The 72,089-nt window shown below is 45.0% G+C and overlaps 2 protein-coding genes across 2 annotated transcripts in view; one reads left to right on the top strand and one right to left on the bottom strand.

The window, feature by feature from the left end:
- Window positions 1-9,766, top strand: part of LOC141197648 (uncharacterized) — a 12,532-nt gene extending 2,766 nt beyond the window's left edge. Inside the window, exons 5-10 of the mRNA XM_073662729.1 lie at window positions 482-631; window positions 761-940; window positions 1,024-1,147; window positions 1,231-1,328; window positions 2,893-2,983; window positions 8,432-9,766. Of these exons, the coding sequence (XP_073518830.1) occupies window positions 482-631; window positions 761-940; window positions 1,024-1,147; window positions 1,231-1,328; window positions 2,893-2,983; window positions 8,432-9,708 (1,920 nt within the window). The 3' untranslated portion in view covers window positions 9,709-9,766. The remainder of the gene's footprint in view (window positions 1-481; window positions 632-760; window positions 941-1,023; window positions 1,148-1,230; window positions 1,329-2,892; window positions 2,984-8,431) is intronic.
- Window positions 9,767-35,663: 25,897 nt separating this feature from the next.
- LOC141197631 (uncharacterized) lies at window positions 35,664-62,817 on the bottom strand. The gene is made up of 7 exons (XM_073662714.1): window positions 62,733-62,817; window positions 42,631-42,780; window positions 42,400-42,501; window positions 42,193-42,316; window positions 42,012-42,109; window positions 41,723-41,813; window positions 35,664-39,458 (listed from the first exon to the last, which is right to left on the bottom strand). Exons 2-7 carry the CDS (start codon window positions 42,706-42,708, stop codon window positions 38,602-38,604), a joined length of 1,350 nt encoding a protein of 449 aa, XP_073518815.1. The 5' UTR covers window positions 42,709-42,780; window positions 62,733-62,817; the 3' UTR covers window positions 35,664-38,601.
- Window positions 62,818-72,089: the final 9,272 nt, after the last annotated feature.

Raw genomic sequence — 72,089 nt, 5'->3', positions numbered from 1 at the left:
CCTGAGAGGCCATAACCTCGCTTGTCTCATGAGGAGAGAACCATTACTTTCATATGCACAAAGTACTGTAAACGTTGCCTTTGAGAGACTGTACCCCGTTACCTCCTTCAGTAAAATTGTTATGTTTGCAAGTTCACCTCTGTGTCTGGCTGCTTGTGATTGCACAAACATCACGGGCACTCCAAACTTGCACCCAGACACCACAACTACAGGAGTGCCCCCTGGAGGTCCTATACCATCCACAAGTGCCACCTCCTGCTTTTGACAATTGTTATGGACACTAGGGAAGTGTTTAGGGGTCCAGCGACCCACTTCAACTACTGTGACATCATTACCTGTTGCCTTTGAGACTACATACCCCAGCTGGCCCTTCTGCAACATCTGGCGCCTCCCCAGTGGCCCACCACATTTCCCTTTATTATCTCCAATAATTGTATTATTACACAGGATTTTTATGATGTTACATCATCTTCTCATTCAGGTACCTACAATATCGGATCCTCTCAGTGAAGATTTTCTATATAAGAGAGTTATTCTTATTGACCCATCAAAGATGGATATGGACAGAGACAAGATGGCAGAGCGGATATTACACCATTCCCTAGAGATCCTCTTCCGGCTTACTGGAGAGGTGAGAGATTCTGATGATGTCACATTACATCATTCTTATCTATGGGAATAACAGATGGACAGAACTGGAGAGGTGAGGACTCTGGAAATGTCTGTAGTGAGATTTATTAATGTGTCTCTCCATAACCAGGATTATACAGTAGTGAAGAAGACCTCTAGAGAGCGCCGTCAGGCCTCTGTGTCTGAGCAATGGGAAAGACCCCTGAGCCCAATCACAGGGCCTCCACCTCACCCCCTGATACATGAGGACATCAATGACCAGAAGATCATAGAACTTACCTACAAGATGATTGAGCTTCTGTCTGGAGAGGTGACACTGCTGGGAATGCTGAGACATTATACAGTAACGCTATGAAGGGATCGGGGGGATGACGGTATCATTGTATGTGTCAGGTTCCTATAAGATGTCAGGATGTCGCTGTCTATTTTTCCATGGAGGAGTGGGCGTATTTAGAAGGACACAAAGATCTGTACAAAGACGTCATGATGGAGGTTCCCCAGCCTCTCACATCACCAGGTAGTAGACAGGACTCTATACTCACGGCCTATAATTATCTGTATGTAAAGAATGAATTCAGTCTCTGTATGTGTTTCCTCCAGATCTATCCAGTAAGAGGACAACACCAGAGAGATGTCCCCGTTCTCTTCTTCCACAGGACTGTAAACAAGAAGATCCCAATGTTCCTCAGGATCCTCAGGTAGATGGAGAGAAGGTGTCATGAGATCTCCCCTATGATGTGTAGACAGCTGTGAAGGTCTTGTGCTCAGTCTTGTTTTATCCACCAGTATTATATGTTTTATACTAGCTATTGAACCCATTCTACGCCCGGGTGGCGAGCATTTTTATTGGTATATGGTCTCCCATGCTGGTATGTGCTGCCCCCCTCCTGTCCCCACCATCCTATCCTGGTATGCATGGCACCCCTCACCCCCAATCCTGGTATGCATGGCACCCCTCACCCCCAATCCTGGTATGCATGGCACCCCTCATCCCCAATCCTGGTATGCATGGCACCCCTCATCCCCAATCCTGGTATGCGTGGCACCCCTCATCCCCAATCCTGGTATGCGTGGCACCCCTCATCCCCAATCCTGGTATGTGTGGTATCACATCCCTCATCCCTATCCTGGTATGTATATTATCCCTCATCCTGGTATGTATGGGCCCCTCACCCACATCCTGGTATGCATGGCACCCCTCATCCCCATCCTGGTATGCATGGCACTCCTCATCCCTATCCTGGTATACATGGTACCCCTCATCCCCAATCCTGGTATACATGGTACCCCTCATCCCCAATCCTGGTATACATGGTACCCCTCATCCCCAATCCTGGAATACATGGTACCCCTCATCCCTATCCTGGTATGTATGGTACCCCGCATTCCTATTCTGGTATGTATGGTACCCCTTACATCCCTATTCTGGTATGCATGGTCCCCTCACCCCCCAATCCTGGGTATGCATGGTTCCCACACCCCCCAATCCTGGGTATGCATGGTTCCCACACCCCTCCAATCCTGGTATGCATGGTCCCCTGACCCCCCAATCCTAGTATGCATGGTCCCCTCACCCCCCAATCCTGTTGTGTGGTACCCCTCATCCTGGTATGCATGATCCCCTCACCCCACAATCCTGGTATGCGTGGCCCCCTCGCCCCCAATCCTGGTATGTGTGGCCCCCCAATCCTGGTATGTGTGGCCCCCGCATCCCTTTCACACTGTACACACATACAAAAAAATAAACAGTTACACTCACCTTTCTTCTCTGTGCTACAGCGCTGCGGTGTCCTGTTCTGCCGGAGGTCGAGGGAGGAGTGCGGCGCCGGAGCACCACGCTGTCCGGCGCCATTTTGCTGAAGACACACTGCAAATGTGTCTTCAGTACAATGGCGCCGGATAGCGATATGCGCATGCGCCTATCCGACACCTCACTCCTGCCCCGGTCTCCGGCAAAGAGAGGCACCGCGGCAACGCTCCTCCCGGTCAGGTAAGTATGTAAGTATGGCGCCTGAGATTGCGGTATGCGTTCAGTGCCTACGCATACCGCGATCTCCGGCGCCATACACTCCTCTTACCTGTAACGGCTCCATGAGTGATTCTGTCTGGAGCATGCGCAGTCTATAAAGGATTCAGACAGAGGGATGCTTGCAGCATTATATTATAGACTATTGTAATGAGAACGGTGGAGATGGCCGGATTAGAGCTGATCATAGATGTGACTTCTCCATCTGTCTGTGACTTTTACAATATTTGTTTCAGGGTGAAGATCTGACCCATATTAATACTACAGAGACATATGTGAGGGGTGATGAGTGGAGTAAAGAGGAGATTCCTACATATGACTACTCAGGTGAGTAGTAACCACTAAATGCTGAGAAGTCACAGATTCTTCTCAGTCACCGGCTGTGCTTTATCGGTGGTGTTGTCCAGCCATATCACAATCGTGTGATCACCATTTTGCCGCTAGACCACAACATTCTCTTCCACCCAAAACTGTTCAAATCATTTTGGACATTGAAAGGCCTTTTCTATAGAATTTACAACCTCGGCAATCCACCTACCCCCTGGAATTAGGAGACGCTGACCGTTACCTGCCCAGATCTGTAAACTACAAAAAATAAATAAATAAAAAGATTATTATTATTAACTACAAAGCCAAATGACAGCGTACGTAGAATGTGCTGACAAGTTAGAAAATCACTTGAAGAAAAATATTATGATGGGCCTGTAAGAGAAAGCGGAGGGTAATGATGCTGTTTGCTTCCTAGATCCCTGATATCTTATTGAATGAATCTACCTTCTCTCCCTTCTGTGCTGCTGAATGTTCTCATATGGTCCCTACAAGCCAAGGTCCAGTCTTTCTGGCCAAACTCCATTAGTCATTTTTTGATGGAGACTGTTGCGTTTGATCATTTCAGTAGATGTGTTCTTGTCTATAGTCAGTTTTTGACTACAGTAGTTAGTGCTCAACATACTCTGATTTAACCTCTTCCCGCAGACACATTTGTGTTCCTAATCAGGCCCCATTTTTTCAAATCTGATGTGTGTCTCTTTATGCGGGAATAATTTTGGAATTCTTCACAAAGGATAATAGGAAATGAATGGACCATACAAATTATTTTCCAACTTCTCTTTAACCTGGCAATACCCTATATACGGTTGTACACTTTTGTCTGGGCACATGGCAGGTTAAGAAGGGAAGGAGCGCCATTTAGCTGTTTGAATGCTGATCTTGGTGGATTAGTTTGCAGACACAATGTATCGTGGTCACTTGGCAGCTCAAAAGATGGCCACCACGAACAGGTTTGGCACTATCTACTCTGTTTTCCAGATCCCAGGGATTGCTTTGCTCATTATTCTTTAACCCTTCTACATGGATCTGGAGTTACACAGAGACCCCTAGGCTTGGGCCACGGTGTTACCTGCTGTTCTATAGTGTGAGATGGGAAGAAAAATAGTCAGGTAGCCGGGTCAGAACCAGGAGAGTAGAGAACATACAAAATCAGAAGACACAAGAGTAGCCAGTAAACGGGCCGGGGTTCCAGCAGAAACAAATACACAAGCCGGGAGCTGATCACAGAGGACTGAACCAGAGGAGAACAAGGCTGTATCTGGCAGCTTCCAGCAATATGCTTCCAGCTTTAGTAGGGTGCGATCACCAGATCAGCAGCAGCAGAAACCACCAAAGCAGCCTCAGCAGCTCCATCATCAAGGCCGCAGCAGTGGCAGTCGGACAAGCAGCAGCAAGACCAGCCAGAGGAGCAGGGCAGGTTGCGAGTCCACAACCTCCAGCCAGGAGCAATCATATGAATTGATCCAGCCTCAATCTCCGGTACCCTGAACGGCAGAGTAGTGAGTGATCTACGTGAAAGTTCACCATATTTTTTCTACTAGGAAAAACCCAAAAAGTCTAGTGCCGAGAGGAATAACAAGGAGTATGCGCTGTGCGGTGTTAATTTTCCCAGCACTTATACTAAAAAGCTTTGCTCGAGTTGTATCCAAGAAACCATATCAGAGGAAACACCTAATTTTGCTATGGATTTAAAATCTTTAATCCAGATGGAGGTTAGGGACTCCCTAAAGACGTTGGCTACACGTAAAAAGAGTAGGACGCTGAAACGTCATACATCAGACTCAGAGGAATCTGTAGTATTCCAGGGCAAGGGGAAGTCTATTTCCTCTCCTACCTACTCGTTATCCTCATCATCATCATCTTCCTCAGATAGCGATACAGGAGGTAGGCTGTGTTTTCCAGCGCAAAATACAGATAAGCTGAGTAAAGCCATCAGAACAACTATGGGCATAGCCGATACCAAGACCTCTAGGACTGTTCAGGACATCATGTTTGGGGGTCTGGATCAGAAGAAGAGGCGCACATTCCCCGTCAATGAGACGATTGTTCATCGACAGGGAATGGAAAAGACCTGATAGGAGAGGGCAGTTACCATCACCTTCAAAGAGAAGATACCCGTTTGAGGAAGAAGAATCAACCAGGTGAGATCAAACCCCAAAAATTGACGTGACAGTGTCAAAATTCTCTAAAAAAAAAAATCCACCCTGCCGTTTGAGGATTTAGGAGCTTTCAAGGATCCTCTTGATAAAAAAGCGGAAACCTTATTAAAACAAACCTGGGAGTGACCAGCGGGAGCATTGAAACCGGCAGTCGCAGCCACTTGCACAGCCAGGTCAATGATGGTCTGGTTGCAGCAGCTAGAAGACCAGATTAAAGGGGACATTCCAAGGGAAAAAATCCTGGCCAGTGTTCCGCTAATGCAGGGGGCGGCTGCCTTCCTCGCGGACGCGTCGGCAGATTCAGTAAGGCTGGCCGCCAGATCAGCGAATTTATCCAACGCAGCTCGCAGAGCTCTGTGGCTCAAGAGCTTGTCAGGTGATGTACAGTCTAAGATGAAACTGTGTTCAATCCGTGTGAAGGGGAGTTTCTTTTTGGCAAAGCTCTGGATGACATACTGGATAAAGCCGCAGATAAGAAACACAGGTTTTCCAGTGTGTTGATGCCTCAGTACAAGACTTCCTTTTGTAAAAGGAAGTATAGCATAGGTAAACTTTCCAGAGACCAGGGCAGATAGAAAGACAAGGAGTGGAGGCTTCATGTTCGGAGGCCCTTCCTCTGAGAACAGAAAAACCCCTAAGTGATGGGCCTCCCCAGGTAGGAGGAAGACTGTTCCACTTCCTGCCTACCTGGGAAAAAATTACATACAGTGCCTGGATATTAGGGATTATAAAGACAGGACTGAGACTGGAATTCAGATCCATTCCCCTGCAGACCTTCAGGATTTCGTCTCCCAGGAGGCCGGGAGAGCAAACAGCCCTGGAGCAAGAGATAGTAAACCTAGTGGAAAAGAAGGTTCTAATAGAGACTAATAAGCGAGCAGGGGAAAGGATTCTATTCGCCCCTGTTTCTGATAAAGAAACCGGACGGCTTGAAGGGCCTAAATCAACTTGAAGGGCCTAAACAACTTTCTAATCTACAGACCCTTCAAGATAGAATCTACAGTACAGACCAAAAGTTTGGACACACCTTCTCATTTAAAGATTTTTCTGTATTTTCATGACTATGAAAATTGTACATTCACACTGAAGGCATCAAAACTATGAATTAACACATGTGTTAATTCAAGATTGTTGGAAGACCATTTCCGGTGACTACCACTTGAAGCTCATCAAGAGAATGCCAAGAGTGTGTAAAGCAGTCATCAAAGCAAAAGGTGCCTACTTTGAAGAACCTAGAATATAAGACATATTTTCAGTTGTTTCACACTTTTTTGTTAAGTATATAATTCCGCATGTGTTAATTCATAGTTTTGATGCCTTCAGTGTGAATGCACAATTTTCATAGTCATGAAAATACAGAAAAATCTTTAAATGAGAAGGTGTGTCCAAACTTTTGGTCTGTACTGTATAATATCAGCCATAAAGGTGTTATTCCCGGGTTGTTATGAGTGTCCTCGATTTGAAGGACGCCTATTACCACGTCCCAATCCATACAGGATACCAGCAGTATCTGAGAGTAGCTGTGTATATCATCAATGGTGTGAGGCAATTTCAGTTCACAGCTCTGCCCTTCGGCCTCTCCATAGCTCCAGGAATCTTTACGAAGATCATTCTGGAGGTAATGGCGCATTGAGAGAACAAGATACTCTAGTTGTCCCTTACCTTGACGACTTCCTGGTAGTATGCAGATCAAGAGAGCATTGACAAGAGTCAGAGCCAGCCTGATCAATCTTTTATGGATACTGAATCTTGAGAAGTCAAGCCTGGAGCCTCGGAAGGTTCCGTCTTTTTTTAGGGCTTATCTTGGACTCAGAGGGATAGACTTGTCTGCTACCGGAAGACAAGAAAAACAGAATTATGTCCCTAGACTCAGGGGACACTTGGACAGGAAGATGACACTTTCCAATACAGCCATCATCTCAATCGCATGGTGGCTGGATCGGGAGAACCTATCACAGAGAGTTCTTTGGTCGTATCAGGTCCATATATATTTGGACAGAGACAACATTTTTCTAATTTTGGTTCTAGACATTACCACAATGAATTTTAAACAAAACAATTCAGATGCAGTTGAAGTTCAGACTTTCAGCTTTCATTTAAGGGTATCCACATTAAAATTGGATGAAGGGTTTAGGACTTTCAGCTGCTTAACATGTGCCACCCTGTTTTTAAAGGGACCAAAAGTAATTGGACAGATTAAATAATTGTATCCTAACCCCAAAGATTTAAAGGAACAGAGGCTTCAAACTCTAAATGTTAGATTGGTTTTGGTTCAGTATTTGGAGGTAACAAGGCCTTGGAGGAGAAGTGATGCCTTATTTGTCTCCTTCCAGGAAGCTAGTAAGGGACTTAAAGTTACAAGGGGAACTATAGCTAGATGGATCAGGGACGCCGTTAGCTTAGCATATTCCCCTAGTGATGTGTCAGTTTCAGAGAACCTGAAGGGCCATTCCACAGAGCTGGTGCAGCCTCCTGGGCTGAGAAGGCGGAAGTGTCCATTGATAACATATATGTAAGGCAGCAACATGGTAATCTCCTTCTACCTTCTATAACCATTACCGGCTTGATCTTTCTTCATCTGCTGATCTATCCTTTGGGAGAAAGGTGTTGCAAGCGGTGATCCATCCCTAAGGTGTCTGTTCTATATAAATCTCTCAGGTGGTGCTGTCATAGGAGAAGGGGAAAAAAATCATAGTTACCTACCGGTAATGGGATTTTACAGAGCCCATGACAGCACCCTTATATGCCCCGTCCTTTTTTGATCACTTATGGTGTTCTCTATATATGGGTGTATAGTGAGAAATGTTTTATTGGTGGTAGGTGTGTACTAACATACTGTCTGGAGGTCCTCTCATGCTCTAAAACAAAACTGATGCTGAGGAGAGGTACCGCCTTTTTTATTCAGCAGATTTCCTGTCCTTGGTGGGCGGATACCGTCTCTCAGGTGGTGCTATCAATCCTGTTACCGGTAACTGTGATTTTTTTCCATTTACAGACGATGGACCTGAGTGGGGCTTGTTGTTTGTGAGATGAGTAGAAGTTTTTATTGGTATTATTGTTGCCTACATAACTTGGTGGCTTTTTATTCCATATTTGGGAGACAGAATGAACAAACAGTTGAACACCACGCTCTACTGGTTCATCCTATGAGGTTTTCTATTAGATTGTGAAATGTCAGTGTCTTGGTGAATAATTAATTCAATATATTTACATAACTTGCCATTATTATAGACAGCTTAAGTAGAAATTTAAAAGAATATAAAATTCAAGATTTTTATCTTAGCAGATGACTGTACCTGGAGATCAGAGGGACAGCTGACATCTTCAATTTTTAAATCAGAAGATCTTGAGATCCCACAGGATACAATTAAAGTGAATGCCATTACTCCAGATATACCATCATCCCTTCACAGCAAAGATCTGTCACCTGATCCTTTGAAACAGGTCCTGCCTTCTGATTCATTACCGACTACTAAGGAAAATCATAGTCACAAATTAAGCATTAAAAAACAAACTGCTCCTAAAGCAAAGAAGACATTTTTAGAATATGGAAATAGTTTTCCTCTCGAAAAATCTTTTCCTAAACATCAAAAAATTCATACAGCCGAGAATAGATTTTCTTGTTCCAAGTGTGGGAAATATTTTAACAAGAAATCAGATCTTGTTAGACACCAGGGAACTCACACAGGGGAGAAGCCTTTTTCATGTTCAGAATGTGGGAAATGTTTTACAAAAAAATCCAATGTTGTTAAGCACCAGAAAACTCACACAGGGGAGAAGCCATTTTCATGTTCAGAATGTGAGAAATGTTTTTACCAGAAATCATATTTAGTTAGTCACCAGAGAATTCACACAGGGGAGAAGCCATTTTCATGTTCAGAATGTGAGAAATGTTTTTACCAAAAATCAGATTTAGTTATTCACCAGAGAATTCACACTGGGAAGAAGCCTTTTTCATGTTCAGAATGTGAGAAATGTTTTAACCACAAATCAAACTTTGTTAGGCACCAGAGAAGTCACACAGGGGAGAAGCCTTTTTCATGTTCAGAATGTGGGAAACGTTTTAACCAGAAATCAAGTCTTGTTAAACACCACAGAACTCACACAGGGGTGAAGCCTTTTTCATGTTCAGAATGTGGTAAACATTTTGAACAGAAATGCAATCTTGTTAAACACCACAGAACTCACACAGGGGAGAAGCCTTTTTCATGTTCAGAATGTGGTAAACCTTTTAAACAGAAATACGGTCTTGTTATACACCAGATAACTCATACAGAGGAGAAGCCTTTTTCATGTTCAGAATGTGGGAAATATTTTACACGGAAAGCAACTCTTAATAAACATCAGAGAAGTCACACAGGGGAGAAGCCTTTTTCATGTTCAGAATGTGGTAAACATTTTAAACAGAAATACGGTCTTGTTATACACCAGAGAACTCATACAGAGGAGAAGCCTTTTTCATGTTCAGAATGTGGGAAATATTTTACACGGAAAGCAACTCTTAATAAACATCAGAGAAGTCACACAGGGGAGAAGCCTTTTTCAAAATTCTATTTTTATTGAAAGGTTAAATAATTTTCAATTACAAAAAAAAAAAAAAAAAAAAGAATAACCAGGACAATATCAGTATATCATAGAATATAAGTATAACGTCCAATAAAACATCAAGTTATAGGAAGAAGAAGGAAGGCAGGGAACATTTTAGGCCATCAGTATTACAATGATGAAGTTACTAAAATTCAATGGAAACCATACATAGTGCAGCCAGGCACGAACCACTGCGGAGCACAATCCGGACAGAGAGGAAACACACCAGAGGAAAGGGTGGGTCACATCATTCTTATGTAAGACGGTAGGCATCGGATTCCTGGAGTTCAATACAGTCTCTCCAAGTCTCACAGTATCTATCACAACCAGTGGGGGATCGGGCAATCAAATGTTCCATCCTATTTAGAAGGGCTATTTCACAGAACCACTCCTCCAGAGTAGGTGGAGAAGTACTTTTCCAGTGACGAGGAATGATATTCTTAGCAGCCTGTATAAGGTAGCTTATTAACCCTAGAACGCATGACCATAAAAATCTACACTTTCACATACCTGGGGCCTTTTAGGCCCGTGTGCAAATAACATGGAATAACTCAAACAAAAATGACAAACAACTATATACCTGAGGAATACCTAGAGTTTCAAAATTCTAACTAAAGTAATCTTGCAGAAAATAGAAAACAATTAACAGGGCTTGCGAGGCCCCAGGTATGCGTTCTAGGGTTAAAGACCTTTTGTGGGGGCGTGGCCTGGCCGGGCATGTGAGAAGACATGTGAGGCAGAAGAGCTCCTATAACCCTGTCCTATAATCCTTCCTGCCCGAGGGAATCATTGCTTCTAAAAGATCTCACCAGGTGGCCTGGGGTCTCAGGAGTGCGGGGGGGGGGGAGCAGTCGATGGTGCAGAACGAGATGACCCGGCGAGATAGCAAGCAGAGGCAGGCGGCTGGCTCATCACAGCACGAGGGCTAAAATGGAGCCATGGCCTCTGAGGCGGGAGCTGAAACTCCAAGACAGCGGGAGAAGCGCATGGAGGTGGTGAACAGGCTCTCCAAATATGCGCATGGCGGAGGAGCTGAGGAGCTTACACCCGACCGGAATGTGCAGACATTGAAGAGCACGGTAACTGAAGGGGATGTAGAGAGGGCAGCGGGGGAGACACATGAGAGGAATGTGCAGGCTGCTAAAACAACAACTCCCCCCAGCAGAGAGGCTCAGGTTACCAGTGGTGCTGACTCACTGGCCAAGGATGATGAGCCTACTTTAAAAGACGTGCTGCTGGCCATCTCACATAGTAAGGCAGATCTTACTGAACACATAGGGTCTGTGAAAGTGGACATATCTCATATACGCCATGACATGCAGAAAATGAGGGAGCGCCTCACTGCAACAGAAGGCAGAGTGGGGGATTTGGAGGATACTGTGACTCCTATGACTAAAACGCTTAAAACAGCTACTGACTCTATTAACTATTTACTCAATAAAGCGGATGATCTTGAAAATCGTCTGAGAAGAAATAACGTGCGTATTGTGGGGGTGCCTGAGAAAGCAGAGGGCAGAGAGGTGGTGGACTTTTTTGAGAAATGGCTGCTGCAATCCTTTGGAAAGGATAAATTCTCTAGAATGTTCGCTATTGAGAGGGGACACAGGGTCCCCACCAGACCTCTGGCGCACTGCCGCATACAGTTCTAATCAAAATGCTGCATTTTCGTGACAGAGATAAAATCCTACAATTGGTGTGGTCGGCTAATGACTTATGTATAGAGGGGGCGAGAGTGTCCTTCTATCCTGATTTTTCTGTGGAGGTTCAAAGGAGACGCGCCCAATTTCAAGATATCAAGCGCAGATTGAGAGCACTTCAAGTACCCTATGCAATGCTATATCCTGCACGGCTGCGGGTCACAGCACTGGGTGAAACTCATTTCTTTGATTCACCAAAGGAGGCTGTAAAATGGCTGGACTTAAAAGAGAGACAAATCCAGGCGGGCTGACACCAATTTTGAGAAGATTCTTGACAGATTATAATATAATTCAAGAAATTTGAATTCTAGTGGATAATACTCCGCTGTTGGCTAATGAATCTCTGTTTATAAATGTTATGATTATTATTTTTCAGTTTTTGTATACTGCTTATAACCTGGCTCTCATATATACCTCGGGCAGGCCAATATACTTATATGGTTGTTGAGGTGCTGGTTTCACCTACAATGTATAGGCAGGGATAAGACACTCTGCCGTTTGAATGTTCTGGGAACGTTGTGTAAGGGGGGGGAGTGAGGGAGTCTGTGATGCAACTCATGCTGCGGCGCCTCGTGCGCTTAAGGCCTACTAGGCTGCATGAGGCTAAACACCAGACTCTTCATGTTACGGCTGTTGGTATTCATTTGATCAAGGGGGGGGGGATGTTAAATGAGGTAGTGAGGGGGGGTTAAAGAACAGAATTTACTTTGATTGGTGTAGACTGTGTATTATTACAATACCATAATCTTGATGATCAGACACACGAGTGTGTACAGAGGGGGGCATGTGACAGTTCATCTTCAATCGTTAAAACATGGTTAAGCAGATTAATGTAGTATCCTGGAATATTAGAGGTATGGGAGATCACAACAAAAGATTTGCGGCACTTAAATATCTTAAGGAATATCGGGAGTCAATAATCTGTCTGCAAGAAACGCATTGCAATACGGAGGCCGCTGCGGCACTGAGCAAGCTTTGGAGGGGGCCGACCTATCATTCTACACATAGTACTTATTCTAGGGGGGTTAGTATATTGATTCATCCGAATTTACCCTTTGAATGTGAAAGAAGTATTTGTGACAGAGAGGGTAGGTATGTATGTCTAGTGTGCAGAGTGGCTGGACTTAGAATTTGCCTAATTGCTCTATATGTTCCTCCACCTTTCTCTATACAGACTCTGCGACAACTATTCCCGTGGATAACGGAATTTGCTACTATACCCCTGTTAGTTATCGGTGATTTTAATATGTATCTACACGCTGAGCTTGATAAGTATAGGGGTAATGTGAAGGGAGGGGCTGCTCAAGAGACATCGTTGGCAAGGGTCCTACAGGAAATCAATCTGGTGGATGTGTGGCGGGTTCGTTTCCCTAATGTTAAATAGTATTCGTGTTATTCAGCATCCTATTCCTCTCTGTCCAGAATTGACCTGGCTCTGGGAAATAGTCATCTGGTCCCTCTAGTCACTAAAGTAGAATACTGCACAAGATTGTTATCTGATCATTCTCCATTATTGGTTGTTCTGGGGATAGATCCTGGCATCATAAACAGAAGGGCACTGTGGAGGTTTAATCCCTACTGGCTGGACGTATTCGGGGAACAGTTAGATTTAGCAGGTAAATTGGCTCATTTCTTTAAAGACAATATAGGCTCTGCTCCTTTAGATACGGTATGGGAAGCCATGAAGGCGTTCTTAAGGGGGATCCTGATTAAGGAAATTTCCGTGATCAAATCCAAAAATAGGGCTCGTACTCAGGAGTTGCGGAGGGAAGTAGACATATTGGAACAGAGGTATGTTGGGTCTCCAATCATAGAGAATAGGGAGCACTGGATACGGGCATAGGATACACTAAATGATCATATATTGAAACAAGCAGAGCATAAACAGTTTTTTCTTAAACAGCAATTTTATGTGGAGGGAGAAAGTGCAGGACACTTGCTGGCCACTATAGCCAAGGCCCAGACTGGGGCTCCTATGATTGCAGCTATCAGGGATACTAAGGGTGTGGTAATTACTGATTCAAAGGCTATAATGGAAGATTTTTTTCAGTTCTACAGACAATTATATGCTTCCAAACTGACTAAGGCGCAAAGGGACATAGATCTATACCTTCATGGTATGCAAATACCATGTCTGACAGATAGCCAGAGAGAGCAACTAGATGCACCAATCACCCTGGAGGAGATGCAGGAAGCTTTAAAAGATTTTCAAAATAACAAGGCCCCTGGTGCGGATGGGATCCCTGCGGAAATTTATAAGGAGGCTGGGGGGGGTTTTACTTCCCAGGTTACTGGAAGCGTTTAAGGAAGCGAGGGAGGGGGGGGCCTTGCCGACTTCAATGAGGGAGGCTAACATAGTTCTTTTGCCAAAACCTGGAAAGGATGCACTAAACCCCGAATCATATAGGCCAATATCCTTACTCTCGGTAGATGTTAAAATTTTAGCTAAGGTCTTGGCTACCAGATTGGTGGTGGTTATTACACATCTGGTTGCAGAAGACCAGACTGGGTTTATACCGGCCAAGTTGACGGCAATTAACTTGCGTCGGCTTTTTCTTAATCTACAAATGCAGTCACAAAATGCGGGTGGTAGGGCAGTACTATCACTTGATGCCGCTAAGGCTTTTGATAGTGTCGAATGGGAGTATTTATGGGCTGTTTTGCGAAAGATGTGGTTTTGTACTGTATTTCGGGCCTGGGTACGGCTTCTATATAACAATCCGGTAGCTCGGATTAGAATTAATGGTAATCTTTCTGGTAGCATTGAAATGGGCAGGGGCACGCGTCAGGGCTGCCCGTTGTCTCCCCTACTGTTTGCCTTGGCTATGGAGCCATTGGCTGTTAAGCTTCGTTCCAGCAGTGAAATTCAGGGTTTCCGCTACAAAACACTGGCGGAGCGGGTGACCCTATACGCTGACTACCTTCTGTTGTTTTTGGGTGACACGGAGCAATCTCTGATGACAGCTATGAATTTAATAATGGAGTTTGGAGATCATTCTGGCTTACGGATTAATTGGGACAAATCAGTTCTTATGCCGGTTGATGGTTTGTCTCAGAATACGAAGGTAGGGAGTACTTGCTTGAAGGTGGTGCGAGAATTTAAATATCTGGGAGTTAGAGTGACCGCATCTATCGGAGATTATATTCCTTTAAATTTACTTGAACTGCTTACTAAATTTCAACAAAAGGCCAATACTTGGAGCAAACTTCCCCTATCAATGGTAGGTCGAACTAACTTAATTAAAATGGTGTTAATGCCCCAATTATTATATATCCTTCATAATTCACCGGTTTGGATCCCCATGAGAATATTTTATACATTTCAGGCACTGTTTCGGGAATTGATCTGGAAAAAAGGGGTGGCCAGAATCAGTTTGGATACACTTCAAAGGCCCAAAGATCAGGGGGGACTAGCCGCACCTAATCCATGGATATATTTTTTAGCTTCTCAAATGCAACAGCTCTGGTTAATCCAGGGGAACCTAGATAAACTGATACGTCTACTCTCACACAATCTGCCAATTACCTCCTTTCTAGAAACAGGAATTTCGGGGTGGGATGCTAGGCGACACCTCCCGACCCTAACACTTATGGGGAAAACGTGGCAGAAAATCAAATTGTTGTTGGGAATAAAAGGCTTTACCCCGTTTACCCCGTTGTGGCATAATGCGGGCCATCCAGAGATCCATAAATTGAAAGGATTCGGAATATGGGAAAAATTGGGAATAACTAATGTGGCGCAAATATTAGAGGGGGAAATATTTAAATCGTTCCAACAGATAAAAGAAGAATATTGTATTCCACAAACTAGTTTTTACTTTTATCTCCAATTGAGGCATGCATGGTTTGTACAGCCGCGACATATGCAAAGTAAAATCCAACATCATCTACTGTTTAACACATTATTATGCCATAGAGGTGGGAAGGGATTGATTTCCAGAATTTACGGGATACTTATGCAGCAATTTCAGTGGGACAGACCCTTAAATGTTAAGGAGAGGTGGGAACGCGACATTGGTACTATAACCTCGGAAGAATGGGAAGATGTGGTGGGGAGCGTTCCGATTCTATCTACATGTGAGGCACATAGACTTTCACAGTTGTACTGATTACATAGGGTATATAGAACCCCCAAATTCCTACAGCGCATTGGGTAAGGAATGACAGTATGTGTCCAAAATATGGAGAGGAAGGAGCAGATCTTATGCATATGATGTGGACGTGTAGAAAGGTCGCTGTATTCTGGAATGAGTGTGCACAATGCATTAATGATGTGTTTGAGTGTAATTTACCCCTATATTCTAAAGTGTGTGCATTAGGCCTTGTAGAAATAATAGGATGTGAAGAGGATGAAATAATAGCTGTTAAGAGGACTCTATACCAGGTCAGAAAGCTTATAGCTGCACATTGGTTGGATCCCTCCCCTCTCAGGCTCCAGGAATTTTTGGATAGAATGCGTCTTTTATTGAGATTAGAAGAGGGAGTGTACAAAAAGCGGAAGGCTAAAAGTAAATTTGATAAAATCTGGGGTAAATGGAATATGTTTCATGGTTATCATATTACATCTATTTTAAATATCACTTGAGTTTGAAATGTTGTGGTCTCTCATGTTCTGTATAACTAATTACTGATTATCAGATATTAAGCTCTGTACCCATGGATCAAATTATTAATGCTTTAACAGTCGGATAGGCTATGTGATGGTATACGGTCTGTAACAAAAATTTGCTTTTGCCATATGGTTCTTGGGGCTGTTATGGGTGGGGGGAAGGGGAACGGGTGGGTCTTGAGAGGCACTGCTAGTTTAGTGATGCCTCACTGTTGTTTATGTATAATGTTATAAAAAGTTTTTTAATAAAAAATATCTGATTTAAAAAAAAAACATGCATCGCCAAGCCGAAAAACAAGGAAATATTAGTAGATGAAAAACAAATCATTTTTGAAGTTCACGCCATGGTGGTACTTTGTGTTTAGAGTCAGGATCCAATAGGCTTCCCTCAGGGCCGGCTGCTTTTGCCAGCTGCCACCACGGGCCGCAAAATTGATCTTTTAGAGTTTGAAAAATGATTAACATGAAGTATCCTGTTTATGTATTATGGTAACATGTTTGGCCGCACCAGAATACCCCGAGTTGTTAGTGATATTGTTGATGTGTTCGGCGATCCTCTTCTTCATGTGGTATAGCCAATCTACTGAAGCTGACGGCTACTGCAGATATATACCATATATCTCGTGGCTGGTCTCACAATTTATGTCCCCTGCAAGATTTTTACCTTTTTCAAACAATAAGAGATGTAAATCACTTTACGCGGTTATTAACAGTTACAAAACATTTCTTCAATGAGTCCGAAGAGTCTTCCACTCCTAATAACATGACGGCAGAGATTATGGAGCATAATGATGCTACACTTAGGCTATGTGCCCACGATGCAGAAATGCTGCAGATTTTTTCTGCATCTCCCTGGCAGGAAAAACGCATGCGGATTTTACATGCGTTTTTCCAGTCAGGTAGAAGCGTTTGTCAAGCGTTCTTCACATGCATTTTTGCATGCGGGTTATCAAGCGCTTTTCCAAGCGATTTTAGCATCACTTGGAAAAGTGCTTGACAACTTGGTCACACTATATAATTCCATGTAACCGGCATGGATTTATATAGTGTGACCAAGTTAATAGTTAAAAAAAGAATAAAAATGGTAAAAAATAATAAAAAAAAACATTATACTTACCTTCTGATGGCCCGAGGTCTTCTTTCCAGTGTGTCCGGTCTCTTGTACAGCTTGCGGTCGTGTAAAAGGACCTTCCATGATGTCATTTAGTCATGTGACTGGTCACTCGACCTCCGACGTCAGCATTTTTATTTTAAATTCTTTTTATAACAGGTACTATGGTACCAGAGTCTCCTCTTCTCCAGACCCGGTTACAATCCGCACATTGAATCGCTTAATATCCTCATGTGCACATGTAGTCATGCTGATATTAAGCGTTTCAATGCAAGTCAATGGCGGCAATTACGTTGTGTGTCCGCAAAATTAATGAACATGCTGCGGATATTCCCACAATGATAAATGGAAATAAATGGAAATTCCGCGGCAAAAACGCATAGTGGGCCTTACAGTCGTTGAACAGACTGCCTTACTAACTTTGTCTTCGTTACAGGATCCAGTTTTTGCTTTGAATAAACTACAAGACCGAGGAATTAACATCATCCCATCTAACCCTGCATACTATCCTCTGCAATCCAGGGTTCCATCTTTAGTTTTATTTCAAACTCTAGCTGAAAACAACCTTATAAAATTACATGGTGGTATCTGTAATATGAAGTATAATAGTAATCATAGAATCATAGAATGGTAGAGTTGGAAGGGACCTCCTGGGTCATCTGGTCCAACCCCCTGCTCAAAGCAGGATTCACTACATCATCTCAGACAGATGTCTGTCCAGCCTCTGTTTGAAGACGTCCATTGAAGGGGAACTCACCACCTCTCGTGGCAGCCTGTTCCACTCATTAATCACCCTAACTGTCAAAAAGTTTTTTCTAATATCTAATCTGTGTCTCCTCCCATTTAGTTTCATCCCATTGCTTCTAGTCTTTCCTTGTGCAAATGAGAATAAAGATGATCCTTCTACAATGTGACAGCCCTTGACATATTTGTAGACAGCTATTAAGTCTCCTCTCAGTCTTCTTTTCTGCAAGCTAAACATTCCCAAATCCTGCAACCGTTCCTCATAGGACATGGTTTGCAGACCAGTCACCATTCTGGTCGCTCTTCTCTGAACTTGCTCCAGTTTGTCGATGTCTTTTTTAAAATGTGGTGCCCAAAACTGTACACAGTATTCCAGATGAGGTCTGACCAAAGAGGAGTAAAGACCGATAATGACTTCACGTGATCTAGACTGTATGCTTCTGTTAATACATCCCAGAATTGTATTTGCCTTTTTTGCTGCTGCATCACACTGTTGACTCATGTTCAGTCTATGATCTATTAGTATACCTAAGTCTTTTTCACATGTACTGTTGCTTAGCTCTATTCCTCCCATTCTGTATATGCTTTTTTCATTTTTATTGCCCAGATGTAGTACTTTGCATTTTTCCCGGTTAAAAACCATTCTGTTGGTTGCTGCCCACTGCTCCAGTTTATTTAGGTCTTTTTGAATCCTCTCTCTCTCTTCTCTAGTATTAGCTATCCCTCCTAGCTTTGTGTCATCAGCAAATTTAATCAGTTTACCCTCAATTCCTTCATCTAAATCATTGATAAAGATGTTGAACAATACAGGTCCCAGGACGGAGCCCTGTGGTACCCCACTTGAGACATTCATCCAGCTGGATGTGAAGCCATTTACAACCACCCTTTGAGTCCGATCACTAAGCCAGTTATGAATCCACCTAACAGTTGCCTGGTCCATTGCATACTTGGTCATTTTTTCAATAAGGATGATGTGAGATACTTTGTCAAATGCTTTGCTGAAGTCAAGATATACTATATCTACAGCATTTCCCTGATCCACCCAGTCAGTGATTCTGTCATAGAAGGAAATTAAGTTAGTCTGACATGACTTGTTAGTTACAAACCCATGCTGACTCTGGTTAATCACTTCATTCTTATCCATGTACTTACATACATGTTGTTTAATAATTTGTTCAAAGATCTTTCCTGGTATAGAAGTCAGACTCACCGGCCTATAGTTCCCTGGGTCCACCTTCTTCCCCTTTTTGAAGATAGGAACAACATTTGCTCTTCTCCAGTCTTCTGGGACTTCTCCTGTTCTCCAAGAATTTTCAAAGATTATGGAGAGTGGTTCTAAAATTTCTTCTACAATCTCCTTCAGTACTCTGGGGTGTAATTCATCTGGACCTGGAGACTTGAACTCATTTATGTTAGCTAAATATTCCCTCACAATCTTTCTGTTTACTGATAACTTGGATTCCTCTATTCCTTTAAAAGGACAGTGAAGATCAGTTGATGTTACATTTTCTTTCTGAGAGAAAACAGATGCAAAATAGGAATTAAAAAGTTCGGCCTTCTCAACATCCTCTCTTACCATTTCTCCATTTTCATCCTGTAAAAATCCTATAGCATCTTTGACTTTTCTTTTACTTTTGACATACCCCCAAAATCCTTTTTTATTGCTTTTGACATCTCTTGCAAGCCTTAATTCATTGTCAGCTTTAGCTAACCTGATACGTGCCCTGCAGGATCTGCAGACTGCATTATAATCTTCTTTAGATATGCCTCCCTCTTTCCATTTAATAAATATTTCTTTCTTTCTTTTTAGCATGTGTTTAAGTTCTGTGTTCATCCATCCTGGTTTCCTTAAATGCTTCCCATTCTTCCTACTTTTCGGGATTGTTAACGATTGTGCTTTGAGAATCTCATTTTTAAAAATTTCCCATCCTTCCTGGACATTTTTGTCCTTAAGGACATCCAGCCATTGGATCCCTCCTATTCTCTTTCTGAGTCTCTTAAAATCTGCCTTTCTAAAATCTAACCTTGAAGTTTGAGTCTTCACATGTCTTCCTCCTCTAGTTATCCAAAATTCTATAATAGCATGATCGCTGCCTCCTAGGGTCCCAGCCACCTTTACCTCCTCAACCATTTCCTCCCTGTTTATAAGGATTAGATCCAAAGTAGCAGATCCCCTTGTTTTCTCCCCTACCTTTTGGAAGATAAAGTTGTCAGCAAGAGAGGATAAGAATTTGCTTGACCTGTTAGTTTTACTTGAGAGAGATTCCCAACAAATGTCTGGATAGTTGAAATCTCCCATGACCACTACGTCATATTTTTTGGAGAACTTGGTCATTTGATACATAAAGAGTTCATCCATATCTTCAGCTTGCCCAGGTGGCCTGTAGTAAATGCCTACAATGGTGTCCTTTCCGTTGTTCTCTCCTTGTATTCTTACCCAAACAGTTTCCACAGAACTCCCAGTCTCTGAAGCTTCAATCTCTGTGCAGATATACGCTTTTCTAACATACAATGCAACACCTCCTCCTCGTTTATCAAGTCTGTTTCTTGCAAATAAGTTGTATCCTTTTAGCCTTTTATTCCAATCATGTGTATCGTCCCACCAAGTTTCAGTGATTCCAATGACATCATATTCCTTTTCCTGCATTAGTAGTTCCAATTCTCCTTGTTTGTTGCCCATGCTTTGTGCATTTGTATAAAAACATTTTAGTTTGTGATTGGTTTCTCTTCCTCCCATATTTTTATTATTTAGATTTTTTTGTCTTTGTTCTTCTTTTCCACTTCCAGTAGCAGAGATCTCAATAGTATTTGTCAGCTGTATGGCTTTTTCTGGCCTTTTGCTTCCCTTCCCACATTGTTCTAGTTTAAAGCTCTTCTGATGAGTGTAGCAAGGCGACTTCCAAATACATGTTTTCCAGTCTTCGTAAGGTGCACCCCATCTCTAGCAAGTAGTCCATCGTATAGGTAATTCATTCCGTGATCCAGAAATCCAAATCCTTGTTGACGGCACCATCGACGTAGCCAGTTGTTCACCTGTAGAATCTTATTCCACCTCATTGTTCCATGGCCATCCACTGGGAGGATGGATGAGAAGACCACCTGCGCTCCCAATTCTTTCACTTTCTTGCCTAAGTCTTCAAAGTCACTGCAGATGGTTGCCAGGTCCTTTCTTGCGGTGTCATTTGTCCCCACATGTATTAGCAGGAATGGGTAGTGATCTGTAGGTCTGAAGAGTCTTGATATCCTGTCAGACACATCTTTAATTTTTGCTCCTGGAAGACAGCACATTTCTCTTGAGGTTATGTCTGGTCTGCAGATAGCGGCCTCTGTTCCTCTTAACAGGGAATCCCCCATGACCACCACTCTCCGTTTTTTCTTCACAACATTCTTCTTTCTCCATCCAGGAGGATTCTGAGGGCTTACAAGGTCATTCATTGCTGGCAAAGTCTTATCTTGCTGTATTTCTTCATGGTTCTCCTGTGTGAGAGCCTGGTACTGGTTCCTGAGCAGTATGGGTGCTGACTGCCTCTCGATCCTCCTGCTTCTGTGGGTCACATGCTTCCATTCCTCTGTTTCGTCAGGTGCAGTTCGAATTTCTTCTCTTTCTGAATCATGAAGAGATAATTCTGCTCTGTCTAAGAACTCTTCACTTTCCTTAATGATTTTCAAGGTAGTTAACCTCTCTTCTAGATTTCGCAACTTTTCCTCCAACAGGGACACAAGCTTGCATTTCTGGCATGTGAAGTCTGGCTTTTCCACTGGCAAGTCTGTGAACATGTAGCAGGATATGCAGCTCACCAAATGGCTCCTGGACTCTTCCATGTTCTTATTGTTAATGTTCTGAAAACAGTGAAAAAAGCTTAAAAAAAAAAAAAAAAAAAAAAAAGCTTAAAAAAAAAGCTCCTCAGGACTCCTCCCCTGGTTTACCGATGTCCTCTTTTCAGCTCCAACAGCCAAAATCCAGTGTTCTTTGAGCTCGCGGAGACTCTTCACTTACCCCAAAATGCAGTGGGAATATGCAAATTATCTCCTCAGGACTCCTCCCCTGGTTTACCGATGTCCTCTTTTCAGCTCCAACAGCCAAAATCCAGTGTTCTTTGAGCTCGCGGAGACTCTTCACTTACCCCAAAATGCAGTGGGAATATGCAAATTATCTCCTCAGGACTCCTCCCCTGGTTTACCGATGTCCTCTTTTCAGCTCCAACAGCCAAAATCCAGTGTTCTTTGAGCTCGCGGAGACTCTTCACTTACCCCAAAATGCAGTGGGAATATGCAAATTATCTCCTCAGGACTCCTCCCCTGGTTTGATATGCTCCATTTTGAAGCGGTCAGAGAACAACAAAATGTTAGTATAACCATCCAGCAATCAGACAAAGGTGGATGTGTTGTGGTATTGGACACTGAATTGTATTGTAACATGGCTCTTTCCACCCTCAGTGACACAAACACCTACACCACCTTAAGGTCTGATCCTACTAATGCATTTACATCTGAGATACCAGAATGTCTGTGTCAAGGATTCCACAAGATCCCGTTTATTTATAGAGACCACCCACTGTGATCTCTGGAGTGAACAGTTCTCTGCTGCCCCCTATTGTCCGGACAATTGCACGATTGGCCGGCAATCAATATAGGCGGCTGCTGGCTGTTCTCACTACGTAGGTATCGGCAAGCTAGCAGTGAGCGTACGGCGTACACACCACCTTCCAACACATGGAATATATGTATGCACCCTTGTACGATCACTGTCACTTGACAATAACCCAAGAGAGATTATTCTTTGCCACCACCCATCTGTTTTTCCAGCCGATTGGACGCCTTATAGGTAGCGTGTGGCTTCAGAGGAGGAACAATTACAGAGCAAAAGAAACAGAATTATTACATTTTATATTTAAAGGAGTCCACTACTTTCACATTGATGCTCTATCCATAGGATAGGGCATCAATGTATGATTGGCCACGGTCCCGCACCTGGCACCCCCACCGATCAGCTGTTATTGGTCGGCCAGAAGTGCTTGCCTGCGGTGCTTGGCCGTCCATCTGTAGTGCCCACCACGGGGTACTGCACATCCGCCTCCCAATGAATTGAATAAGAGGCGGATGTGCAGTAACAAGCGCCGGCCACTACAGCTTGACGGCCAAGCACCGCAGGTAAGCACTTCCTGCCGTCGGCACCGATCACAGCTGATTGGCGGGGGTGCCGGGTGCGGGACCCCGGCTGATCATACATTGATGCCCTATTCTATGTGAAAGTAGTGGACAACCCGTTTAACCCCTTCAGGACCCAGCCTATTTTGACCCTAAAGACCTTGGCATTTTTGTAAATTCTGACCAGTGTCCCTTTACGAAGTAAAAACTCTGGAACACTTCAACGGATCCTAGCGATTCTGAGATTGTTTTTTCGTGACATATTGGGTTTCATGTTAGTATTAAAATTAGGTCGATAATATTTGCGTTTATTTGTGAAAAAATCAAAAATATGGGAAAAAATTTGAAAATTTTGCAATTTTCTAATTTTGAATTTTTTTTCTACTAAACCAGAGAGTGATGTGACATAAAATAGTTAACAAATAACATTTCCCACATGTCTACTTTACATCAGCACAATTTTGGAAAAAAAAAAAATGTTGGTAGGAAGTTTGAAGGGTTCAAAGTTCATCAGCAATTTATCTTTTTTCCAGCAAAATTTACAAAACCATTTTTTTAGTGACCACATCACATTTGAAGTCCCTTTGAGGGGTCTTTATGACAGAAAACACCCAAAAGTGACACCATTCCAAAAACTGCACCCCTCAAGCTACTCAAAACTACATTCAAGAAGATTATTAACCCTTCAGGTGCATCACAGGAACTAAAGCCACATGGAAGAAAAAAATGAACATTTTTATTTTTCTAACAAAAATTTTCTTTTAGCCTAAATTTTTTAATTTTCACATGGGTAACAGGATAAAATGCATCCTAAAATTTGTTGGTCAATTTCTCCTTAGTACACTGATACCTCATATGTGGTCATAAACCACTGTTTGGGCACACGGCAGGGCTCAGAAGGGAAGGAGCGCCATTTTACTTTTTGAATGGAAAATTAGCTCCAAAAGTCAAATTGCGCTCCTTCTCTTCTGAGCCCTGCCATGTGCCCAAACAGTGGTTTATGACCACATATGAGGTATCAGTGTACTCAGGAGAAATTGACCAATACATTTTAGGATGCATTTTATCCTGTTACCCATGTGAAAATTAAAAAATTTAGGCTAAAAGAAAATTTTTGTGAAAAAAAAAAGTACTTTTTTGTTTTCACAGATCATTTTGTGAAGCACCTGGGGGTTCCAAGTGCTCACTATGCATCTAGATAGGTGCCTTGGGGGGTCTAGTTTCCAAAATGGGGTCACTTGTGGGGGAGCTCCACTGTTTAGGCACATTAGGGGCTCTCCAAACGCAACATGGTGTCCGCTAACAATTTGAGACGATTTTCCATTCAATTTGTTAGCGGACACCATGTCGCGTTTGGAGAGCCGCTGTGTGGCCAAACATTGGAGCTCCCCCACAAGTGACCCCATTTTGGAAACTAGACCCCCCAAGGCACCTATCTAGATGCATAGTGAGCACTTGGAACCCCCAGGTCCTTCACAAATTAATCCGTAAAAATAAAAAAGTGTTTTTTTTTCCACTTTTTCATTTTTATGAATCAATTTGTGAAGCACCTGGGGGTTTCAAGTGCTCACTATGCATCTAGATAGGTGCCTTGGGGGGTCTAGTTTCCAAAATGGGGTCACTTGTTGGGGAGCTCCAATGTTTGGGCACACAGGGACTCTCCAAACGCAACATGGTTCCAATTTGTTAGTGGACACCATTGTGTAGTGTATGTCAGGTTGGTGTGCGGTGTGGTATATTGTAGTGTATACACCACACACACACACACACTACAACACACACACCAACCTGACATAGCCTCCTAAGCTGAGTACGCCCTAGACTGGGATGAGTGGGACGGGCGGGACATTTTGTGTGCTGTGTGCGTGTGTAAAAAAAAAAAAAAAAAATCGAAACTTTATTATAGTGTGAGCGTACGTGTGTGTGTGTGTGCTTGGTGTAACCTTCTGCAGTCACGTGTGGGGGCTGTCAGGCGTAGGGGGCTGTCAGGCGTACGGGGCTGTCAGGCGTAGGGGGGGGCTGAAGAGATGGAGGAGCCAGCAGCTGCAGCAAGGGGGGTGATCACTGGGGCAGGAGCCGGCAGCAGCAAGGGGGGTGATCACTGGGGCAGGAGCCGGCAGCAGCAAGGGGGGTGATTACTAGGGCAGAAAGGGGAGCAGGAGCCAGCAGCAGGGGGGTGATCACTGGGTTTGCGGGGGGGGATGATCACTGGGATGGGGGGGTGCACACTGGGGATGGGGAGTGAACACTGGGGACAGGGGGGGTGAACATTGGGGACAGGGGGGTGAACACTGGGGACAGGGGGGGTGAACACTGGGGACAGGGGGGGTGAACACTGGGGACAGGGAGGGTGAACACTGGGGGGAGGGGTGATTATTGGGAGGTGGGGGGTGATATCACTGGGACTGGGGGATGGTGGGTTTGATCACAGGAGCAGGGCATTTACATTGAGCCTGCTGCTGCTGTGATCACAGTCCACCGGCTGTCAGAAGGAGAGCAGCAGCCGGTGGATGAAGACGTGGGAGAGGGAGCAGAGGGAGCGGAGGTCGGGGTGCAGGTATGAAAGTGGAGGGGGGGGTCGGGGGTGGAGGGGGGGGCAGGGTGGAGTGGAGGGGGGTCGGGGGGGAGCGGGGGCAATACTACCTGATGCAGATCAGCGGCGGCAGCAGGCGATCAGCGGCGGTAGCAGGCGATCAGCGGCGGCAGAAGCGATCCACGGGGGGGCAGCTGCAGAGGGTCCACGGGGGGGCAGCTGCAGAGGGTCCACGGGGGGGCAGCAGCAGAGGGTCCACAGGGGGCAGCAGCAGAGGGTCCACAACGGCCGGCACCCAATCCATGGACGGGCAGTTGCGGCCATCAAAAACTCCCTCCACATCTGATTGGGGCTAGTATCCATGTGGCGCTAGCCCCCCAATCAGATATGGGGGGAGGGGGGGACAGAGGTGACACTCCCCCCAGCCAATGGCTGATGCTGTAAGCATCAGGCCATGCCCAGATTTAAATATTACACCAATTTTCATTGGTGAAATATTTAATTCATACCGATTGGCAGTTTCATTAAAAGTGAAAATGAAACAGCCAATCGGAGGGGTCCCAGGCACGGGGGGGTTAATCCACCCCCCGGGGGGTCGACTTCAGGATGTCCAGTTGCAGTAGCAACTGTGACACCTGAGCGACCCCGCTCGCAGGCGCTGCAGGGGCTCTTTCCCTCCATGTCACAGACGCTGTGACATGGGTCGGGAACGAACTGTTTTCCATGTCACAAACGGTGTGACACGGGTCGGGAAGGGGTTAATCCAAAGGGAAGCAATGTTTATGAAAAAAATCTACAAAAGATTTTACAAAGGGGGACAAAACCATACAGCATATACAGTTACACAAAATAAAAGGGATTAATAGAAGAACTTACTATACCAATCACAGAGACGATTCAGTTTAGCCAAAGGAGAGCACTTCGATTGATTTGGCCTTTTCAGTGAACGTGACCCCTGCTTACATGAAAATATGTATCTCCCAGCATGAGCATAGATCAATATTCGGCTTGATCTTTTATGCCGAAGTGGGCCCTGCCCACACACTCCCCTGTGATGACCTCACGTCGGCTGGTTGCCGCCTTTCATGCTTTTATTAAATCTCTAATTTCTGTGATATCTCCTCACTCGATGATCGCAGAAGTTAGCAAATGATGCCATTTTTTATTGCGATCTTACCTTTTCTTAGAGATCAAACATGATGCTGTCAGTTATCTCTGCACTGTTGCGTTACAGCTCACCGGCAGGACTCACAGATATGGAAAAATATGCATACTGTTCCTTATTTAGCCCCGCCACTAAAAATATATGTCCTATCACAATCGGAAATAAAGAAATGCCGCTATTCCATATTTCATTTCGGCGCCTCAGAGTCTGGAGATCTAACTCATGTGCAGCTGGGACTGTCCCGGCTATTGTACGGAGTGTGATAGTAAACATTTCGTTAAGGCTTCAAAGGGAATCTATCTCTTTCAGGTGTCATACTTGTTATTTCTGATCTAGTAAACAACTCATTCAGTCTCTGGCCCATATGTTCAAAGGTGTCTATTTGTCACATATGTCTCCATTACCAGGAGCTCCATTTCGTATGGTAATTAGCCTGGATAATTAAGTTTTTCACTTGTTTTGTACACTACTATTTTGCATAGAAGCAGATTTTTAGATTGCTAGCTCTTCTTACTCTAAATGGGATAGGGGAGGGCGGACAGCTGAAAAGTTAGGAGGGAGAGATTTGAGAGATTTTTAATATTTCCTGACAGTCTGGATATAGCAGACTTGGTATTTTGAACCCTAAATTATGAAAACGGTTGATTCCTGAATACCCCATTATTCCTATTTTCCACGGGCTCCCTAAGGTTTACAAAGGGGTTTTCCTCCCTCCGCTCAGACCAATAATTTCTGGTATTGGATTCCTGAACGAGAACCTTAGTGAGTGGGTGGATGGTCATCTCCAACTACTCATTATTAGAACTCCCGTTTTTTTGAAGGACACTTCTACTGTCCTTAAGGTTTTCGATAATTTCAAATGCCATCCTAACTATTCTTTTGCTACATGTGATATGGTCAACTGATACTCATCCATACCTTACAATAGAGCTATGGTGGCTATTGCATACCATTTGGAGAAGTATAGTGCCTATTCGCCAGCCCTCAAACATTTTATTTTATTATCATTGGATTATCTGTTAAAACATAATTTTTTCATGTTTGGTACTAAATTTTATTTACAGACATTGGGGGCACCGATGGGTCCCAAGTTCTCTCCATCTTTAGCAATATGTTTTATGGCCTGGTGGGAAGAAATTTTTATTTTTTTTCTATTAATAATACATTCTCTACTCATTTGGTTTGGTTTTCCAGATATGTGGATGATGTACTCCTTGTCTGGCAGGGAGACACATCCACATATTCTGAGTTTGTTTCTTACATCAATTCAAACAATTGTAACATCCGTTTTCCTTCTAGCCAGCTGTCCATCCATGTCCCGTTCTTGGATATTGAATTACATGGTAACACAGTCACCGGTAGGGTTGATACTTCTTTACACCGTAAAGACACTGCCGGTAACTCCATTCTGTTGGCATCCAGTTCTCAACCCAGGCACACGACCAATGCAATCCCCAGTAGAGAATATACCAGGGCCAGGAGAATCTGCTCCAATGATGACACTTTTACCAATGAAGGAAAAATCATAACTGACAGGTTATTAGATAGAGGCGATGATAAATCTAACATCCGTCATACAGGTGAGGAACACTCCACGCAGGGATTTATTGTATGGCACCAATAATAATTTGAAACAGTCCTCTCCTCAGAATATTGTATTTTCCATTCCGTACAGTAGACAGTTTAACACTATAAAGAATATTATTCTGAAATACTTGCCGGTTATTAACCAGGACAAATGTCCCCGAACTATTTTGGAAAGGAGGTGTCAGGTAGATGCTAAGAGAGGAAGAACCCTTGGGAATATGTTGTCCCCCAGTATGCAGCGTAATACCAGAACACCTTCTACATGGCTCTCGGCTTCCGGTTGTGCATTAAATAGATGCAGCGTATGTGGCTTTACTGACAATAGAGAACAGGAATTCCCCTCTATGAGCACTTCATCTCATTTATCCTATCCAATCAAATTCTTTATAAATAGTGAGTCCAGCCACATGGTATACGGTATATTCTGCTGTAGCGTCAGCTTCAGTATATTGGCTATACCACACGCAAACTGAAGAAGAGGATGGCTGAACACATCAACAATATCACCAACAACAACTCGGGGTATTCTGGTGCGGCCAAACACTTTACCATAATACATAAAGGGGGCTCCTCGTGTTCATCATTTTTCGGACTCGAAAAGGTCAATTTTGCGGCCTGTGGTGGCAGCTGGAAAAAGCAGCCGGCCCTGAGGAAAGCGTATTGGATCTTGACTTTAAACACAAAGTACCACCATGGCGTGAACTTCAAAAATGATTGGTTTTTCATCTATGAACATTTTCCTCGTTTTTCGGCTTGGCAATGTATATTTAATTTCAATTTTACATCAAAATAATGTGTTTCCTTATTGAGGAATGTGGACATTTAATCTATATCATGTCTAATGATCAGTTGTGATTCACTATATATATTTCCCAGTTGGACCCTGTGCACACATTCAGTTTTCGTTTGTAAATGATGTATCTGCTTCCTGTGAATCACTATCTGATATAATATTCACACTTGTTTTTTCTCCTAATAATTATTTGGTAATGTGTTTAGCAAGAGACGAAAAACTCCCTTATGGACTTTGTATATATTTCCATCTGTGTCTATCGCAGTAGTGTAGACGGCCGGTCCATTGGATCGTTGGCTTTTGTTGTTTTACAATTATTCACATTCATTCCACTCACCTGCGGCCAAGTTGCAGCATTCAGTTACATTGTCAGCCATGTCTGCTGCATTGGTAGCAATGGTTCGTCAGTCAGGATTAGAGATGAGCGGTGTTCAACGAACTCGAACGATTTGCAAAAAATTCGGCTGCTCGAGGTTATGTTCGATAACTGTTCATGCACCAAAAGAGTAACTAGATTTTTTCACAGTAATACTGTTAATCAATGTTAATAGACAGTTTCAGTGTAGAGTGGGCGGGGAGAGGGGCAGGGGATGGATCTCTGCAGAAATAATGCCGATCTCCATTTTTTTTTTCTTTCCCACATTTACAGTGGGGCGGTGCAGTCTGTCAGCCTATCAGCAGCGCACACATGGAGCGAAGTGATTTTTTTTCACACAAGGGCATGTGTCATTGGCTGTGTATGTCACATGTCCTTGTCCTATAAGACCCAGCCATTTTCCCCGTCACCATTTTCTCACTGCTGCAGCTGAATGTTAGACTGCACTGCTGCTGCTGTGGGCGCTAAACAGTATAACTGTGAATTGCGAGCGAATTTCCAGTTACATAGAGAGATAGGTTTAGGAAGTAGGGACTAGTTCTAATTGCAGCCCTTTTGAGGACTAGGTTTCAGCAGTTCATAGCACTTTTTGCCATGCAGGTCTGTGCCAGTGCTGTGCAAGTGTTTTTCACAGCATTTGGCGAAATGTAGCTCAGCCAATCCTTTTGGGCCTGTAGCAGTGTCTGGTAGTCAGTGGAGTAGCCCATCTGAAGCAAGCTACACCACCTGTGTATCTAATAACAATTTTTTTACTGCATCTAACCCAGGAAATCTTTTTGGGCCTAGTAGCAGTGTCTGATAGTCAGCGGAGTAGCCCACCTGTGAAGGAAGCTACACCGCCTGTGTATCTAATTCTAATTTTTTACTGCATCTAACCCAGGAAATCTTTTTGGGCCTAGTAGCAGTGTCTCGTAGTCAGCGGAGTAGCCCACCTGTGAAGGAAGCTACACCGCCTGTGTATCTAATTCTAATTTTTTACTGCATGGGGGAGGAAGTACAGGAGGAGTCGTATGCGGAAGGGATAACATCTCCAAGGTCCAGACGGTCGGCAGCACCAAGGCGGCAGGCATGGGAGGGTGGGGGAGAGGGATTAACGAGAGCGCATGGTAGCAGCCAAACTGTTGAGGAAGGTGCAGGAGCCGAGGAAGAAGTGGAGGACGAACTGGCAATGGGCATGGAAGACTCATCAGATGAGGGAGACCTTGATCACATTTCTGTTGTGCGAGGTTGGGGGGAGAGGGCAGCGGAAGGAAGCATGATTCTTACCTCGCCACCAACACAACAAGGACTTGGTCCTCCTGGATGCGCAAAACACATGAGTGCCTTCTTGCAACACTACCTGCAACATGACCCTCGGATTGACAGAATTCGAAGTAATCCCGACTACTGGGTTGCCACACTCTTAGATCCCCGTTACAAAAGTAAATTTGCCGAAATAATTCCTGCCATAGAAAGGGATTCACGCATGCAGGAGTATCAGCAGAGGCTGTTACAGAATCTTACATCTGCTTTTCCACAAAACACCAGTGGTGCACGTAGTGAATCTCACAGTTCTAACTTGCCAACCGTGGGACTGTCGAGTCTTCATCACTCAAACCGTAACAGTAACACCGTATCTGCTGGTAACAGCAATTTTGTGGAATCGTTTCACCAATTTTTTAGACCATCCTTTGCAAGGCCACAGGAGACAAGAAGTCTGACACATAGTCAACGCCTAGAGAGAATGGTACAGGAGTATCTCCAAGTGAACATCGAACCCATGACTGTGTCACTGGACCCATGCTCATTTTGGGCTTCCAATCTGGAAAAATGGCCTGAGCTCACCACTCACTCCTTGGAGATCTTGTCGTGCCCCACAGCCAGCGTTCTCTCAGAACGTGTGTTCAGCGCTGCTGGTGGTGTGCTGACAGATAAGCGCACGCAGCTGTCCACTGAGAATGTAGACAGACTCACGTTCATAAAGATGAACAAATCATGGATCTGCAAGGACTTTTCTATCCCTGTGTCATTCTGGGGAGACTAAAAGCTTGAGGATTTTGGAAAATCACCTCACCACCCACTTAAGTGGTGTCTGAGCCACAATTTTTGGAAAAATTGGAGACTCTTTTTGGAGTCCCCTTGCTGTGTTTTACATGACGTTGGCATCGTCAATTTCAGGTCCCCCCCCCCCCCCCTTTTAACCGTAAGAAACTACATACACTATGGCTTGGGGTAACACAGATGGTTGAGTCTGCAGAGCTGTTTACTCATACTATAGCCTGGGAATCAGAGGTCTGCTCCAAAGCTTCAGTGTCTGCTAGTCAGCGTAGTAGCCCAGCTGTGAAGCAAGCTACACCGCCTGTGTATCTAATAATTTTTTACTACATCTAACCCAGCCAAGCATTTTGGGCTAATAAGAAACACTATGGCCAGCATAATAGCAACTTACGGGAAAGTGGTGACAGGAAAGAACCTGCTCACCATCCATAACCGCAGGAAGAGAATGCCTACTCGGAAAGTAGGATAGAAGAAGCGAACACGAGTAAAGATGGCATAAAAGGACAATATTTTATAATTCAAATGTTAGATATATAAATAGTAATACCAAAAGGGTACATACAAAAACATTGGGTGATCATAGGACATGGGAGCATCCCGCTACGGCTTGAAACCCCTCATAGATATACCTTCCAATCCAAAATGGATACAGATACAATTCATAAAGAGTTAAAGGTTAAGGGAAGAAAAAGAGAGGAAGAGGGAAGACATAAATCCGTAGGAAAAATGGGGACATAGGGAGAATACCAAATGTCAGTGCAGCCAAGGCGAGTGAGCCATTGTCACAAGTAAAGAAATAGTACTATTCAGTAAATCATTAGACAAACTCACCCAGGCAGTTAGTATACTCTCTATGATGTGGGGGGCAGAGGGAGGCAGATCGTTCACATCCACGGAGGGCCTCTTGATAAAGCCGACGCGAAACGCGCGTCGAGGCCCTCCATGGATGTGAACGATCTGCCTCCCTGTGCCCCCCACATCATAGAGAGTATACTAACTGCCTGCTCAGGTCGGCCTTCCACCGTACTCCCTTACCTCCCTCGCCCTCTTTCCTTCTTCCGTTCTCCATCTAACCCCTCAGCTCTGTGGTGTCCGCTCTCCTTCCAGCTCTCTCCTTCTCACAGGTGGACTACCGTGTGTATTCACACTGTGGCGAATCTTTTGGGCCCAGGCATAAGAAGTCGTCGAGGTAATGGATAATATGTGCCCCCTTAGAAACGTCCATGACGACCCATTTGAGGAAGCAACTAAACGCCTTAAATGGTGAGCAGGATATGGAGCACCCCATGGGCAAACAGCGATCTATATAGTATGCTCCTTCCCAGAAGCAGCCCAATAGGCGGACACTATTCGGAGGCACAGGTAGTAAGTAACCGGAACGCCCCCACAATTTTTTGACCCGCCTGATTGCCTTGTCAAAGGAGGTACAGTATATACTACTGTACTAGGTTGTCGGTTATTGACCAGCCCCTTGGATATGACAAATGGTGGATTAGTCCGAATGTATTGGGTTCCGTTTTTGGCACGACTCCCAACGGGGATACCAGTACGTCTTGTAAGGAAAGTGTTCTGAATGGAACCATCATTCTACCTAAACATATTTCTTTTTTTTAATTTTCTTGTCACGACGTCTGGGTGTTGGTGGTCTGATTTTAGATTTTTACTCAAGCCTTTCTTGATTTTAGAAGGGCATGACATGCCTATATCTGTGTTTCCTCCTCCACCTCTTTTCGCATGACTATATGTACTTGTCACTTTTCCATGTGTTAGTTGTGTCTTCTGAGCAGTTTGTCAGCTTTTGGACACCTTTGAAGGTGTTTTCTATATGTTTCTATGTGTTTTTGTTTGCCTGCCATTCATTTTAACAGTGTTCGACGAACCGTTCGGCGAACATGCCGGTGTTCGACGAACCGAACCGAACACTACGGGGGTGGTTCAACACTAGTCAGGACTCCTGGGACAAGTTGTTCCTCAGAGGTTCCAGTATGGTGCCGGCACATCCGTTCATCCAGGCCACCGGTATAGATTGCTATAATCATTTTACTTACTTGAGGTGAATTTGTGGTATGAGTTGCATTGCTGGCCATGCTCACCGTGTCCGCATTGGTGGATGTTTTTCTGGGACTGCTGGGACATGTTGTCCTTTAGTGTTTCCATCGCAGAGTCGGTGTATTTGTATGTAGTATTATGTGCCCCAAAAACGCACATGATACTACATGTTCAAATATGGTTCAAAGATGTTTTGGGGTTGTTTTGCAGCCTCTGGCACTAGGTGCCTTGACTATGTGCAGGGCATCATGAAATCTGAAGATTAGCAAAGGATTTTTAGGGCACAATGTAGTGCCTAGTGTCAGAAAGCTGGGCTGCCGTCCTAGGTCATCGGTCTTCCAGCATGACCCCAAACATACTTCAAGAAGCACCCAGAAAAGGATGGAAACAAAGTGCTGGAGATTTCTGACCCTCAATGAATCAGGATCTAAATCCCATTGAACACCTGTGGAGAGATCTTAAAACTGCTGTTTGGAGAAAAATATTAAAATTTGAGAGTCCTCAGTGGTTGATACCATCCTTTCAGTTAGCCATTAAAAGGTAAGAAATTTCAAGCTTTTGAGACTACTCAAGTCTGTTCATCAGGCATAGTATAACACAAAATCTGAAGAGTCACATATTTATACACAACAGGGCACAGGAATAATGCAATAGATAAGACAAGTGATGTGAAGCAGAACTATCAGTATGGGAAAGGGAGAAGCGGTTGTGGCCGTAAATATTGAAAAAGTTCAAAGATAAGGAGTATGACAGTTTTATCGTCCTGTGATTGAGGTCTGGTCCATGATTGTGATGCCCTCAAACGGTCTGAGGAGCACATTCCTTAGTTGATGTAAAAAGACATAAATCCATGAGACACATTCATTCCTGCTCTGAGTGTGTCAAATGTGTCATAACTTTGTCTCTCTCAGATTTGAAGTTACCTTTTAATACAAGTAATTTCATGTCCATGATGCTGTGATCAAGGATACAAAAATGTTAGGCCACAAGTAGATCTATTATTTTTTTCTTTTATTGTGTGGCGATGAGAATTCATCCTTGTTCTAAGTTTTTGCCTTGTCTCCCCTACATACCGACCCCAGTTGGACATTTGGTACATATAATTAAGTAACAATGAAAAAACAAGGGGAAAGGGAAAGGGAAAACGTATGTCAGCTCACCATGTAATAGCCAGACTCATCCAGTCCCAACGAAGTCTTGCAGCGGAGACGCCCAGGTCACGGGCTACCAAGGTTCAAGTAATGAGAAAGCAAGCAAAGAGGTCTCCAGCAGGACCAGGGTTGTATGTATCTTGTTAAAACTTCACTTTAAATTTCAAATTGTAAAAGCCAAGGATGAGTTACAGAATGAGCAATGTAGCGGCTCTTAGGTACAGCACATTCCAACGTGTTTCGGCTAAACCTTATTCATGGAATAATGTGAGAACTAAGCCTACTAGCTGAAGTTAAATAAAAAACACTTCTTGGTGATTGCTTCAGGTGTTGGACCACAGCCCAGAGGAGAATTAACCCATTATTGGCAGTTAAAATTAACTACAGCAAAAAAGCACAAAAACTACATAAAATTGGACATGAGATAGAATGGAATACAAAATTAGTGGAAATACAAAATGAGTGAGAGATACATGCAGAAACAAAAACAAAAAGATCTTTTATGCCGTGGGGCAGTAAAACACATAATAATGATCATAATAATCACTAAGCATCCTTTATGTCTGGTGAGCATGACTGTTTAAACACCATTAGAGTATAAATATAGTTAGTATATGTAGTCCCATAAAAAAAAAAATATATATATCTTTGAGAAAAAAAAAATATATTTTTTTTTCTCCTTTTCTTTCCCTTTTATGGAAAAAGGATGCAAACGTCATAAATATAAGCATTGAACAATAAAGCAGTTAAACAGACAGTGCATTCTATTATGACCACAAAGGAAATATATTATCAAAGTACTGTCGAACATGAATACGTGAGACTAAGTGTATTGTAAAATGAGATCCTGTCTCACATTCAAACCTTGCGGAAATCTGGTACACAAGAGAAAAATCCAGAATGATTCTCGGTTCAGGATTTTTCTCCTGTGGTCACCACCTCTCTCCGGCTTAAAGACTGTTTCTATTGCTTTAAATCTGAAGTTATTTAGATCTCCATGGTGGACATTTGCAAAGTGTTTTGAAACTGCCGATTTGTTTAGGCCGTTAGGATTACATGCATCCGACATATGACGACGGATGCGTATTTTTAAAGGTCCTGTGGTACAGCCTACATACTGTAGCTTACAAGCAATACATTCTGCAAGGTATATAACCCCTTCGGAATTGCAGTTTAAGAAGGTGCTGATTTTGTATATTTTTTTGGTGATTTCAGACTGAAAGGAAACACTTTTGTGTGCGTATTTGCAAGAAATGCACCTACTATGGCCACAATTATAAAACCCTTTTAAAGTGAGCCAGGTTTCTGATGGAAAATGAGAATTTTTTGTACAAAAAAGACTCGGAGAAACCAGTGAACCTATAGTGGGAGCTTTTTTAGCTATATATTTTACGGAACAATTGTCCATGATTTTCACTAAAGTAGGGTCCTGATTTAGCATGGGTATATATTTTTTTATGATATTGACAATATTGTTGAACTGTGGGCTAAATTGTGTAGTAAACACAACCGTATTTTTCGTATTTTTAAATCTGCTTGGTTCTTTTTTGGATCGATTTTTCAATAAATCCTTTCTGTCTATATTAGCTACTATTTTTTCTGCTCTGTTTAGAATGCCTTTAGAGTATCCTCTTAAAGCTAGTCTGTTTTTAGTGCTGGAGGCTGCCTCTTGATAACTCTATTTTGTTGAGGAGTTTCTCTTTAACCTGATCATTTCTCCCACTGGGATATTTTTAATATTGTGGGGAGGATGGCAAGAAGTCTTTAAGCCGGAGAGAGGTGGTGACCACAGGAGAAAAATCCTGAACCGAGAATCATTCTGGATTTTTCTCTTGTGTACCAGATTTCCGCAAGGTTTGAATGTGAGACAGGATCTCATTTTACAATACACTTAGTCTCACGTATTCATGTTCGACAGTACTTTGATAATATATTTCCTTTGTGGTCATAATAGAATGCACTGTCTGTTTAACTGCTTTATTGTCCAATGCTTATATTTATGACTTTTGCATCCTTTTTCCATAAAAGGGAAAGAAAAGGAGAAAAATATATATATATATTTTTTTTTCTCAAAGATATATTTTTTTTTCTCAAAGATATATATATATTTTTTTATGGGACTACATATACTAACTATATTTATACTCTAATGGTGTTTAAACAGTCATGCTCACCAGACATAAAGGATGCTTAGTGATTATTATGTGTTTTACTGCCCCACGGCATAAAAGATCTTTTTGTTTCTGCATGTATCTCTCACTCATTTTGTATTTCCACTAATTTTGTATTCCATTCTATCTCATGTCCAATTTTATGTAGTTTTTGTGCTTTTTTGCTGTAGTTAATTTTAGCTGCCAATAATGGGTTAATTCTCCTCTGGGCTGTGGTCCAACACCTGAAGCAATCACCAAGAAGTGTTTTTTATTTAACTTCAGCTAGTAGGCTTAGTTCTCACATTATTCCATGAATAAGGTTTAGCCGAAACGCGTTGGAATGTGCTGTACCTAAGAGCCGCTACATTGCTCATTCTGTAACTCATCCTTGGCTTTTACAATTTGAAATTAAAAGTGAAGTTTTAACAAGATACATACAACCCTGGTCCTGCTGGAGACATCTTTGCTTGCTTTCTCATATAATTAAGTACACTACATTAGATGTGATGCAGCTGAAAGTCCCTGGGATCTTGTGGTCCTGATGTGAGTATCTTGTCCTGGTCATTATAAACGGACAGGTTTACATTTACAGTTGGTGAGGATGAATGTTGTAAGTTTCCCTACAAAGGTGAAACTATCCTCCCGGTCAGTTTGCTTTCCCTCCCAGTACCTTTTAATTCTAACAATGTTAGGTTTCTGGGAGATTATACTTGTTCCTTTTATTTTTGCTTCTCCTTAGCTTGCCTTCTTTGCCCTATATGAATGTGTTTTTGTTTCTCATTCAGGTTTTTCGTATAATACTTCATACTTTCCTTTCCCCTTGTTGACAGTGTGTTGCGGCCTCCCCTCTGGTTCCTCAGGAGGCATGAGAAACTCCTCAACGGCCTATTTAGGAGTTAGGTCCATGGTGGCATTTTTAGTTGTGCAGCTAGAGCCTTTTTAGTTGGTACAGAGACAAGTTGGGTGTAGTTGCGGAATTCTCCCCTATGTGGGTTCTCTGGTGGCTATCAAGATGCGCTTTCTGGTTAAAACATTTCCCACATTTTGAATATGAAAAAAGTATTTCCCCCTGTGTGAAATCTCTTATGTTTATTAAGATGTTATTTCTGTACAAAACATTTCCCACAATCTGAACATGAAAAAGGCATCTCCTCTGTGTGGGTTCTCTGGTGCTTAACAAAATCTGATTTCTGGTTAAAACATTTCCCACATTCTGAACATGAAAATGGCTTCTCACTTGTGAGAGTTCTCTGATATTTGATAAGATTTGATTTCTCTGTAAAACATTTCCCATATTCTGAACAGGAAAATGGCTTCTCTCCTGTATGAGTTCTCTGGTGCCTAACAAGATCTGATTTCTGATTAAAACATCTCCAACACTTGGAACAAGAAAATCTATTCTCTGCTGTGTGAATTTTTTAATGTTTAAGAAAATACTTTTTGAGGGGAAAACTATTTGTATATTGTGGGAGATTATACTTGTTCCTTTTATTTTTGGTTAGCTTGCCTTCTTTGCCCTATATGAATGTTTTTTTTTCTCATTCAGGGTTTTCATATTTTACTTCATACTTTCCTTTCCCCTTGTTGACAGTGTGTTGCAGCCTCCCCTGTGGTTCCTCAGGAGGTACGAGAAACTCCTCAACGGCCTATTAGGGAGTTAGGTCCGTGGTGGCATTTTTAGTTGTGCAGCTAGGGCCTTTTTAGTCTGTACAGAGACTAGTTGGGTGAGGTTGCAGCATTCTCCCCTATGTGGGTTCTCCTGTGGCTATCAAGATGCGCTTTCTGGATAAAACATTTCCCACATTCTGAACATGAAAAAGGCTTCTCCCCTGTGTGAGTTCTCTGATGTGCGATAAGAGTTGATTTCATTGTAAAACATTTCCCACATTCTGAACATGAAAAAGGCTTCTCCCCTGTGTGAGTTCTCTGATGTGCGATAAGAGTTGATTTCACTGTAAAACACTTTCCACATTCTGAACATGAAAAAAGCTTCTCACCTGTGTGAGTTCTCTGATGTTTGATAAGAGTTGATTTCACTGTAAAACATTTCCCACATTCTGAACATGAAAAAGGCTTCTCCCCTGTGTGAGTTCTCTGATGTACGATAAGAGTTGATTTCTTTGTAAAATATTTCCCACATTCTGAACAGGAAAATGGCTTCTCTCCTGTGTGAGTTCCCTGTTGTCTAACAAGATTTGATTTCTGATTAAAACATTTCCCACACTTGGAACAAGAAAATCTATTCTCTGCTGTGTGAATTTTTTGATGTTTAAGGAAATACTTTTTGAGGGGAAAACTATTTGTATATTGTGAATGTGAAAATGGCTTCTTTGCTTTAGGAGCAATTTGCTTTTTAATGCTCATTTTGTGACCTTGATTTTCCTTAGTAGTCGGTAATGAATCAGAACAAAGGACGTGTATCAAAGGATCAGATGACAGATCTTTGCTGTGAAGGGTTGATGGTTTATCTGGAGTAATATAATTCACTTCAACTGTATCCTGTGTGATCTCAAAATCATCTGATTTAAAAATTGAAGATGTCAGCTGTTCCTCTGATCTCCTGGTACAGTCATCTGCCAAGAAGAAAAACAATTATTATTTTTTAATAAAAAAATCAATGAATTTTATATTTTTGAACATTTCTGCTTAAACTGTCTGTAAAAAAGGCAAGTTATATAAAAAAAATTAAATTATTCACCAGGACAATGACCATCTAATAGAAAACCTCATATAATGAACCAGTAGAGCGTGGTGTCCAACTGTTTGTTCATTCTCCCTCCCAAATATGGAATAAAAAGCCACCAATGTTATGTAGGCGAAAATAATACCAATAAAAACTTCTACTCATTTCACAAAAAACAAGTCCCCACTCAGGTCCGTCATCTGTCAGTGGAAAAACAGAGGTTTCCACATTATTAGTGGCTCAAAGGCTTTTGAAAAGCAACATGGCTTCCATAAACCAATCCAGCAATATCCACTCTCCCAAAGTCAGATCTCCCCCTCGCTTCTGCGCCTTGCAGTGCGCCCAAACCACATTCAGCATCCATGTATTTGACATTACTATAGTGAGAAGGACCCACTTAATTTACGGTGTGTGTCTCCTGGAGCACAATCTGGACACTATGTTTTGGGCAATAAAATGGTTCAGACCTCTGTGCTCAGCTCCCGGCTTGTGTATTTGTTTCCTGTTGTGACCCCGGCCCGTTTACTGATTACTCTTGTGTCTTCTGATTTTGTATTTTCTTTGACCTCCTGGTTCTGACCCGGCTACCTGACTATTCTTCTTCCCATCTCACTCCACAGAACAGCAGGTAACACCGTGGCCCAAGCCTAGGGGTCTCTGTGTAAGTCCAGATCCATGTAGAGGGGTTAAACGGTTATCACCACATAAAGTGATTTGAAAAATGGGGCCGGTTTAGAAACACAAAACTGTCTGCGGGAAGGGGTTAAATCAGAGGATTACTGAAGTCAAAAACTGACTATACACAATAAAACATCTACTGAAATGATCAAACTCAACAGTCTCCATCAGTAATAAATGAGTAACTAGTGGTGAAACCTCTCTGGGGTAATTAGAGTATGGGGCTCGGTGGCTCTTGGCAATCTAAACTATCGTAAGGGACAATATATTCTGTCAGATGAGTTTCAAGAAGAAATATTAGACATTTAAAGAGAACTTTTTTTTATAATACTGCAGAGATGAGGAGTCTTAAATTTAGATCTCGAGCATTTGGAAGAGGAAATGGAGATCTTTTTGAAAGACTATCAGGGAGTTACAGAGTCACATAAGTGAGGCCGGCCGATCCCACCACAATGAAACTATCATAGAGAGTGAACCTGTAAAAAAAAAAAAAAAAAAAAAAAAAGAATATTAAAACATGTAACATCTCCAACAACAACGTATGTATGAGGGGAGAAATCCAACACTAAACTGGAGTCGCACTCATTTATGGTGGAGCTTTGGAGCAACTATGAGTCCTGACCAGGAGAGTAGAGAAAGTATTAGCGCCCTCATTTCAGGAGAGATTGTGCAGTAATCTGAATTCCTTAGGATTGAAAACATAATGGAATTTATGACGTGGCGTGAATCCATGAAACCAGGGCTGGAGCCAACACATCTCCTGCAGACGTGAATAAATGTATATTACAGCCATCAGCCACGCACAGCTTAGAGATATATCGTGGCACAGGTGAAATGTTTTCTGTATAGTTTATCACAATCCTGTTTGAAGTTAGTTGGTTTTAAAAGAAATTGAAAAGTCAGGATAAAGGGAAACTCTGCTGTTATTGTACAGAAATTCACACTTGGTCTCACTGCACATTTAATGTTGTCGATCATAAAAGTGAAGTTTGGCCAGAAAGACTGGACCTGGTCTTGTAGGGACCATATGAGCACATTCAGCAGCACAGAAGGGAGAGAAGGGAGATTCATCCAATAAGATATCAGGGATCTAGGAAGCCAACAGCATCATTACCCTCCACTTTCTCTTACAGGCCCATCATAATATTTTTCTTCAAGTGATTTTCTCACTTGTCAGCACATTCTACGTACGCTGTCATTTGGCTTTGTAATTTACAGATCTGGGCAGGTAACGGTCAGCATCTTCTAATCCCAGGGGGTAGGTGGATCCTCCAGGTTGTAAGTTCTATAGAAAAGGGCTTTCACAATTTCCCAAAGTAAATTGAACATTTTCGGACGGAGGAGAATGTTGTGATCTAGCGGCAAAATGGTGATCACACGATTGTGATACAGCCGGTCTACACCACTGATAAAGCCACCACAGCCAGTGACTGAGAAGAATCTGTCACTTCTCTGCATTTAGTGGTTACTACTCACCTGGGTAGTCATATGTAGGAATCTCCTCTTTACACCACTCATCACCCCTCACATATGTCTCTATAGTATTAATATGGGTCAGATCTTCACCCTGAAACAAATATTGTAAAAGTCACAGACAGATGGAGAAGTCACATCTATGATCGGCTCTAATCCTGCCATCTCCACCGTTCTCATTACACAAATATAAAACATATAATACTGGTGGATAAAACAAGACTGAGCACAAGACCTTCACAGCCGTCTACACATCATAGGGGAGATCTCATGACACCTTCTCTCCATCTACCTGATGATCCTGAGGAACATTGGGATCTTCTTGTTTACAGTCCTGTGGAAGAAGAGGACGGGGACATCTCTCTGGTGTTGTCCTCTTACTGGATAGATCTGGAGGAAACACATACAGGGACTGAATTCATTCTTTACATACAGATAATTATAGTCCGTGTGTTTTTAGTCCTGTCTATTACCTGGTGATGTGAGGGGCTGGGGAACCTCCATCATGACGTCTTTGTACAGATCTTTGTGTCCTTCTAAATACTCCCACTCCTCCATGGAGAAATAGACAGCGAAATCCTGACACCGTATAGGAACCTGACAATTACAGTGATACAGTCATCCCCCCGATCCCTTCATAGTGTTACTGTAAAATGTCCCAGCATTCCCAGCAGTGTCACCTCTCCAGTCAGAAGCTCAATCATCTTGTAGGCGAGTTCTAGGATCTGGTCATTGATGTCCTCATGTATCAGGGGGTGAGGTGGAGGCCCCGTGATTAATCTCTGGTTATGGAGAGACACATTAATAAATCTCACTACAGACATTTCCAGAGTCCTCACCTCTCCAGTTCTGTCCATCTGTTATTCCCATAGATAAGAATGATGTAATGTGACGTCATCAGAATCTCTCACCTCTCCAGTAAGCCGGAAGAGGATCTCTAGGGTGAGGTGGAATATCCTCTCTGCCATCTTGTCTCTGTCCATATCCATCCTTGATGGATAAATCAGGAAAATTCTCTTATATAGAAGATCTTCACTGAGAGGATCTGATATTGTAGGAATCTGAATGAGAAGATGAGCTCATGTAACATCATAAAAATCCTGTGTAATAATACAATTACTGGAGATAATAAGGGAAAACATATGAGGATATTTATTATTTTACAGTATTTAGTTTTCTTCTTTACATCTAGTAATAAAACCTATATATCTTAGGCCATAGATAACAAGCAACTTCTTCCTTGGAGTCTGCAGCTGAATACGTTTCTCAGACTCAATGTCAGGGAAATATTGAGAAAATATTAACTATTTCTCCCAAACCCCTCCCCCCTTATCCACCATTTGGACTAACTGTTTCCACGCAATTAAACACACACAGCAGAAGTCACTTGTAGACAAATGCAGCACAAAAGGTGCTACTGACCCACTTAACATACGAATGCATCTCCTCTTAGCACAGACTTGGGATAGATTGACACCTTTCAGCAGGGGCAGAGATTGAAGGAAAACTGACTTAGGCTTTAAAGGGATTTAACACAAACTCCAAGATGTCTGGAGCTAATACAAAATAAGGAATATTGGAAGTTCCATAACTCCGCTAATAATGGGACCCATATTTTTAGTGGCAGGGTCTGCCAAGGAATAATATGCTTATTTGTTCGTAGCTGTGAGCAACTGCGGGTAGCTGGGGTGTAAAAATAACAAAATAACATACTGAAACTATGTCATGTGTGGTCTCTAAATGAAGGTAAATTCATAACGGAAAAAACAGTATTACTTCCGGGCTTCTGCAATCAACAAACAATAAGTTATCGCAAAAAACAGATATTCCAATAAAAATATGGAGGCTGGAGACCAGCCCACACAATGTCATCCTAGTTGCTGTGTGGGCATGTCTCCCCTTAGGCATAAAAGAATCCACGGAGGATGGATGAATATTCATTGCCAAGGGGGTATAGAGACTATAATAAACGGATCTTGTTCAATAACAGTCAAATCAATAAGTGGGGTGCCCCCCTCCAGCTAAATGGAATTGTCTTCTTTAATCCTGTTTATATTGTGTAACTGTATATTCTGTACTGTATTCTCCTCTTTGTAAAATCCTTGTATATTTTTCATAACACTGCCTTCCTTTTGGATTAAATATAAAATGTAATAGTCCTGTTTCTTTTGCTCTGCAATCGTTCCCTCCCCAGAAGCTATATACGCTACCAGAACGCAGGCGTCCGACCAGGCCTGTATTATATTTCAAATCTGGACGGTGGTGGCAGCAAATAATAATAATTTTGTTATCGTGAAGCTGACAGTGACCGTACGGGGGCGTATACACATAGCCCGACAGAGTGACGGCAACGGTGAGAGATTGTGTGATCTCCCCGGTGTCGTCTCTTTGTGAGTTCCTGACACTCACCTTCCATAACGCTAATTCTCGTCTCATTTTCCGACACTGGAATTGGCATTAGCAATACTGCAGGAGATATTCATTACAAGTGACATGAGAACTAACTACTTCGTGATGAGGAAACATCTTCTACTACGTCTCTAAAACCATATTTGGCCAGAGTCCGTCACTGACTACTGCACCACTGGCCGTCTATATAAATGTTTCCCGTCTTCCCCAGACTGTAATCTTTTATCAAGTTAGATCTCATGTCTGATTCACACACAGAAGTTTGAGGCTTTTATAAAAGCTGTTTAGTTTGCACAAACACCGCAGACAGAAATGATTTGATATTAAAGTCTACATGTACAGTGTATTATGGGGTTTACTTCTGGCCTTAGGCTTTCCTATATTACAAGAAAAAACCCCAGAAAAAAAAGCAGATATTAAAATGTTTAAAAAGAAAATTGGCCCCAACAATTCTTGTAAAAAAACAACAACAACATGCAAAAAGCAGAAGACACATTGTCATTTTTTAACATGTTAAACACTTGTGTTTGTTCTTATATGAACTCTTTTGGGCACCAGAACATAGATGTACACTGCAAGGCTGGCACAGTTGCGGCTGCCATAAAATCCCTGGCAGTTTAACCACTTGCTACTGCAAAAAGCAAACATGGCATCTAAGAAGGTTTGACAGAGTTCGGCTGAATGCCCTTCCTCCCCCAAGTGCTCAATAGTATGGGGCTGCCTAGTTCCTACAATACTAATGCCTAATAATGGTGTCTGGGCCTGCAATGTACGACAGTCTATTAGGCCGGGCCAAAGGAAGCATTCAATAAGTTATCTTTTAATGGCCCCAGACACATTAGACTAAAGCTGTATGAAAGCACTGATTTCAGGGGGTTTGGTCAACTATATAATGTATTTGGGGGCCTCCTGGCAGATAATGTCAGGGCAGAGAAGGATCTGGGATCCTGAATTTCGGAGGCTAAAATGTTTGTTCTTCCTGTAGATAATCCTCCGCTAGAGAAGTCTGGAGAAGACTCTCTCATACAGATCACAGGAAAGCTGGAATATTTGTGTGTATGGGGGAGTCGAGAGAGATAGCCGTCTGCCAAATGACCGTTCAGTCAACACTTATCTCATGTTTATGGGGCAGTTAGTATTACACTAACAGGCAGTGACAGTACACGGCACTACAGTAGTACAGTGCATCAGCGGAGCGATCAGAGGCTTCTGTGTTGTATGATCGCACTAATGGGAGTTGTTTAAAAAGGTTTATAAAAAAGGTTTAAAAAAGTTTGAAAGTGAAAATATCACAGTTTTAGCAAAAATAAATATTCATCACTATAGAGAAAACATGCATATAATGGGAAAATGGAGAGGGAGGTCAGCTCACTGTTTATTCAATGTATCTTATCTGACGATCACCGCATGGAGCCGCCCTGGTCAGGGACATTTCAAGGTTCAAGTAGAGAAATGAGGAGAGCTGGATTCTCCAGCATTGTCTATATTGTTAAAACCTCACATTTATTGTGAATTCATAAAAACTGTTGTGATGGCATACCACCAAGTGCCCACATACCAAACCAATGCTTATTCCTGATTTACAACATGTGAGTCTCCGTGATACTTTTATATCCTTCCCTTTCCTGGGTGTCCATTGATTACTGAGCACTTCTCAGACAATTTAACCCTGTATTGTATGGAAGAAAAAGATAATACACAAATACAACTCATGCATGAGACATTCAATAAAATCACTGGAAATCAAAAGCAAATACAATTAATTGTACTGTAATATTAATCCTGTCTGATGTTCATTCCCTGTGGGGCTCTAGTGTGTAATTTAAATATCCAATATGACTTTCTATTTAAGATTTTTCTTTTCACATCTCCACCTCTTAATAATTTATAAACCTTTTCTATTCCTAATATCTGAAGGATCTGATATCCCCTTTATGTTTTTGTGAAAAGCGTCTTGAAACCACGGACAGGTTTAATGCTGTGGTATGGATTGCGTCAGATAAATGTCTTCTAATACATGTTTATAGCGGATCTGACGTCCATCCCACATATTGTAGTTAACTCTCTATACAATCTATTAAATAGATGACCGCTATAGTGTTACAACTGATGAAATTGTGTATTGCAAATTGTTGTCCAGTTAGGTTTTCTTCAAATGTGTCGGTTTTATTAACATAGTTGCATGCTTTACAGGGTGTATCTCCACATTTATATATATATACTAGCTATTGAACCCGTTCTACGCCCGGGTGGCGAGCATTTTTATTGGTATATGGTCTCCCATGCTGGTATAGTGCTGCCCCTATCCTGGTATTTGTGCTGCCCCCATCCCAATCCTGGTATGCATGGCACCCCTCACCCCCAATCCGGGTATGCATGGCACCCCTCACTCCCAATCCGGCTATGCATGGCACCCCTCACTCCCAATCCAGCTATGCATGGCACCCCTCACCCCCAATCCGGGTATGCATGGCACCCCTCACCCCCAATCCGGGTATGCATGGCACCCCTCACCCCCAATCCGGCTATGCATGGCACCCCTCACCCCCAATCCAGCTATGCATGGCACCCCTCACCCCCAATCCTGGTATGTATGGCACCCCTCACCCCCAATCCTGGTATGCATGGCTCTCCTCACCCCCAATCCTGGTACAGTACAGACCAAAAGTTTGGACACACCTTCTCATTTAAAGATTTTTCTGTATTTTCATGACTATAAAAATTGTACATTCACATTGAAGGCATCAAAACTATGAATTAACACATGTGGAATTATATACTTAACAAAAAAGTGTGAAACAACTGAAAATATGTCTTATATTCTAGGTTCTTCAAAGTAGCCACCTTTTGCTTTGATGACTGCTTTGCACACTCTTGGCATTCTCTTGATGAGCTTCAAGAGGTAGTCACCGGAAATGGTCTTCCAACAATCTTGAAGGAGTTCCCAGAGATGCTTAGTACTTGTTGGCCCTTTTGCCTTCACTCTGCGGTCCAGCTCACCCCAAACCATCTCGATTGGGTTCAGGTCTGGTGACTGTGGAGGCCAGGTCATCTGGCGTAGCACCCCATCACTCTCCTTCTTGGTCAAATAGCCGTTACACAGCCTGGAGGTGTGTTTGGGGTCATTGTCCTGTTGAAAAATAAATGATGGTCCAACTAAACGCAAACCGGATGGAATAGCGTGCCGCTGCAAGATGCTGTGGTAGTCATGCTGGTTCAGTAGGTCTTCAATTTTGGATAAATCCCCAACAGTGTCACCAGCAAAGCATCCTCACACCATCACACCTCCTCCTCCATACTTCACGGCGGGAACCAGGCATGTAGAGTCCATCCGTTCACCTTTTCTGCGTCGCACAAAGACACGGTGGTTGGAACCAAAGATCTCAAATTTGGACTCATCAGACCAAAGCACAGATTTCCACTGGTCTAATGTCCATTCCTTGTGTTCTTTAGCCCAAACAAGTCTCTTCTGCTTGTTGCCTGTCCTTAGCAGTGGTTTCCTAGCAGCTATTTTACCATGAAGGCCTGCTGCACAAAGTCTCCTCTTAACAGTTGTTGAAGCGATGTGTCTGCTGCTAGAACTCTGTGTGGCATTGACCTGGTCTCTAATCTGAGCTGCTGTTAAACTGCGATTTCTAAGGCTAGTTACTCGGATAAACTTATCCTCAGAAGCAGAGGTGACTCTTTGTCTTCCTTTCCTGGGGCGGTCCTTATGTGAGCCAGTTTCTTTGTAGATATTGATGGTTTTTGCAACTGCACTTGGGGACACTTTCAAAGTTTTCCCAATTTTTCACATTGACAGACCTTCATTTCTTAAAGTAATGATGGCCACTCATTTTTCTTTACTTAGCTGCTTTTTTCCTGCCATAATACAAATTCTAACAGTTTATTCAGTAGGACTATCAGCTGTGTATCCACCTGACTTCTGCACAACACAACTGATGGTCCCAACCCCATTTATAAGGCAAGAAATCTCACTTATTAAACCTGACAGTGAAGTGAAAACCATTTCCGGTGACTATGTCTTCAAGCTCATCAAGAGAATGCCAAGAGTGTGCAAAGCAGTCATCAAAGCAAAAGGTGGCTACTTTGAAGAACCTAGAATATCAGACATATTTTCAGTTGTTTCACACTTTTTTGTTAAGTATATAATTCCACGTGTTAATTCATAGTTTTGATGCCTTCAGTGTGAATGTACAATTTTCATAGTCATGAAAATACAGAAAATCTTTCAATGAGATGTGTCCAAACTTTTGGTCTGTACTGTATGCATGGCACCCCTCATCCCAATCCTGGTATGTATGGCACCCAATCTCTCATCCTGGTATGCATGGCACCCCTCATCCCCAATCCTGGTATGCATGGCACCCCTCATCCCCAATCCTGGTATGCATGGCACCCCTCATCCCCAATCCTGGTATGCATGGCACCCCTCATCCCCAATCCTGGTATGCATGGCACCCCTCACCCCCAATCCTGGTATGCATGGCACCCCTCACCCCCAATCCTGGTATGCATGGCACCCCTCACCCCCAATCCTGGTATGCATGGCACCCCTCATCCCCAATCCTGGTATGCATGACACCCCTCATCCCCAAACCTGGTATGTATGGCACCCCATTGCTCATCCTGGTATGCATGATACCCCTCACCCCCAATCCTGGTATGCATGGCACCCCTCATCCCCGAACCTGGTATGCATGGCACCCCTCATCCCCAATCCTGGTATGCATGGCACCCCTCATTCAAAATCTGGCATACATGGCACTCCTCATCCCAATCGTGGTATGCATGGCTCCCTCATCCCCAATCCTGGTATGTATGGCTCCTCATCCCAATCCTGGTATGCATGGCTTCCTCATCCCCAAACCCGGTATGCATGACTTCCTCATCCCCAAACCTGGTATGCATGGCACTCCTCATCCTTATCCTGGTATGTATGGTACCCCCCATCCTGGTATGCATTGCACCCCATCCCTCAACCTGGTATGCATGGCTCCCTCATCCCCAATCCGGGTATGTAAGGCTCCTCATCCCTATCCTGGTATACATGGCACCACATATTCCTATTCTGGTATGCATGGTGCCCCTCATCCCTATTCTGGTATGCATGGTACCCCTCATCCTGGTATACATGGCACCCCTCATCCCCAATGCTGGTATGCATGGCACCCCTCATCCCCAATGCTGGTATGCACGGCACCCCTCATCCCCAATGCTGGTATGCACGGCACCCCTCATCCCCTAATCCTGGTATGCGTGGTCCCCTCACCTCCCAATCCTGGTATGCATGGTCCCCTCACCTCCCAATCCTGGTATGCGTGGTCCCCTCACCCCCCAATCCTGGTATGCGTGGTCCCCTCACCCCCCAATCCTGGTATGCGTGGTCCCCTCACCCCCCAATCCTGGTATGCGTGGCCTCCTCACCCCCCAATCCTGGTATGCGTGGCCTCCTCACTCCCCAATCCTGGTATGCGTGGCCCCCTCACCCCCAATCCTGGTATGCATGGCCTCCTCACCCCCCAATCCTAGTATGTGTGGCTCCCTCATCCCTTTCATGCTGCACACATACAAAAAACAAAACAAAACACAAACTCACCTTTCTTCCCTATGCTCCAGCGCTGTGGTGTCCTGTTCTGCCGGGGGAGGAGTGTGGCGCCGGAGTACGCACGTGCCCATACCGTGCTGTCCGGTGCCATTTTGCTGAAGACACACTGCAAAGGTGTCTTCAGTAAAATGGCACCTGATAGCGCTATGCACATGCGCCGATTCCGACGCCTTCACTACTGCCCCAGTCTCCGGCGAGAAGAGAGGCGCTGTGGCAACGCTCCTCCCGGTCAGGTAAGTATGGTGCCGGAGATCACGGTATGTGTTCAGTGCCTACACACTCCTCTTACCTGTAAGAGCCAGACTGTGCAGGCGTTTCGCGCTTGCGCAGTCTATAGAGGATTCAGACAGAGGGACGCTTGTACGATTATATTATAGATATATTCTTTATTTTTATACAGCGCTAACATATTCCGCAGCGCTTTAAATACATTATCATCACTGTCCTCATTGGGGCTCACAATCTAAATTAAAAAAAAAACTAACCAAGGATAACCAAGTCGCATTGCGTTTGATATTTATTTCTTAAAAAAACTAGGTGAAAGTTTTCTGCCAAGTGTAGAAGCCTTTTTGAATACAAAACTCAAACAAAATATGTAAAAGAATTTACAAAGTCTGGAGGATGGATCTCCGACATCAAAAAAACTAAGTTTGAAAGAGATATCAAAGACAACGAGTCAAATTCAATTTACACATGGAAATGAAACAAACCAAGAGCTACTGTTCTGAAATACAAGTCACACAATAAATTCAAAGGAAATAGAGGAGAGCGGAGGTCAGCTTCACAAATCCTAATGTGTCCATGGGTTCCTCTAATTATAATTCTCTGAGGACTTATCTGATGCATCAGTGGGATCAACTAAAGACAGATGGAACAAAAATAAATTCTCAGGTACTCTCCACAATTCAGCACAAAACAACAGGCTGGAAGAAAGCTCAAACGTGCCCGGACATGTGCGTTCCATGCCGGAGTGCATCACGGTCTCCTATCTGCGAATGCTCATGTCCGGAAGCATGCGTTCCACGCCGGATCGCATAATGGTTTTGGATTGCATACCACCAACATAGGATTTTCTGTCTCTGAGATCAGCGTCATGGGAGACTAAAAACAAGTATTGCACATCCTCCCATCATGCAATAGGCATGTAGATCTACTTTATCACTACATAAGATATGGGGTGATGGCCCACAGTATATTCCTAAATGGTCAAATTTGACCTCTATTGCACAATTCGAGATACATAAGGATCACCACACTTGTTAATTACAAAATAGTATAAGTGGAATAATTGATAAGAAATAATTCTGATATAGAAGCTCAGATATCTCGATGAAGTACAACAATATGTGAACCTCATTCACAGGGAACTGAGTAGCAATGGGTAGAGTATACAATCCAAAAATGTAATCCAGAATGGGGCTGTATTCACTCAAAATAGGCATAAGAAATTTGCTCATTGAGTCCCTTAGGGGCCAGTGAATCCAGTTTGGAAATCCACTGACTTTCTTTTTTGAGGATACATCTATTGTGATCACCTCCTCTCACATTGGGTTTAACTATCTCAATGATACAAAAGGAGATGTCTCCGGTTTGATCTCAATGTATACTGTACATGTGTCTCGCTAATGGCGTGTCTCAACCATGGCGTATACTGCCCAAATGCCATTGACCCAACTTGCCCCCCACTCTGACCGAATGGAGATCCAGCTTTCCGATCACCCTGACTGGTTCGGGGTACATTTTCCCCCACCTCTAACAGGCTATGGGTACCTTCCTCCCATACTCCTGACAGACAGGGGGACACACCTTTCTTTTACCTTGCCCAGTTGTGGGCTCTACCCTTCCTGCCATCATTTTTACCTTGGGAGCCATGCTCACTAGGGGGCAGCTACGACCGGCCATGTCACAGTCCGTCGTGACACTGGTCAGCGGCACGGAACCACTTTCCCTATGATCCCCATATTTCTCCCCATCCCTGCTCATCACCTCTGGAGCTGTGCTAGTCAAGGGACAGCTACCATTGACCATGTCACTATCTGGAGTGACACTGGTCACCCGCACGGGATAACCTGCTTCCTGGTGTGTCCGTGCCTGCTCCCCTTGCCTATAGCACTTATGCTGGCTCGCTTTAGGGGATCCTCAGCAGCATCACCCCACAGGGTGAGGTGGCTGAATTCCCTTTAACACAACATACATTTTTATTATGCATGAAATTGACATTATTGTCATTACCGTCAATTGACATTATTGACAGTGGCAATACATGACATATCAGATCTGGGAGGGTGGTCAGGGATGTATCGGGCAATCAACCGTCCCAGATCAGTTCCCAATAGCACATTAGTGGGGAGAATCTCCAACACCCCCACTTCCCTTAACCCCCTCCCCGCACCCAAGTCCAGAAAAACTCGGGCTATCGGCAAACACCCCCAAACCCGGTGACAGTCAGGGTCTTCCCAGCAATGAGTTCCTCTGGTAACACGAACTAAGGGTGGATGATGGTACATTCTGCGCCAGTGTTCTTAAGGTCAACAGTAACGGTGTTGTCCACAGTAACAGGTTTTAAGTTTTCCCGGGCGCTGCCAACCGCCCCACTCACAAAAAGAATGGCTGCAGTAGGTCCTGGGGCCTCAGGTGTGGTGTTCATCTTCTGCCTCTCCGGGCAGACAAGGCTTGTGTGACCCGTTTGGTCACAAACATAACACTTATGGGAGTCAAATGCAGGCCAGGTGCTGGAAGATGGGGCAGAACCCGCTGAGGGCCAGCTGGCTGGAACACTGGGGGTGGTTGTGGGCTTACCCCCTTTCCAGCTGGCGGCGGCTGACTTCCGCACCTCTGGTGTGCGGTTGGCCTTATAGGCATCTGTGATCTGGGCGGCTTTGGCAGCCTCCTTTGGCTCCCGGTCAAGCTCAAACTGTCGAATTTGCACTGGGCAAAGAAGAACAAACTGGTCGTTCGCCATCAGATCCTTCAGGTCCTCGAAGGTGGTAAATGACAGTCCTTGGACCCACTGCTCAAAGTTGGTCCTGAGCCCATCCACCACGTCACTGTAGCTGTCATGTGTTCCACGTTGGAGGGCTCTGAACTTTTTCCAGTAAACCTCCAGAGTCAGCTGGTACTTTTTTTATCCCAGCCTGCTTGACGGCCTCAGTCTCAATCTTGTTTTCGAATTAGAGAAGCAAACACCTCCAGAGCTTTTCCTTGGCGCCCTGGGGTTAAATACCTGGCCCACTGGGCTTCAGGCAGCTGGTACTGTCTGCAGGCTTTTTCAAATCCTCGGAGAAATGTGTTCAAGTCCCCGTCCTTTTCCATTACAGGAAAATGCTCCGGACGGGGTTTAAAGCAGTTCGTGTTGCCGGTCTCATTGCCCGATGCGGTGGATTTCGGCAGCTGGATTCGGGCTAACTCCAGCTGGTAGCGCTGCTCATCTTGCCACTTTCGCTCAACAGCTTCTCGTTCAGCTTGGGCCTGTCGCTCAGCAGCCTCTCGGTCAGCTTGGGCCTGTCGCTCAGCTCTCTCAGCCTCAGCCTGTCGCTCAGCAGCGTCTCGATCAGCTTGGGCCTGTCGCTCAGCTCTCTCAGCCTAAGCCTGTAGCTCAGCAGCCTCTCGGTCAGCTTGGGCCTGTTGCTCAGCAGCCTCTCAGTCAGCTTGGGCTCGTTGGTCTGCTCGCTCCTGGAATTTCAGAACCAGCTGCAGTTGTCCATCACGATTGTCTGCGGTGAGCAGCTCCAAGGCCATCTGCAGGTGGGGGTCCACACTACCCTGGCTGCGGGTCTGGCTGGCAATCACAGGTGGGAACCCTGCAGCAGCACTATCCGAGTCTTGGCTGGCCACCCCATCATCCGAGCTCTGCAGCACCTTGCAACAGTTCAGCAATCATTTGGTGCCTGGCTTTGCCCGTGGGGTCAATCTGTCTCAGCTCACAGAGAGCAGTGAGAGTCTCCTTTGACTGCTGGTGATACCAGGTCTCTTCACGTGTAGCCATCATTGCCAAATAAAAGTTAAAGAAAAACAAGAGAAGGGGAGGGGATGCAACTGCTATACGTACAGTAATGTCACAAATAAAAAAATATTAAAACACTGACTCTTATTTCTTAAAAATCTGCACAGTATTCTCGCAAGAACCGTGCAAGTTTTCAGTGACAGGAATGATTGCTCAATCCAGCCACTGATGTTCTGTAATATCCCACCGCTTCCCACCAATTTGTCAGGGTTCAGCAGCGACGACACCGGGGAGATCACACAATATCTCACCGTTGCCGTCACTCTGTCCGGATTTCGTCAGGGAGTGGGGGCTACATAGGTATCGGCAAGCGACCAGTGAGCGTATGGCATCACATCTCCGGATTCCAACGCATGGAATATGTGTATAAGCCCCTGTACGGTCACTGTCAGCTTCACAATAGCCCAATTAATATTATTCGCTGCCACCACCCTCCAGATTTGAAATATAATACAGGCCTGGGGGGACACCTGCGTTCTGGTAGCGTATGGCTTCGTGGGAGGGAACAATTACAGCACAAAAGAAACAGCACTATTAAATTTTATATTTAAACCAAAAGGGAGGCAGTGTTATGAAAAATATCCAAGATTTTACAAAAGGGGACAATACAACACATAAGCAGTTACACAAAATAAACAGGATTAAAGAAGACTTACTATAACGATCACTGAGATGATTCAATATAGGTGGAGGGGAGACACTCAGCAGAATCTGTTGCTATAATAAATATATACTCCCGCAATGAATACTACTCTAACCTCAGCAGATTATTTTATGCTGCTGAAGGGAAAGACCTGCCCACACACCCCTTGGATGACATCATGGGGGCTGGTCTCCAGCCTTCATATCTTTATTAGATATCTGATTTTTGTGATAACTTATCGTCGGTTGATCATAGAGACCTGAAAGTGATACAATTTTTTCCGTTATGATTTTACCTTTCTCCAGAGACCTCACACGGTATAGCTGCGATCTGTTATTTTGGGACTTTTGCACCACAGCCCCCCAGAGGGGCTTACAGAGACAGGAAAATATCCATATCGTTCCCTAGCTGACCCGGTCACTAAAAATATGGGTCCCATCATTATCAAAATTATGAAACTTTAGTTATTTCACATTTCGTTTTGACTCCGAAGATCCTGCAGTTTTCCGTGACCACCCGCTTGCCTAGAGACTCCTATCCTGCTGTCACTAGCTGTGACCACCTGCCTGTCTAGAGACTCTTTCCCTGCTGTCACTTGCCGTGACCACCCGCCTGTCTAGAGACTGTCCCCGTCACTTGACGTGACCTCCTGCCCTTCTACCCAGAGACTGTCCCTGTCACTTGCCGTGACTACCTGCTCGCCTTCCCTGGGAGCCACCCGCTTCCTTACAAGGACTGCCCCTTTGTATAGTTGCTCAGAGGTTCCACCTCCCAGACCCGTTACAGTTTGCTCGGGCCATGGAACCCGGTGGCACCCAAGCTCCCTCGCTCTCGGACCTATGTGATGAACTTTCCCGTCAGAGGTCCCAACAGGAGTCCATCCTGAGTCACCTGCGTAGTGTTAACTCCCGCCTGGACACACTGACTGCCTCATCGGGAGCTGCCTCCACTCGCACACTTACTACCCCGGCTCCGCTGCTGCCCATCAATACCATGGCATCTCTCCCCGGTCCCCGCCTCGCCTCGTTTTGGCGGAGATCCCATCCAGGCACGGGGCTTCATTAACCAGTGCACTCTGCATTTTGAACTGTTGGCACACCAGTTTTCCACCGACCGAGCCAAGGTAGACTTCATCAGGTCCCATCTCACAGGGGAGGCACTGGCTTGGCTAAATCCTCTATGGGAGAGAGGAGACCCCCTGGTGTCCAACCTGCCAGCCTTTCTCACGGCTTTCCGGAAAGTCTTCGACGAACCAGGACGGAAGACTTCATCCGCCTCATCTCTGCTACGCCTCCGTCAAGGAGGTCTCACCGTGGGCCAATATGCCATACGGTTCCGTACCCTTGCTTCAGAGCTTGCCTGGGATAACGACGCCCTGGTGTCCGTCTTCTGGGAGGGTCTGTCCGGCTGTATTAAAGATGAACTCGCCGGTCGGGACATTCCTACCACTCTCGACGATTTAATAACACTTGCCACCCGGATTGACATCCGGTTCCAGGAGGGCACCAAAGAGGTCACCCGTGAGAAGAGGTTTCCACGCCTTACCCCTACCTTCCAGAGACCCGTCACTTCCTCCGTTACTCCCCAGGCGCACTCACCTGAGCCTATGCAGGTCGACCAGACCAAGATGGTCAAAAACCGTCAAGAATTACGCCGTGCCGAGGGGAGCTGCTTCTACTGTGGCAGTAAGGAGCACCGGATCCGTTCACGCCTAGGATCGCTCAGATAGGTCGCCCTAGACAAAAGTAAACCCTCTCCATCTCTGATGCTGTCGGTCTCTATCATCTGCGGAGAGAACCGTTATTTTGAACTGGCTCAACTTGACTCTGGAGCTGCTGGAAACCTCATTTCTCAATCCCTGGTAGAAAAATACCGCATTCCCACCAAACCTCTGGCTGTACCCTTATCGGTCGCCGCCGTGGATGGGGTCTCTTACCACATCCCATCCAACTCATCACCGAATCTCTAACTCTACAGGTGGGAATGCTACACTCTGAGAGCATCTTCTTCCATGTTCTGCCTGGACTCTCTCACGCCCTCTTCCTAGGCCTACCTTGGCTCCAGAAACATGCACCCGTGCTTGATTGGCAGACCGGAGAAGTCCTTCGCTGGGGACAGGACTGCCATAAGACTTGTTTAGTTCCCGTTCATCCTGCCCGTCCTTCTCCTACCCCAGCCAATCTACCCGGTCTACCGGTTCCCTATTGGTCTTATGCGGATGTCTTTAATAAAAAAAGAAGCAGAGACATTACCCCCTCATAGACCATATGACTGCCCAATCGACCTGATAACCGGCGCTACTCCTCCCCGTGGGCGTATTTACCCTTTGTCCGCTGCTGAGACCCGGTCCATGTCTGAATATATTGAGGAGAATCTGGCCCGGGGATTTATCCGGAAATCTACCTCCCCGGCGGGAACAGGCTTCTTCTTCGTCAAAAAGAAGGACGGCTCACTCCGTCCTTGTATAGACTATAGAGGCCTTAACCAGATCACAGTGAAAAATAAATACCCCCTTCCGCTCATTCCTGAATTATTTGACCGTCTGAGGGGGGCTAGAATCTTCACCAAACTGGACCTCCGTGGGGCGTATAACCTGGTCCGTATCCGTCAGGGGGATGAGCGGAAGACGGCATTCAACACCCAGGACGGCCACTATGAGTACCTTGTAATGCCCTTCGGTCTCTGTAACGCTCCCGCCGTCTTTCAAGAGTTGGTCAATGACATCTTCCGTGACCTTCTCTACTCCTGCGTGGTGGTGTACCTGGACGACATCTTGGTCTTCTCTCCGGATCTCCCCACTCACCGGAGGGACGTTCGTCAGGTCCTGCTCAGGCTCAGGCAGAACCACCTCTACGCTAAATATGAGAAGTGCCTCTTTGAGCAAACCTCACTTCCGTTTCTGGGCTACATAATCTCTCAGACCGGCCTACGAATGGATCCTGAGAAACTGTCTGCCATCCAGAAGTGGCCCCGACCAGAGGGGTTGAAGGCTATTCAGCGGTTCCTGGGCTTCGCCAACTACTACCGCCTCTTCATACCGCACTTCTCTTCCCGGACTGCCCCTATCTCTGCGCTCACCCGTAAGGGCGCTAATCCCAGAGAATGGCCGCAAGAAGCAGAGGAAGCCTTTCTTTCCTTAAAACAGGCTTTCTCCTCCGCCCCGATGCTGCATCGTCCGGACAGCAACAAACAATTCTTCCTAGAAGTTGACGCTTCCTCCTCTGGAGCCGGAGCGGTACCTACCCAAAAGTCGTCTTCCGGAAGAATGGTAACCTGCGGCTTCTTCTCCAAACTCTTCTCCTCTTCTGAGTGCAATTATTCTATAGGAGACCGAGAATTATTGGCCATTAAGCTGGCACTGGAGGAGTGGCGTTACCTGCTTGAGGGGGCTCTTCACCCGGTAATAATTTACACGGACCACAAGAACTTGGCTTACCTCCAGAGCGCACAGAGACTTAACCCGCGCCAAGCCCGGTGGTCCTTGTTTTTTGCCCGCTTTGATTTCATTCTTCATTTTCGCCCGGCAGACAAAAACATTAAAGCTGATGCCTTATCCCGATCCTTTCTGGTCTCTGACCTAGAGGAGGAGCCTAAGCACATCATCGACCCCACCAGAATAATGCAGGTGGCCCCAGTAAATCTAAATCGTCTTCCTCCCGGTAAGACGTTCGTAACAGTACCTGATCGTGAGAAGGTCCTACACTGGGGTCACTCGTCTAAGCTAGCTGGCCACGCTGGTCAGAAAAAGACCCTCCAGCTTATTACCCGGCATTACTGGTGGCCTACCCTGCACAAGGACGTAATAAACTTTGTTTCAGCCTGTGTGACCTGCGCCCGTAACAAGGTTCCGAGACACCTGCCAGCCGGTCGCCTTCTTCCTCTTCCTGTACCTGCTGCCCTGTGGCAGCATATAGCTATGGACTTTATAACGGATCTCCCTGTCTCTGCCGGTTGTACGGTCATTTGGGTGGTCGCTGACCGCTTTTCCAAGATGGCTCACTTCATTCCTCTGCCGGGTCTCCCGTCTGCATCAGAGTTAGCTAAAGACTTTATCCATCATGTTTTCCGTCTTCATGGTCTTCCTCTCCACATTGTATCCGACCGAGGGGTCCAATTCACCTCTCGCTTTTGGCGAGCCATGTGTAAATTGCTGGGGGTCACCTTGGACTTTTCTTCTGCCTATCACCCACAGTCCAATGGCCAAGTAGAGCGGATCAACCACATTTTAACCAGTTTCCTCCGGCACTTTGTAAATGCTCACCATTCCGACTGGGTGGATCTTTTACCGTGGGCCGAATTTTCTTACAATAATCACGAGAGCGAATCTTCCTCCAAATCACCGCTTTTTGTAGTCTTCGGTCAGAATCCTCAGATCCTGTTTCCCGTCTCCACCTCGGTGGACAATCCGGCTGCGGAATCTCCACCATTTGGGAGAGTACCCGATCCGCACTTCTTCGGTCATCCGAGCGGATGAAAAAACAGGCTGACAAAAGATGTCTGGATCCACCACAATTCCGTCCTGGAGATAAAGTCTGGCTCTCGTCCAAATATGTCCAGCTCAAGATTCCTTCCTACAAGTTAGGGCCTCGGTTCATCGGCCCACTGGAGGTTATAAAACAAATTAACCCGGTGGCCTATAAATTGAAACTCCCGGCCAACATGCGGATTCCTAACTCCTTCCATGTATCTCTACTCAAACCCGTGGTACTTAACTCTTTTTCCAAGTCTACAGGTACGCCTCCTGCTCCGGTTTCCGCTGAAAACGAGTTTGAGGTAGAGAACATTCTGGCCACCAAAAGGGTAAGAGGAAAGATCTTTTTTCTTGTGGATTGGAAGGAGTTTGGTCCTGAGGAGAGAACGTGGGAGCCCCGGGAGAACATCCATGCCCCTCTCATCCTTGATAAAATTTCTCTCTGGCCTAAAAAAGGGGGGGCCTAAAGGGGGGGTACTGTAGCGTCGGCGTCCCTGCCTCCTGCTAGGCAGGGACGCCGTTCCTCTCCGCTCCGTGCCCGGCGTCTTCCTCCCGCTCTGCTGGCAGCGCGCGCTGCTTCCCGGCCACTGTGCTTAGGGCGCGCGCGCGCTCCCCCTCTCTTAAAGGGGCCGCGCGCGCCGTCCTAAGGAGTCCCCGGCCAATGGCCGGAGGATCTCACCATATATAAGGCACCTCCTCCAAAATGGAGGTGCCCGAGCAATGTTGTTGCAAAGCCTCTCAACTCTGCTTCAGCCCTCAGGTCCCTTTACCAGATACCTGCCAGTTACCTGCCAGATTCCTATCTATCTGTGTGCTTTCCACCTCCCAGACGCGTTACATAATGGGGGCATTGCACTGTGTGGGGGCATCATACATACTGCATGAGGGGCATAATGGGGGCATTAAACTGTGTGGGGGACAGCATACATCCTGTATAAGGGGCATAATGGGGGCATCATACATACTGACTAAGGGGCATAATGGGGGCATTAAACTGTGTGGGTGACAGCATACATCCTGCATAAGGGGCATAATCGGGGCATTACACTGTGTGGGGCATCATACATACTGCATAAGGGGTATAATGGGGGCATTGCACTGTGTGGGGGCATCATACATACTGCATAAGGGGCATAATGGGGGCATTAAACTGTGTGGGGGACAGCATACATCCTGTATAAGGGGAATAATGGGGGCATTACACTGTGGGGGCATCATACATACTGCCTAAGGGGCATAATGGGGGCATAACACTGTGTGGGGGCATCATACATACTGCATAAGGGGCATAATGGGGGCAGAACACTGTGTGGGGGCATCATACATACTGCATCAGGGGCATAATGGGGGCATTACACTGTGTGGGGCATCATACATCCTGCATAAGGGGCATAATAGGGGCATTACACAGTGTGGGGGCATCAAACATCCTGCATAAGGGGCATAATGGGGGGATTACACTGTGTGGGGGGCATCATACATACTGCCTAAGGGGCATAAAGGGGGCATCATACATACTGCATAAGGGGCATAATGGGGGCATCATACATACTGCATAAGGGGCACAATGGGGGAATAACACTGTGTGGGGGCATCATACTTACTGCATAAGGGGCATAATGAGGCATTACACAGTGTGGAGGCATCATACATACAGCATAAGGGGCATAATGGGGGCATTACACTGTGTGGGGACATCATACATACTGCATAAGGGACATAATGGGGACATCATACATACTGCATAAGGAGCACAATAGGGGCATTACACTGTGTGTGGGCATCATACATACTGCATAAAGGGCATAAAGGGGGCATTATACATCCTGCATATGGAGCATAATGGGGGCATTACACTGTGTGGGGGCATCATACATACTGCATAAGGGGCATAATGGGGGCATTACAATGTGTGGGGGCGTCATACATACTGCATAAGGGGCATAATGGGGGCATTACACAGTGTGGAGGCATCATACATCCTGCATAAGGGGCATAATGGGGGCATTACACAGTGTGGAGGCATCATACATACTGCATAAGGGGCATAATGTGGCATTACACTGTGTGGAGGCATCATGCATACTGCATAAGGGGCATAATGGGGGCATCATACATCCTGCATAAGGGGAATAATGAGGGCATTACACTGTGTGGGGGCATCACACATACTGCATAAGGAGCATAATGGGGGCATTACACTGTGTGGGGGCATAAAACATACTGCATAGGGGGCATAATGGGGGCATTACACTGTGTGGGGGCATCATACATACTGCATAAGGGGCATAACACTGTGTGGGGGCATCATACATTCAGCATAAGGGGCATAATGGGGGCATTACACTGTGTGGGGGCATCATATATCCTGCATAAGGGGCATAATGGGGGCATTACACTGTGAGGGGGCATCATACATACTGCATAAGGGGCATAATGAGGACACTACACTGTGTGGGGCATCATACATACTGCATAAGGGGCATAATGGGGACATTACACTGTGTGGGGCATCATACATACTGCATAAGGGGCATAATGGGGGCATTATACTGTGGGGGCATCATACATACTGCATAAGGGGCATTACATTGTGTGGGGGCATCATACATCCTGCATAAGGGGCATTACACTGTGTGGGGGTATCATACATACTACATAAGGGGCATAATGGGGGCATTACACTGTGTGGGGGCATCATACATACTGCATAAGGGGCATAATGGGGGCATCATACATACTGCATAAAGGGTATAATGAGGAAACTACACTGTGTGGGGCATCATACATACTGCATAAGGGGCATAATGGGACATTACACTGTGTGGGGCATCATACATACTGCATAAGGGGCATAATGGGGGCATTACACTGTGTGGGGCATCATACATACTGCATAAGGGGCATAATGGGGGCATTACACTGTGTGGGGGTATCATACATACTACATAAGGGGCATAATGGGGGCATTACACTGTGTGGGGCATCATACATCCTGCATAAGGGGCATAATGGGGGCATTACACTGTGTGGGGGCATCATGCATACTGCATAAGGGGCATAATGGGGGCATTACACTGTGTGGGGGCATCCTACATACTGCATAAGGGGCATAATGGGGGCATTACACTGTGTGGGGGCATCCTACATACTGTATAAGGGGCATAATGGGGTATTACACTGTGTGTGGGGCATCATACATACTGCATAAGGGGCATAATGGGGGCATTACACTGTATGGGGGCATCATACTGCATAAGGGGCATAATGGGGGCATTACACTGTGTGGGGGCATTATATATCCTGCATAAGGGGCATAATGGGGGCATTACACTGTGTGGGGGCATCATACATCCTGCATAAGGGGCATAATGGGGGCATTACACTGTGTGGGGGTATCATACATACTGCATCAGGGGCATAATGGGGGTATTACACTGTGGGGCATCATACATCCTACATAAGGGGCATAATGGCAGCATTACACTGTGTGGGGGCATCATACATCCTGCATAAGAGGCATAATGGGGGCATCATACATCCTGCATAAGAGGCATAATGGGGGCATTACACTGTGTGGGGGCATCATACATCCTGCATAAGGGACATAATGGGGGCATTACACTGTGTGGGAGCATCATACATCCTGCATAAGGGGCATAATGGGGGCATTACACTGTGGGGCAGTAAAGGGGTCCTGTACTATGAGAACAATACGTTTCCTCCTTCCTGTCTCCATAGTTGGGTCGTATGTATCTATTACAGGAAACAGAACAAAAACCTTATGATTCTTATAAAGGGGCAACACAAGACCCCAAAAGAGTCTCCGTGCTGAAGGGGTTAATGCCCCCTGCGCCCAGTAATGGGGTCTCCACATACCTCCACCTGCAGAGCCGCCACCACATATATGGCTGCTCTGTGCGCACAGGAGCTGTGATGAGGTCACAGGAGGGGAGGAGTCAGGGGTCACATGATCAGTGGCCTCAGTGGATGCAGGACTCTGCTGTGTTGGTTGTCATGGTGCTGGATGAGCTGAAGTTTATGTGTGGGGTCAGGAGGGGTTTACAGTGTGGATGTAGCAGAGCCGCGTGTGTACGAGGTGTACGGAGCGGAGCCGTGTGTGTACGAGGTGTACGGAGCGGAGCCGCGTGTGTACAAGGTGTACGGAGCGGAGCCGCGTGTGTACGAGGTGTACGGAGCGGAGCCGCGTGTGTACGAGGTGTACGGAGCAGAGCCGCGTGTGTACGAGGTGTACGGAGCAGAGCCGCGTGTGTACGAGGTGTACGGAGCAGAGCCGCGTGTGTACGGGGTGTACGGAGCAGAGCTGCGTGTGTACGAGGTGTACGGAGCAGAGCCGCGTGTGTACGAGGTGTACGGAGCAGAGCCGCGTGTGTACGAGGTGTACGGAGCGGAGCCGCGTGTGTACGAGGTGAGCGGAGCCGCGCGTGTACGAGGTGTTCGGAGCAGAGCCGCGTGTGTACGAGGTGTGCGGAGCGGAGCCGCGTGTGTACGAGGCGTACGGAGCAGAGCCGCGTGTGTACGAGGCGTACGGAGCAGAGCCGCGTGTGTACGAGGTGTATGGAGCAGAGCCGCGTGTGTACGAGGTGTACGGAGCGGAGCCGCGTGTGTACGAGGTGAGCGGAGCCGCGCGTGTACGAGGTGTTCGGAGCAGAGCCGCGTGTGTACGAGGTGTGCGGAGCGGAGCCGCGTGTGTACGAGGTGTACGGAGCGGAGCCGCGCGTGTACGAGGTGTTCGGAGCGGAGCCGCGCGTGTACGAGGTGTACGGAGCGGAGCCGCGCGTGTACGAGGTGTTCGGAGCAGAGCCGCGCGTGTAGGAGGTGTACGGAGCGGAGCCGCGCGTGTAGGAGGTGTACGGAGCGGAGCCGCGCGTGTAGGAGGTGTACGGAGCGGAGCCGCGCGTGTACGAGGTGTACGGAGCGGAGCCGCGCGTGTACGAGGTGTTCGGAGCGGAGCCGCGCGTGTACGAGGTGTACGGAGCGGAGCCGCGCGTGTACTAGGTGTACGGAGCAGAGCCGCGTGTTTACGAGGTGTACGGAGCAGAGCCGCGTGTGTACGAGGTGTACGGAGCGGAGCCGCGCGTGTACGAGGTGTTCGGAGCGGAGCCGCGCGTGTACGAGGTGTACGGAGCAGAGCCGTGTGTGTACTAGGTGTACGGAGCAGAGCCGCGTGTTTACGAGGTGTACGGAGCAGAGCCGCGTGTTTACGAGGTGTACGGAGCAGAGCCGCGTGTGTACGAGGTGTACGGAGCGGAGCTGCGTGTACGAGGTGTACGGAGCGGAGCCGCGCATGTACGAGGTATACAGAGCGGAGCCGTGTGTGTACGAGGTATACGGAGCGGAGCCGTGTGTGTACGAGGTATACGGAGCAGAGCCGTGTGTGTACGAGGTGTACGGAGCGGAGCCGCGTGTGTACGAGGTGTACGGAGAGGAGCCGCGTGTGTACGAGGCGTACGGAGCGGAGCCGGGCGTGTACGAGGCGTGCGGAGTGGATGCTGCCCCTCTCCAGGAGCGATCACAGCAGCACGGCATGAGACATTCTTGTACTACACGGACTGTCCTGACAGAACACAGCTCGTCAGGACGTAGCCCCGACCTCCAGCGACAGCCGGACAGTCCCATTGGATCGGGGACGGTTGGGAGGTTTCTGTATATAAGTTGTGTGTAATAATTGTAGAATTATTAATGTCTTACATAAAAGGATGTACCGGAGTGTTTGTGCCGGGGTCCACATGCATGGAGGGGTTGAGGCGGTGCTGGCTGTATTATGCAGACGGCATCTGCCTGTAACAGTAGTAACCAGAAACTACTAGAAACTCTGCACCAAAATGAAGCAAATCCTTATTCTGGGACCTTCGCCTTGTACGTAACACCCCCGGATCCGGTACAAGCCGGGCAGATGTTCTCATTCATGTCATTTTCTGCTTAAGGTTCTGCGGTTTATAAAAAAGAAAAAGCGTAAAACAATATTTGTTTCTGCTGCATTGACATAAGTACAATCTTTCATTATATATAAATCTATTAGGGTATGTGCACACGATGCAGAAATGAAGCAGAAAATTTCTGCATCATTTCTGCATCTCCCTGGCAGAAAAAACGCATGCAGATTGTACATGCGTTTTTCCTGCAGAATACATGCGGATCCACATGCATGTTGCAGATTCACATGCGTTTCCCCATGCAGATTGACAAGCGCTTTCCAGGCGATTTTAGCATCACCTGGAAAGTGCTTGACAACTAGGTCACACTATATAAATCCATGCAAACAGCATGGATTTATATAGTGTGACCCGAGAGAGTGTATATACTTACCTCCGATGGCCCGCGCTGTCCTGCTTTACAAAGTTCCCGGCTGCCGGCAACTTTGAATTGAAAGACCTGCCGACGTCAGCGTCACGTGACCCGTCACATGACTCTGACGTCAGCGCAGGTCCTACAACTCACTGCAAGTGCCGGGAACCAAGCGGGAGCGCTGCGCGGGCCGCCCGAAGGTGAGAATACATTTATTTTTTATTTTATTCTTTTTTTACAGCTTTTTTAATGGTACCTGGGTGTGGATGAGACTCTCCTCTCCTCCACACTCGGGTACCATCCGCATATTAGAACGCGCCAATAGCGCAAGTACAGATGCTGTCTTGCGGAATTGGCGTGTTCTAATGCAAGTCAATGGCGGCGAAATCGCCGCGTTTCCGCAAAATTAATTGACATGCTGCGGATTTTTGACCGCAGCGTTCACGCTGCGGAAAAATCCGCATCATGGGCACAGCACATGCGGATTTCCATTGGGTAACATTGCTGCCCTTCTATCATGCGTTTCCGCGGCGTTTACGCAACTGCAAAAACGCCGCGGAAACGCATGAAATACGCATCATGTGAACTCAGCCTTACACGTCGGGTCAATGCTGTAAAGGACAGTAAAGTGCCATGGTTGTGTTTGTGGTTTTTGGGTGACTCTACTTCCCTCCCAAAAATGCAATCAGAAACTTGTAACTACTGATCTCTCCACAAGAAAAAGCCGACAACTCCATCAATGAAATCATTTTATAAAATTAGGTCTTCGCAAGATGAAAATGGTCTCACAAACCACATTTTTTTTAAATGTTCATAAAAAACAAACAAACAAAAATAATAACCTTACTTTGATTTTTCCCCCATTTTTCAATACTTTATGTGCTAAATTGAATGTTGTCATTCCAAACAACAACTAGTCCCACAAAACACAAGCCCTCCGTCTATGTGAATGAAAAAACAAAGTTATATTTTTTGGGAAAAAGGGGAGGAAAAAAACCAAAAATTGGTCTTGTCAGAATAATGTAATTGCTATATATATATTTATTTAAAATTGAATAACTTTACCCCAAAATTGTGATCTGTTATAATATTCTCATTCTTCATGCGAGATTAATCATTAGTCTGTAAATAAATCCAAACATCTGGAAGATGTAGAACAATATATCTGTGATTCTCTTCTGCCAGGATAAGCGCCTCCTTTCTGTCCTTTCTGTGATTGAGAAAACGCTTGAAAGATTCAGAAAGTCCGATGAGTTTTTGGAGCTTATTGTAAAGGGCCTTAATGACGACCTGGGAAAGAAACCACCAGAAACAAAGGATCCAACCAGGTAAGGTCTAATGATCCCATCTGATAAAATGATCAGCTTTATTTCCATGGGATTGTTCTGTAGAAGAGATGGGACCTGCAGCATTTTGATCCTGAACTTCACTATGTATAGATGTAGCAAAGCTTAATGTGACAATTCACACACTGCATTGATAAATTGTCTCAGAAGGTTAGCTCTCATAACAGAATTAACATCACTTATAGTGGAACTAAATTTACAATTGTTTTCAGAATTGTGAAAATTATGGCACTTTGCAAAGCACTTCATTAGTTTCTTTGGTGTCATATCCATAAAATGATGATATTAAAGTGGCCTCCAGACCCTGCTTTTCCCCAGTGCAGGAGCGTTGCTGGGGTCCTAAGAGATCAGGGACCCCAGCCCCAAAGTACATGTTTCCCCATATAACCCCCCTGCCACTTAAAAGAGGATTTATACATATACAATTACAGTATACCACTGTTACTAATCTAAAATACACTATACAAAGACCAATATTCCCAAAATTACTACTATACAAGGCCAAAATGATCCTGCTACACAATGTCCTCTACCATCACCACCACACAGTGAATCCATATATGAAAGAAAACCCCGCAGGGTAAAAGACCATCAAAGGAGTCCAGGGAGTATAAAATCTATCATATTTATTCACAATAGAAAAATAGGATGATGGGGGAAGGGACACAACATATATGTGATTGTTAGACATGTAAGCGAAAAAAGGAAGGCACGCAAGGAAGGGGCCATTCCAGGTATAATGGCTGTCTATAGTATCATCATGGGTATACTAAAATATCCCAAAATAGACACCGCATATATTCCACTGGGGGCAACAGTCATCATATGCAGGTGCATCTCACTAAATTAGAATATCATCAAAAAGTTATTTTATTTGAGTTCTTCAATACAAAAAGTGAAACTCCTATATTATATAGAGTCATTACAAACAGAGAGATCTATTTCACATGTTTATTTCTGTTAATGTTGATGGTTATGGCTTACAGCCAATGAAAACACAAAAGTCATTATCTCAGTAAATTAGAATAATTAACAAAAAACACATGCAACGGCTTCCTAAGTGTTTAAAAATGTACCATAGTCTGTTTCAGTAGGCTCCACAATCATGGGGAAGACTGCTGACTTGACAAATGCCAAGAAGGCAGTCATTGACACCATCCACAAGGTCCCAGAGTTCCAATTTTCCTTTGGAAATCAAGGTCCCAGAGTCTGGAGGAAGAGTGGAGAGGCCACAATCCAAGCTGCTTGAGGTCTAGTGTGAAGTCTCCACAATCAGTGATGGTTTGGGGACCATGTCATCTGCTGGTGTAGGTCCACTGTGTTTTATCAACACCAAAGTCAGGGCAGCCGTCTACCAGGACATTTTACAGCACTTCATGCTTCCCTCTGCCGACAAGCTTTTTGGAGATGGAAATTTCATTCTCCAGCAGGACTTGGCACCTGTCCACACTGCCAAAAGTACCAATAACTGGTTTACAAACAACAGTATCACTCTGCTTAATTGGTCAGCAAACTCGCCTGATCTTAACCCCATAGAGAATCTATTATAGAGAATCTATGGGGTATTGTCAAGAGGAAGATGAGAGACACCAAACCCAACAATGCAGACGAGCTGAAGGCTGCTATCAAAGCAACCTGGGCCTCCATAACACCTCAGCAGGGCCACAGGCTGATCGCCTCCATGCCACACCGCATTGATGCAGTAATTGATGCAAAAGGAGCCCCGACCAAGTATTGAGGGCATTTACTGAACATACATTTCAGTAGGACAAGATTTTGGATTTTAAAAACATTTTTCAAGCTGATGTTATAAAGTATTTTAATTTACTGAGATAATGACTTTTGTGATTTCATTGGCTGTAAGCCATAATCAGTGGCGTACCGCCAATGGTGACAGGCCACACCACTGCTATGGGGCCCGTGAGCCTCGGGGGAGCGAGGAGGATAGGTGAGTATTGGGGGGGTGGGAGGTTGCGGCGGCGGAGGAGCGGGCACACGCAGTAGCGGCTGCTGTAGCTACCACGTGTGCCCGCTGCTAAAGGGAGGGACATGAATATTCCCTCTTCTCCACTTCCATGGGCGTGGAGAAGAGGGAATATTCATTCTCTTTAGTAGCGGGCACGGAGGAGCGCTGAGCCGTGGCTCCTGCTTACAGTGCCCGCTACTAAAGAGAATGCATATTCACGCTTGTCAACGCTCATAGTCCCGGCGTGGAGAGGAATGAATATGCCGGCAGCAGCAGCTCACCTCGGCACCTGAGAGCGCGTCCTGCTCAGATACCAACATGAGCTGCTGGCAGACAGAACACAGCAGCTCTGGAGCAGAGGTGAGGAAGGAAGGTGAGTATAAGTGTTTATTTTTTGTGTGTGCAGTGATGGGGCCACACATACGAGGATTGGGGGGTGAGGAGGCCATACATACCAGGATTGGGGGATGAGGGGGCCATGCATACCAGGATTGGAGGATGAGGGGGCCACACACACCTGGATTGGGGGATGAGAAGGCCACACATACCATTCTTGACCCCATTTCTGGCGATTGGATATTTCCCTGGATCTCGCTGATTGCTGAGGGTGTTCACTGCCAGACCCCCGACTATCAACTGATCGCCTGCGAGTCCTGATTTGGGGACAGGAGTTGTTCACACTTGGCATATTTTGTGATTCATGAGGGGAGGACAGTAGCCGGATATAGACTTTTTCTATAAAGTCAGATTAAAGGGGTTTTCAGGAATGTTTTTATGTAATATATAGGAGGTTCCCAGTGGTAGAGAAAACACAGAGCTTTACTTTCTCCTGCTGCTTCAGCTCTGGATCTTCAGCGCTTCCTGTGGTCTATTTTGACAGGCTGCAGGGGTAATGGCTCAACTTCAGCACACATCATTGCTGCAGCCAATCACTGAGCTTAGAAGCTCTGTCAGCATGGGCCACTGAGCCAAGTGATTGGCTGCAGAACTGCAGTCATGATGTCACCCTTGAAGCCAGTGACTAAAGATCAGTGGCAGCGGTGAAGTGCTGGAGCTGGAGCAGGAGGTAGTAAAGCTTCATCTGTTCTACTTAAGTGACGATTTATAGGATTTATATTTAAGTGATGAAAAAAAATTCAGAAATTTGTAAAAAAAAATAATAAAAATAATTTGCTTGTGTCACCACTTTCCGAGATCCGAAAGCCGTGGCGTTTCCATTTTTCGGGAATGGGGTTGCGTGAGGGCTATTTTTTTGCACCACAAACTGATGGTTATATTGATATCATTTTGGGGTATATACAATGTTTTGATTGTCTGTTATTATATATTTTTTTCTTGTTGCAACGACTGAAAATCTGTAATTCTGGCATTTTATTTAATGTTCTAATTACGCCGTTTACTAAATGGATTAATTTATTTTATATTTTGATGGATCTGACTTTTACAAGCGCAGCGATACCAAATATGTGTATTTTTTAAATGTTTTATATTTCTTAATTTTTAATGGGGGGAAAACTGGGATGATTTGACCTTTTATACTTTTTTCATTTTTTTTTTTAGTTTTCACTGTATTTGTTAGTCTCTTTAGGGGGCTTGAACCTGCAATCACCTGATTGCTTGTGCTATATACAGCATTGCTATATATAGCAGAAATCACGATCTCCTATGAACACTAGCAACAGGCTGGCTGTCACAGGAATACAGTGATGACAGACAGTGTGCAGTGATGGGGCCACACATACCAGGATTGGGGGGTGAGGAGGCCCCACATACCAGGATTGGGGAATGAGGGGGCCATGCATACCAGGATTGGGGGTTGAGGGGTCCACACATACCAGGATTGGGGGATGAGAAGGCCACACATACCAGGATTGGGGGATGAGGAAGCCACAGATACCAAGGTTGGGGGATGAGGAGGCCATACATACCAAGATTGGGGGATGAGGAGGCCACACATACCAAGATTGGGGGATGAGGAGGCCACAGATACCAAGATTGGGGGATGAGGAGGCCACACATACCAGGATTGGGGGGTGAGGAGGCCACACATACCAGGATTGGGGGATGAGGGGGCCACGCATACCATGATTGGGGGATAAGGGCGGCACGCATACCAGGATTGGGGGATGAGGGGTGCCATGCATGCCAGGATTGAGGGGGACCATATATACCAGCAATGGGGGATGAAGAGGCCATGCATGTCAGGATTGGGGGATGAGGGGGCCATGCATACCAGGATAATAATAATAATATTTTTTATTTACAGAGCGCCAACATATTCGGCAGCACTTTACAGGATTGGGGGATGAGGGGGCCACACATACCAGGATTGGGGGGTGAGGAGGCCATACATACCAGGATTGGGGGATGAAGGGGCTATGCATGCCAGGATTGGGGGATGAGGGGGCCACACATACCAGGATTGGGGGATGAGAATGCCACACATACCATTCCTGACCCCATTTTTGGCAATCGAATATTTCCCTGGATCTCGTGTATCCTGCTGCATATTGCTGTATATAACATAGGCTTACGTCATGTGAACAATGGCCAAATAGCTGTTGGCTGAGAACTCGTCCTGTCTGATAAAATCTGCAATGGAGGTTCCTAATACAGCTTCCAACGAAGATGTGACATCATCCAAATGTGTATAAGAACTAGCGAGTGATAAAGGAGAAAATAGCTGGTAGGTAATAAGTCATTACCTGTCTGCCAATATCTTCTTCTGGAAGACTTCAAGATATCATGTATTACATATTACATATTATTGTGAAAGAGCACCATGTAATACCACATGTGTCCTGGAGAGGCCACTACGTCCAGCAAAACACAGCTGATTGCTGAGGGTGTTCACTGCCAGACCCCCGACTATCAACTGATCGCCTGCAAGTCCTCATTTGGGGACAGGAGTTGTTCACACTTGGCATATTTTGTGATTCATGAGGGGGGGACAGTAGCCGGATATAGACTTTTTCTATAAAGTCAGGTTAAAGGGGTTTTCAGGAATGTTTTTATGTAATATATAGGAGGTTCCCAGTGGTAGAGAAAACACACAGAGCTTTACTTTCTCCTGCTGCTCCAGCTCTGGATCTTCAGCGCTTCCTGTGCTCTATTGTGACTGGCTGCAGGGGTGATGGCTCAACTTCAGCACACATCATTGCTGCAGCCAATCACTGAGCTTAGAAGCTCTGTCAGCATGGCCCACTGAGCCAAGTGATTGGCTGCAGAGCTGCAGTCATGATGTCACCCTTGAAGCCAGTGACTAAAGATCAGCGGCAGCGGTGAAGTGCTGGAACTGGAGCAGGAGGTAGTAAAGCTTCATCTCTTCTACTTAAGTGACGATTTATAGGATTTATATTTAAGTGATGAAAAAAAAATTCAGAAATTTGTAAAAATAATTTGCTTGTGTCGCCACTTTCCGAGATCCGAAAGCCGTGGCGTTTTCATGTTTCGGGAATGGGGCTGCGTGAAGGCTAGTTTCTTGCACCACAAACTGATGGTTATAGTGATATCATTTTGGGGTATATACAATGTTTTGATTGCCTGTTATTATATATTTTTTTCTTGTTGCAGCAAATGAAAATCTGTAATTCTGGCATTTTATTTAATGTTCTA

Source organism: Phyllobates terribilis, unplaced genomic scaffold (assembly GCF_046119375.1).
Source record: "Phyllobates terribilis strain yellow unplaced genomic scaffold, ASM4611937v1 Scaffold_85__1_contigs__length_6476398, whole genome shotgun sequence".
NCBI classification, from domain to species: domain Eukaryota; kingdom Metazoa; phylum Chordata; class Amphibia; order Anura; family Dendrobatidae; genus Phyllobates; species Phyllobates terribilis.
This window is presented reverse-complemented; position numbering and strand designations above follow the sequence as displayed.

Bases quoted from the DNA above. Each gene is read 5' to 3' on its own strand.
- LOC141197631 (XM_073662714.1), bottom strand. From the start codon at position 42,708: ATGGATATGGACAGAGACAAGATGGCAGAGAGGATATTCCACCTCACC. The intron at 42,317-42,399 runs GTGACACTGCTG...TGTAATTGTCAG, and splicing joins TTGAGCTTCTGACTGGAGAG to GTTCCTATACGGTGTCAGGA. The intron at 42,110-42,192 runs GTAATAGACAGG...TGTTTCCTCCAG, and splicing joins CCAGCCCCTCACATCACCAG to ATCTATCCAGTAAGAGGACA.